Below are 72089 nucleotides of genomic sequence, written 5' to 3'. Positions count from 1 at the left end.
AATTCTAAAATTCCCATATACAATAGGCATGAAAATTGGGAGTATGTGATGAAGAGGGCAAATAAAATCAATTAAGAAAAACTGTATGTTCAATGGGGAAACATGAAAATTTGATGATAAACAGAAGGAATTTAAGTACCATATAAGCAATCTTGTAGTTCTAATGCATGGGGCTGCTCCCACTCTGATAAGCATTAAAGATGTTCACTGACACTTGAAGAAGTCTTCTAAGCCATCTACTCATTTTCTAACTGCACAGCTCTTCTCCTCTTGAGATTCCTGAAGTAATTCTGGAGCTATTCTGCCACTGGAAAACTTCCATCGATACATTTTCCCAAGATATTTAATATTATAAATGGACTCTGGAGTTAAAACCCTTATTGTACTTCAAGAATCTACACCAATGTAGCACAGCAAGGTGAAATTTACAACTACTGAAACTATCTAGGCATGACTTAATGCAATGTGCTGTGTTAGCTATGATAAACTATACCACACCACAAATGAGGACAGGTTAGATTACTTTAAACAGAACACATAAAAGGCATAATTAAAAGCATTTCAAAGAAGTCTTCTTTTTGAATGAAGCCATCTTAAGTTATTAAAGCTTAATAAACAAAATTATGATGAAATCATGCACCAAAGTTGAAATGAAAACATAAATTCACACCCTACTTAGACAACCAAGTTGAGTTCCCTTTAAGTTCATCATAAGATATTAACTTTCATTCCAACAAACTGATAGAACAGTCCTGTTAGATTTCTTTTAACCCTCTCAAATTATTAAAATGAAGGCCAGTTCCTAAAAGTAACAAGACTTAAGCTCAATTTCATTCTCCAATTTAAACAGATGCCATCATTTCCATGGTACTGAGGCTCCATGCAAGATAAATGGCAGACTTGAATGAAAATAATGCATATGGGGGAAATACTGAAATGCAATTACTCACCTGTCATTCCAATACATAAGATTAAGTGTTTTTTAACCTCTAAGTTAAAAGGTAAGGGAGTTTCTTCCTGAACATGCAAGAATAAAAAGTTATCTGGATTATCCGGATTCCAACAAAGTAAAAAAAAATAACAAAAATATAAACAAAAAACAAACAAAACACTGGATCTTGAGGTTTGGAATTCTGAAGTCTTGTTTGATTCTCTTAAAAAAAAAAAGTTTTCAGAAATCTACCTAATTTAGCCTTAAATAAAATGTGACAGATTCAAAATGAAATTGCAAACTATGAATGACTATGGAAGAAGTAAGATCAGTTAAAATTTTTCACAACGACTGCATCAGCAAGAAGCTCCACATCTCATTTGTATGTTGTGAATTTAGGGGCAGCTTTTCCAATGTGGTATGTGAATTATTTAGATTCCATTTAACCCTAACAACGCAAGATTTCGGTAAATCCTGCTCCTCCATCACTCTTTTTGTCTCTTCTTTATTCCTTATCTCCCATCTCTAAAGATGATTTGTTGCTAGCATTTTTTAAAAAATCATTTGCCCCTTCTGCCCGCGGCCCAGAATAAACGTCAAGGATCTCAACCCTAAAGCGCTGCAGAACTGAACTTGCAGTAGCAGTGGGTCCGTGTAAAGCCCGTGGAAACAGGTTTCGCCCTGGACCAGGACGCCCAAAGCTTTATCATCGTCTAAGCAGCGGGCACGGGGCATTTCCGAGGTTCAGGATAATCCAAATGGGGGTGCTGGGGTGGAGGAGAAAGACAGGGAAGGGGTTGGTCTGCAGGGATGCTGACATTCTCCCTTTGCTCCCACCCCCCCCCCCCCCCCCCGGCGGAGAAAAAGAGTTAAATAAAAACCCTTCTCACTACACCAATCCCCCCGGGTTCCCCCCCCCCCGCGTCGGTGGATAAAGGGGGACAAGAATATGCCTCCAATGCCGGAAGGTGGGGGGGGGGAGGAGGGAGGGGAGCAGAGTAAATGGGAGGCATCGTCAAAAGCATTTGCAGGTAAATCAGACAAGTGGGACGGGCGCTCCCTCTCCCACACCCCACCCCTCCGCACCCCTAGCCTGCCCCGGCCAGGCCTTCCCGAGGCCGGTGTCCTGCAGGTTCCTGGGGAAGACCGGGAAGAGGAAGAGAAGCTGGCGAGCCGAGGAGCTGGAGAGACGAAGTTACCTTGAAGCTCCTGGGGAAGAATCCGAAGATGATCTGTGGTTTCGAGGGGCGGGAGACCGGCGTGAGGGCCGCAGCGGGGGCGGGTGGCAGGACCGGGACGTGCGGGGGGGAGGTCCGGACAGCGGCAGGGAGCCCGGGGCGACGGCTGTCCGGCGCGGCGTCCCTCCGGTTCCGCGGCGGCGGCGCCTCTAGGCCTCACGGCCGCACCTGAACCTCAGCGCTCCGGCGGCGGCGACGGTGGCGGCAGCCTCACGATCCTCCCCCGCGGGCCCGTCCCATCAAATCGGCACCGACCCCGTTGCGGCTCCGCCGGTGGCTCCTCGCTCACATTCCCGACGGGCGGCGCCTCTGCTCGTTGCCCCGGACCCGGCGGCGGCGGCGGCGAAGACGTGGGGAGGGGGGGAAGGGAGGGAGGAAGACTGGATCCGCAGCGGCAGCAGGAGAAGGAAGGAGAAGGAGGAGGAGCCGCCGGAGCTGGAGCCGCCGCTGCCAGAGCCGCCCTTTGGTACCCGCGGTGGGTCCCCGTCAATGCCCCTTTCTCTCTCCTATTGTCAATATCACCGGGCGGCTGAGTCCATGGCACACGCGCAACCGAACCTTCAGGCCACCAGCGCCCGCCTCCGGCGCCCACTCACTGGAGGCTTCAAGCGGGAAGCGAGGCCTCATTGGCCCGCGCCCGCCTTCACTCCCATGCCAGCATGTTCGACTGAGAGCCGATCAGGGATTGGCGGCGGGGGGGGGCGGAGAAACAGGAGGGTGGGAAGAGACAAGGCCGAGGATTGGGCTGAGGCGAGAAGGACCCGGATGCAGCCGCGATCTCCGGCCGCGCTGCTGCAGCTTCCGCCAGGCGGGTGGGTAACCTGGAGTAGGAAAGCACCGCAGCCGCTAGGCCTTTGAGGAGCTCCTGAAACCCGGGAGGTGCGATTGATGGATCAATGGGATGGGTGGGTTTCCATGCAATGCGGCTTCTCTGCGCGGCGGTCTTCAGCGAGAGGATTCCAAGGGCAAGGGTCGGCTAAGGGTGGGGGAGCCCCCTGGGCCTTGAATTCGCCCCCTTCAGCGGCTAGGCTGGCCCTTCTGGGCTGGAGGAGTCCCACTCAGGATCGGTACCAGCGCTGAAATAAGCGCAGAAAGAAATAAGATCTCCCGCCCGCGCCTGTACGCCACTGTGTAAATGGGCCCCTTGCAGCACACTGTGAAACCCCAGCAGTCGCTCTCCCATGAGCCTTGTGGGTGACCTGGCACCGAAATCTGAACCTCTGGGCCTGGGCCAAGGGTTGGGTATCGCTTCGAATTCTGTCTCACCTCGTCTCCTTTTCCCTAAACCTTTCTTTTGAATATCAGCTCCCTGAAGCTCCTGCAAGCCTTGATAGAGGCCAGCCCGGTGTAGCTCATGCAGGTGGGAACGCTGTCCCTGTGCTCTGCAATCATTTATCCGGACCGACTGCGTGGGTCCTCCCGCTGCACAGAACGCAGGGAAACCCAGCTCCAGAGTGCAGGAGTTTGCGAGATTTTAATTGGCAGATTGGATCCGAAAGAGTTTATGGAGAAGATTTCACTCAACTCTAGCTAGATCAAGTAATAAAATATTTAGAGATGTGTTTACCTCCTTGGTGAGCCCAAACCCAAACGGTGCAATTCCAGATAATGTTATGGGGACTCTCGTTCCATTTGAATGCACGCTAGGTACATCTTTTTGGGGGTGTGGTTTGGGGTGGACTTGGGGGAAGAAGAAAGAAGTTCCTAGTGCTAAAAACAGATGTCAGATCACCAGTTGTTAAAAACTTCGAAGATGAAAAAAAATTTTTTAACATTTATAATCCCTCAACCCAGTGATAACCCCCGTTAGCATTTTGATCTACTTCCCTCCAGTGTTTTTTTCCTTTAATTTTGTATGTTGTTCTGTAGCCTAGTTTTTCCCCCTCAGCACTTTATCGTGTTTTCTATACAGTTAATAAAACTACATACCATATGTACAAGTAACAACAAAAAAATACATTTCTTGTCTCTGTTAACAATCAGGTGTTGCAAATTCTTATTCACACTCCCATAAATGGATCTTGAGTGGAAAAAAAAAATTTTGTGCCATTGAAAGATTTTTTTAAAAGAGCGGTTTTGAACAAATGGGAACCAGGAAAAGATGTCTTTCTTAGGCAGGAGCAGTTTCCCCCTACTGACTTCAGATGATTGGCCACTGTATAGATAGTGCCCATTTTTGCCCTGCAAAGTTCAGCACTAGGCCTTATAAAACTGGCTAGAATACCATTCTCCTTCCTACCTTCAAGAAACTACATTTTTGCATCTCGATTTCATATGCCAGTCTTCATGAAAAGCTCAGTGTCCCAGCCATGCAGAACTTTTTTGCTCAATCTGTGATTGAGGGAAATGCAGAATTAAAACCAAGGAAGATTTTAAAGCCAACTCCATTTCCCTTGGCAACAGTTGGACCGTCAAAGAGTAGTGCACGTTTGAAATGCTCACAGCTGTTGCTTAGAACATTTCACATTTTGCAGAGTGGGGATTTTGCTTGAAAATTATGGATCTCTATAAAGAATTCATTTCAAAACTCATTTTCTATAAAATGGCTGAGTAACTGAAATGAGCAGGTCTTTTAAAATGGGAACATCCTTGCCTATGTGAGAAATTGTTCCTTGGACAATATTTTCTAAAGGAGGTCCATGCAAGCCAGGGTTGTATATGTTCCAGGAATAGTACAAGGCAATCCATTTGGAATGCAGAAGAATAGACTATGAGGACATCTGCTTATGCTTAATTCTAATTGAAAAGTAGTCATTAAGATCAATTAGTATTTTATATACGGAATAAGTGGCCCTGCACTCAGCCCATAGAATCCTCTCTTGACCTAGAACAGCATAGGAGATGTCCTCAAGGAAAAGTGGAAGTACCCATTCCAGGGGTGGGCAGTGGCAATCCCACCCAGTGAGTCCCGGTCAACAGGTAGTGACTTACTGCAATTTGCTAGGTTCAACTAAGTGGATTTACTGATGGTGTTACCTAGGCTTAATTAAACTAACCTGTAGAAAACAGACAAGCAACTTTACCAGGGTCCTTTGCAAAGAAACCACAGGAAAACAAACACCGCAGAACTAACAGTTGTAATACTAGATCTTTGACAGCCACATTTCAAAGTTAAAATAACAATCTAATCTAACCAAATTTTCTAAAAAAATATGTCAAATTCATCAGGGAGATTATTTGAATGAGGATTTATATCCACTGTCATTAACAATGCCTTTCACCCTAAGCATATATTGTGACTGAGTTATAAATGAAAGCATATGTTTGTGCTTTATAAATAAATATACATATCTTTGGTTAAGAATTGCTTCCAAAAAATATATTGATAGGAATGAATGATCAAAAAAGTTTGGAGACTTGTTACTCTGGATAATACAAAAAGAAATACATTACAGTCGTCTGGGAAACCATTATCAAGTGACAAAACACTTCATTCCTATCAGATGAAAGCACTCACTTCCCAGATATCAAGGCTGAGCTTATCGTGAATCTACTGGCGGGCTAGTCACATGATGAGACCAGAAGGCAGAGACTATCAAATGGTAGCTGACTGGTGAACTAAAGAAGGATCAGATAATAAGCAGAAACATCATCAAACCAATTATCAACCAGCAGAGGAGGAAAAGACCTATACTGATAAGACATCATCATAGAGGTGGACTAGCCCAGCGTGTGTGTACTGGGGAAGTGGGATTTGGGCTGAGAGGGAAGAAAGGTGAAAAAGCCTGAGGCAAGAGCCGCTCTGGAAAAACAAGGAAATTACACAGCTGGTGTAGACAGAGGACTCTGCTGTTCTATTTCTTTGAGCCACATTTATCTACAGTGGCAACACCCTCAGCAGTGACATTTTCTTGGGTCACAATTTAAGGATTTTTTTTTTTTAGAGCGAGAGAGAGAGAGAGAGAGAGCATGAGCAGGAGGGGCAGAGGGAGAGGGAAAGAGAATTTCAAGCAGACTCCACAGTGCGCACAGACGCTGATGCGGGACTCGATCCCACAACCCCAAGATCATGACCTAAGCTGAAACCAAGAGTCGGCACTTAACCAACTGCGCCACCCAGGCGCCCCACTTGGGTCACACTGTAAATAGTACAGTTGCCTTTTCAGATGTGCCTCTGGGTTATAGGTTATTTGTGGTTTTCCATGTGATTAATGTATATAATTATGGCTTGAGATTTAAAACATTTAGGTATTCCAGTTTCCTACCTAGCAGTGAGAGACCCTAGGTCACTGATGGATCAAGACAGGAAGAGGGGCCCTATGTCATTGATGGGGAAAGAGAAAGCCGGCTTCAGGTGCACTTTGCTTCGCACAGGATAAAACAAGATAATGACCCACAAGCAACAATTTTGCTTTTAAAATAGTTAAATTACACAATTAAATGAACCAAAGCTATAACTAATTATAAGCACGATGCTGATAACACAGACTCTGGAATCAGAAGTACCTGAGGTAGAATCCCAGCTCAGACAGTCGGGAGCTGGGGCAAATTATTACTGGTTGGGGCGCCTGGGTGGCTCAGTCGGTTAAGCGGCTGCCTTCAGGTCAGGTCATGATCCCAGGCTCCTGGGATCGAGCCCCGCATCGGGCTCCCTGCTCAGCAGAGAGCCTGCTTCTCCCTTTCCCTCTGCCTGCCGCTCTGCCTACTTGTGCTATCTCTCTGTCAAATAAATAAATTTAAAAAAATCTTTAAAAAAAAAATTATTCACTGGTCACAGCCTTGGTTTCCTTGCCTGTAAGTGGACAGACTAACACTGTAAGTGGACAGACTAACACGTCCTAACTCATAGGGTGGTCATCAGATTTACATGAGGTTATACATTTACTACATGACACGTGTCTGCACATGTTCACTGCTCAACAAACACTAGTTATGACCATAATCATCCACTTCATTTGTATTTTGATAGTTTTTATCCATCTAGAAACTTCAAGAAACTTTTTTTCCCTTGAAATTTCATTCCGGCATGCCCCATCGTGACAGGAAGAAAACAAGAAGCAAGGAAATGAGGCATGCCTTTCAATCCACTTCCATGCTAAATTATAGACTGTGTGTGAAAGCATTCATTAGCAATAACAAGAATTTGCATCTTACAATATCCATATACTTCTAAAAGTGAAAAAATGGTCATTTGACTTAACATCATTTCAGAGCTTTATCTTCATTTCTAATTGACATTCCTTTAAAAGAGACCCAAACTATTTTTGCTCTAAACTTAACTATTTCTCTTCCTCTCTGTAACCTCCAGAACTGCACTAGGAACAAGGTCCTGATTTCTGTCCTAGCCCGGCCCTTAGTAATGGCCTAGACTTGATGTGGTAGGTATCTGCTTCCTGCCCACCCCTGCCTTTCCTTGGAGGACCACACCCCTTACTTCATGTGATCCTTGTGGACGGGTAACCGTGCTGCTAATCTCCTTCCTCCCTACAGAGAGATAGGGACAGGACCCAAGGAGATTAATTGGATCTTCCCCAAGATTTGCTCTGCGAACGCTGGGAGAGGGACACCTTTCTTCTTCTTGGAACAAAAACCACAGAAGGGATGTAAATTGGAGCTACATGTCACCAACTCTCTCCTCCTCCTCCACCTTGGAGGAATCCAATACTATAGAGGTAACTTTGGCAATGCCAGGATTTAACAACACAATTGGAACTGCTGGATTCGGTTCTGTTTGAAGGTAGTTTCAATTACATGAGCCAGTAAATTCCCTTTTTTGTTTAAGTGACTTTGGAGTTGAATTTCTATAACATGCCCAAAAGAACCCTGACTTATAATACACAGGCAAGTCACTTAACCTCACCAAGCCTCAGTTTACTCTTAGACCCTGGATCTGGGGTTTTCTAGGAGTTGTGCTAAATGAAATCTTTAGACAAAATCTGATCTTAAGCATGAAAGGCAACCATTTAAAGTGACCCTGCTGGGAATTCTTCCCTAATGTAATTCATCAAGTCTAACTTATTTGTTGGCTTTTATTTTTAAGACTCAAAGCAGATATTCTTAAGAATTATACTTTTAGGGACACCTGGGTGGCTCAGTCGGTTAAGCATCTGCCTTCAGCTCAGGTCGTGATCCCAAAGTCCTGGGATCTAGCCCCACATTAGGCTCCTTGCTCAGCGGGGAGCCTGCTTCTCCCTCTGCCTGCCGCTTCCCCTGCTTGTGCTCTTTCTCTCTCTCTGACAAATAAGTAAAATCTTAAAAAAAAAAAAAAGAATTATACTTTTAGAATTAAGTGCCCCTAAAATGCACCTGCATGAGGAAAAACAGTGCAGTGATCTACTAAACAAGAAAATGAGCTTTATTCTTAGCAAACTGCTGCTTTTCAATAGGTTGTTTTTATTGTATCCATTAAAACACCAAGGCCAGGTTTCAGGAAATGCAGCCTATGGTTGAATGTTGCATCTAGGTTTCTCATCTCTCTATCGTAGAGAGAGAACATTATTTTTAAGGTATCAATAGAGTAAAACCTATGAACATAGGGTAAATTAATGCTAAAATGTTCTAAAAGCTCAAGACAACCAAAAGAGGGTGAAAACTTAAATCTGAGCACACTGTTACAAAATAAACCAGGAAGGACCACATATACAATCTTGTATGGTACTGGCAATAATATCTACAAACGTGTATAGCAATTTAGTTCACTTTCATATGCGCTATTTAATTGGAACCTTAACTCTGTAGAAACATAGTATTTCTTTTTAAGATTTATTTATTTATTTGATAGAGAGAGTGTGAGAGTGAGTGGGGAGAGGGGCAGAGGGAGAGAGAGAGAGAGAAAATCTCCAGCAGACTCCCCACTGAGCCACAAGCCCCATGCAGAGCTCAATCTCATGACCCTTAGATTGTGACCTGAGCTGAAATCAAGAGTCTGATGCTTAACCAACTGAGTCACCCAGGTGCCCCTGTAGATACATAGTATTTCTAATTTATAAATAAAAAACGTGAGGATCAGAGAAGTTATCCAGTGTCACACAGCTAGTAACTAGTAGAACCACAATTTGAACCCAGTTCTTCCAAGGGCCAGACCTCTTTTTTTTTTTTTTTAAGATTTTATTTATTTATTTGAGAGAAAGAGAGAGAGAGCAAGCAAGAGCTGGGTGCAGGAAGGAGGGAAGGGAGAGGGAAAAGCAGACTCCCTGCTGAGCAGGGAGCCTACCAGGGGGCTTGATCCCAGGACCCTGAGATCATGACCTGAGCCAAAGGCAGATGCTTAAATGACTGAGCCACCCAGGCGTCCGTGGGCCAGACTTCTTTACACTGTACCAAGTTGCCTCCGTCTTTAAATCTTTGTTTGCTAACAATATGTCCAAGTAATTGAATATAAAGCTACTATTTTCCCCATTTCATAGAAGGAGAGACTAATAAGATACAGAAGTTAAATGTCTTATACAAGGTCATAAAGAAAAGAAAGTAGAAACAGTGGGCCAAGTCTTCCGTCCTCATCAACACGGTCTCCCATTCATTGAACACTATGAGCCAGAAACTATGGCAGACATTTTGTACGTATTCTCCTCGCAATAAGCCATTGGTGTAGGAACTTTTGCCCCATTTTACAGATGCAAAAACCAAGACACAGAAAGTTTAGTTTCTTTTCCAACATTATACACCTAGTAAGTGGCAGAACCTAGGCAGGAGTTGAGACTAGAAGGCACTGAAATTCTAAACTATTTTACTGCCTATCCCACTGGAAATCTACACAATCAGGTTTGTGCTGTGTAGAATATATAGAAAACATGAAGGCGGGCGCCTGGGTGGCTCAGTTGGTTAAGCGACTGCCTTCGGCTCAGGTCATGATCCTGGAGTCCCGGGATCGAGTCCCGCATCGGGCTCCCCACTCAGCGGGGAGTCTGCTTGTCCCTCTGACCCTCCTCCCTCTCATGCTCTCTGTCTCTCTCGCAAATAAATAAAAATCTTTAAAAAAAGAAAACATGAAGGCTTTCCACTCATTTCCCTTGATATTTGTCTCTCTCCAAAATAACAAAGAACCCCCATTCTGTCTTGGTTAGAAACACACTTTGCTGGTAGAGTTAGGTTGCAGTATGGATCCAAGTCAACCTTCTTTTTCAAAAGAGTTTTTTTGTTTTTGTTTTTGTTTTTAGAATTTAGGTTTAAAGAGCTTTGAAAACAAGGATAATGGTCATAGTCACCTCAAGTATTTGAAACTGTTTTGTTTGATGGTTCTTCTAAATCAAGAAAGCTTATAGTCTCAGATTTGGGGAAGGTTAGTGACCCAGTTAACAAACCAGTTGGCAACTGGAACAAAGTACTTATGAAAAAGTATTTTTGAAAAACAAGCATTGGAAGAGATGCAGTCAAAGTATAAAATTCTAGCTGTCTTGACCTCTCGAGGAAAAAACTTTATAATTAACTAGAAGTCACTGGTTTCATAGGCTGACTGTGGCAAATGTTCCGCCTCAAGAGAAATCCTCATCACCATGGTCAGTACGTTTCAATACGCCTTTCAAACACTTAATACAGGAGAACTTTCCTAACCAAATTTTCTTTATTTTATTTAGTCGTTCTCTCATGCATTCATTCCAAACATTTAAGTACCTACCTACCTTGTGCCCTGGGGCAATTGAACTCTGAGTAAGACATAAGTACTATCTCTCTGGTGTATTTATAAGATGTTATGATCGAGGGCTAATTGTTATGAAATCCCAGAGCCCAGTGAATCTTGTGACCAAGAGGGGAAAATGGAAAAAAACAAGCTGAACCTTGTGACACTCAGAACTCTCATTCACTCCTGGCTTGGCACCCTGTTTGTGTTTGTTTGTTTAAGGTATTCTTTACTATGGGCCAGGAACTATCCAAAGTGAGTCATATAGATTATTTTCATTTAATTAATAAGTGCTCAACCAATGCAGGGCACCTGGGTGGCTCAGTCAGTTAAGTGGCTGTCTTCGGCTTGGGTCATGATCCCAGGGTCCTGGGATGGAGTCCCGCTTTGGGCTCCCTGCTCAGCGGGGAGTCTGCTTCTCCCTCTGCCCCTCCCCCCTTCTGTGCACACTCTCTCTCTCATTCTCTCTTATGTTCTCTTTCTCAAATAAATAAATAAAATCTTTAAAAAAAAAAAAAAACAATGTTAAATTCTTCCTTCCATCCCTTCTCGTCTTCCCAGGACACCTCCAGAGTCAGAGTCTGAAATTAGGATATTCCTGCTCCTTCTCTAAGTGCTGGCATATTGAGAAACAGGGCAGAATCCACGGTTCTCTCTCTTGAGTCAGAGCAACAGGGGGCTTACCAGGGACTTACGGGAACCAGTATAAGCAAACTAGGGGAATTCTTAGATTCTGGGCAGGGCTGCACTTTGCCTCAGTAAGCAGGGACTTGCAGCAGGCCAGGAAAACTCTGGGGTCTTTCTTGGCTTCTGTCTCTTGCTGTGATTGTGCTCCAATTTTTTGTCACACTACAAAGGGGCTTTCTCTGAGGGCCAGGCCATGTGGTACAAAATGGCAGATCAAGCCCTCACGTTTGCATTGTCTTGATTCCAGAGAACAGCCAGGAGTTCAGTTGGGATCCCCGGAAGGAGACCCTGGCCCAGCTTAGGTCAGGTACCTATGGTAGTCCAGTCGGCTGTGGTCAGGATATCAGTCATGTTGCACAAAATGAATGTTGGGAGCTCTCTGCTGTTATTGCCCCAAAATAACACACAGTGATTGTCTACTAACAACACCTTAATTTTTCAAACTAAATTTATAATGGTAGAATTAATGAACTAAGAATATGAACATTTTTTAAGTTTCTTTTTTTTTTTAAAGATTTTATTTATTTGCGAAAAGGACAGAGAGCACGTGCACGCCAGCATGCAGGGTGGGGCAGAGGGAGAAAATCTCAAGCAGACTCTGCGCTAAACACAGAGCCCCACAGAGCCCCACACAGGGCTCGATCCCATGACCCAGAGATAATGACCTGAGTCGAAACCAAGAGTGGGACACTTAACCAACTGAGCCACCCACGTGCCCCAAACATTTTCAGGTTCTTTTTTTTTCAATTTTTAAAAAAATTTTTATTAAAGATTTTATTTATTTATTTATCAGAGAGAGAGAGAGAGAGAGATCATGAGCAGGGGGGAGGGGTAGAGGGAGAAATAGACTCCCAGCTGAGCAGGGAGCCCAATGCGGGATTTGGTCCCAGGACCCTGGGATCACCACCTGAGCCAAAGGCAGACGCTTAACCAACTGAGCCACCCAAGTGCCCCTCATTTTTAAGTTCTTGATTGTTCTGCCACTTTGCCAACACGATTACTTCCTTTCTCATCCTGTCTAAATTTATAGGCCAAAAATTTGAAACTGATTATCACTTTCATCTTTTCAATCACAGAGCTAGAATAGTTAAAATATTTTCCACATATTTGATAGTCATTTGTATTTGTTTTTCTGCAAATTATCTATTGGTGTTCTTTGCTTCTATTGTAGTTTTAGTGCTTTTGTGATTTACTTAAATGCATTTTTTATATACTGATTTTACATAAAGAAGTATACCATAATTCCTTGGAGATTTCTTTCATTGCTAAGCAAAATTCTTAAAAAAGTCTTTCCCTTAAAAATTCCTCCTCCTGAAAAATCTTTCAAACAAAAATACTCCTAAGGTTCATCAAGGATATTTATTGCAGAATTTTAATAACAAAAAATAAAAACAACCTAAGTATGTATCAGTTGAGGGATAGTAAAATTATAGCAGATTCATGCCATGGAACATTATATAGCCATTAAATATGAGGGAGATGTATATATATTTATATGGAGAGGGGTCTATTATATTAAGTGAAAAAAAGCAAGAATTACAGAATTATATGTAAAACGATACCCTATTTATATTAGGAAAAACATGATATATGAAATGTATAGATATCTAGAAAAGGTAAGTACCCAAAAAAAGTCTGGAAGGATATACCTGGAATTGTGAATGGTGAATTCCTTTGGTCATGGTTTGGAGTTAATGATTAAATTATATGTTTAGATATTGTTTTAATTCTTTAAAAAGATTTCTTTATTTATTTTTAGAGAGAGAGCACAAGTGGGAGGGGCAGAGGGAGAAGGAGAGAGAATCTCAAGCAGGCACCACACTCAGCATGGAGACCAATGGGGGGCTCAATCTCACAACCCTGAGATCATGACCTGAGCTGAAACCAAGAGTCAGACGCTTAAAGGACTGTACCACGCAGGTGCCCTTTGTTTTCATTTTTCATAAGGAATATATATTACCTTTAAACTTTATTTCACGGGGTGTCCAGGTGACTCAGTCCGTTAAGCATCTGACTTTGGCTCAGGTCATGATCCTGAGTGTGAGCCCTGTGTCAGGTTCCCTGCTCAGTGGGGAGTCTGCTTACCTCTCCCTCTGCCCCTTCCCCCACATCCTCAAATAAATTAATTAATTAAATCTTTAAAAAAATCTAAAAAAAAAACTTTATTTCACAAAACATCTTAGACTTACAAATCACCAGAATGAATAATATAACGTATAACCATTTACCTACCACACAGCTCTAGAAATAAATACCAGAACAGTGGAAGCCTCTTGTGTAACCTTTTCCATCATATCCCTTCTGTCTCAGAGGTTACCATGCCCCTAAATCAGGTGCTTTTTATTCCCATAATGTCACACTTTTACTAAATATGTACATATTCCTAAGCAGCATGTAATATTTTTTGCATATTTTAGGATTATAACAATTGGTATCTTGTATATAATTGCTATTATATATATAATTGGTATGTTATCTTCTGTAAGTTATTTTTTCACTCAACATGATATGCTTTTTTTTTTTTAAGATTTTATTTATTTATTTGAGAGAGAGAGAGATCACGAGCAGGGACGAGGGGCGAGGGAGAAGCAGACTCCCCGCTGAGCAGGGAGCCCAGTGCGGGGCTTGATCCAGGACCCCAGGATCATGACTGGAGCCAAAAGCAGACACTTAACTGACTGAGTCAGCCAGGCACCCCATGAGGTACTTTTAATTTAACCATGTTAATACAGATACTTTAGATCCTTCCCTTTCACTGCTACATAGTATTCGATTTACAAATGTTCTGGAGTTTTTTCCTATTGCTTTGTGGTGGTTGGTTTCCAGCATTTTACTATTTTGAACAGTGATGCTGTGAACATTCCTAGGCCCATCTCCATGTGTATGGTTTCTCAAGTTCGTGTGTGTATCTAGCAGTAGAATCAGGTCGTAGGTTGTATGCTTCTTCACCCTCAAAAGATGGGGACAAATTGCTTTCCTAAATGATTGTACCAATTTACAGTCCCAGCAGAAGCGTATCAGAGATTCTGTCGTTCTAAAAACTCCTTACCCACTCAGAGAGCAGACATTTATCTATATATATTATCTTCTCATTTTTGTTTTGTCTCTTACAGTACACTCTTTAATTGAGCTTGAATTAATTTTGCTATAAGGTGTGAAATGGGAACCTAAATTGACTTTTTTTTAACAAATAACCAATATTCCCACCATTGTTCATTGACAAGGCAAGTCATTTTTCATTAAACTTTTAGATCTTTTTCTTACTTATTCTCCTCTGATGATTCATCGGATTGAATTTCAGTATCATTTTGGAGAGTATCCTAAATAACCTATTGAGATTTTATTGTAATTGCATTAGGCCCATGAATTATTTGGGTCTAAAACTGGCATTCAACAGCTCATACCTCTACTCTCAAACTGAAATAACTAAACTCCTCATTGCATAAAATCAAGTACCTTTAGCCTGCTTCTGAAGTCCCCTATTATTTGTACCTGTTCTCATCTTTCAGGCTCATCATGCCAGCAGGCCAGTGTCTTCCTCGTCCACAAGCTTTCCTTATTTATTTTTTTCCTACAAACTTTGCTCATGAAGTTCCCTCCGATCAAGAATGCCAACCCTGGGCACCTGGGTGGCTCAGATGGTTAAGCATCTGCCTTCGGCTCAGGTCATGATCCCAGAGTCCTGGGATCGAGTCCCACATCAGGCTTCCTGCTTGGAAGGGGGCCTGCTTCTTCCTCTCCCTCTGCTGCTCCCCCTGCTTGTGCTCTTTTGCTCTCCCTGTCAAATAAATAAATAAAATATTTTTTTTAAAAAATGCCAACCCTTTCTTCCATTCCCTTTGTTTTGTTTACTAAAACCTTTTCCTTCCTTCAAGGGCCAGCTGGGGTCCTAACTACTCTCAGGGTCCCAGTCAGCAGTTAGCCCACTATCTTGCATTGCTATTCAATCTTCTGATATGTCTGTATTTAATCTCTCTAATTCTATGATTGAGTTAACTAAAATAAGACAATGGGAGACAAGAGGAACTTGCCTGGAGAGAAGTCAGGAAGAACAGTTGCTGGTAAGAGAATCAGCAACCATGTTAGGCATTCCACTTCTAACATCTATAACCTTGAAGTGGAGAAAATAGCAGGACAAATGGAAGAGAGAAGGTGCTTCAACATCCCACCATGCCCTCATAGGACCAGAAAACAGTGGTGAAGCCAGATAATAGAGAAATCCAGCATCTGCACCATCAAAATGTCTTGCATTTGAATAGTGCTTTAGGGTTTGCTAATCTGCACACACATCATCTCATTTAACCCTTGCAAAACTTTGAAATAGGTGACATATCTCCATTTTACGGGTGAGGACACTGAGGATTCGAGGTTAAAAATCACACAGCTAGGAATTGGCGGTGCCAGCTCTGCAAGTCCAACGTTCGAATGACCCCAATTCATCACTCAAACTCACCGTTGCTTCCATGTTAACTTCGAAATTTTTAAAATTTTATCTTTAATTGTGGCAAAAAAATCCCACATAATATGAAATTTCCCTCAACCATTTTTTTTTTAAGATTTTTTATTTAGGGCGCCTGGGTGGCTCAGTTGTTTAAGCGACTGCCTTCGGCTCAGGTCATGATCCTGGAGTCCCTGGATCGAGTCCCGCATCGGGCTCCCTGCTCAGCGGGGAGTCTGCTTCTCCCTCTGACCCTCCTCCCTCTCGTGCTCTCTCTCTCAATAAATAAATAAAAATCTTTTTAAAAAAAGGTTTTTTATTTATTTATTTGACAGAAAGAGACACAGTAAGAGAGGGAACACAAGCAGGGGGAGTGGGAGAGGGAGAAGCAGACTTCCCGCTGGGCGGGGAGCCCGATGCAGGGCTCGATCCCAGGACTCTGGGATCATGACCTAAGCCAAAGGCAGACGCTTAATGACTGAGCCACCCAGGCGCCCCCCCTCAACCGTTTTTAAGTGTACAGTTAATCATGTTAACTATATTGATATCATTCTATAATGGATCTCTAGAACTTTTTCATCTTGTAAAACTGCAATTCTACAGCCATTGAACAACAGTTCTCCATTTCTCCCTTCCCCCAGCCCCTGGCCACCACCATGCTACTTTCTGTTTCCATGATTTGGATTGCTCTAGATACCTCACATAAGTGGAATCATATGGCATTTGTCCTTTTGTGACTGGCTTATTTCACTCAGGTTCATCCATATGGTAGCCTGTGTCAGAATTTCCTCTTTTTAAAGGCAGAATAATATTCCCTTATGTGTATATAACCACACTTTTCTTATCTGTTCATTTGTCAATGGACACTTGGGCTGCTTCTACCTCTCAGCAACTGTGTAATGTTGCAATGAACATGGATGTGCAAATATCTCTTTGAGATCCTGCTTTCAATTTTTTTGCATATATACCCAGAATGGGATTGATGGATCATATGATAATTCTGCATTTAATTTTTTGAGGAACAGTGTTAACTTTTAAACAAATAGCCCCATTCTCATAGACTCTACTGAAATTTTGTTAAGAAGAGCATATTGCCTTCCCTTTAATTAAATTGAAAATAGCAATCATGCTCTTATATAACCATTAAAATATGTTTAAACTTCTTACTTAAGATGCATCAATTACAACTTGGGCAACTGTAGATGCTTCCATTTCCTCCCAGTCTCAGTTACCACGTTCTTCTTCACTTTTATCACCACCCCCCCACCCAGACCCCCTATATCAGGGGCACTAGATGAGAAGATTCATGATGGAAGGACCTATCTGTTTTGTTCAATTCTGTACCTCAAGTAACTGGCACAGTGGCTGGCATATAATAAGCATTCAAAAATTGATTAAATGAATTAATGAGTGGGGGCGCCGGGGTGGCTCAGTAGTTAAGCGTCTGCCTCCGGCTGGGCTCATGGTCTCAGGGTCCTGGGATCAAGCCCCACATCAGGCTTCCTGCTCGTCTGGGAGCCTGCTTCTCCCTCTCCCCCTGCCCTTCCCACTTGTGCTCTTTCTCTCAAATAAATAAATAAAATCTTTTTTAAAAATCTCTGAAAAATAAATTAATAAAATTTAAAAAAATGAATTGTGAGTGCATGAATAAAAGACTATGTTGCTGGGTATTGTCAAAAAAATGGAACTTGGGCGCCTGGGTGGCTCAGTCGGTTAAGCGACTGCCTTCGGCTCAGGTCATGATCCTGGAGTCCCTGGATCGAGTCCCGCATCGGGCTCCCTGCTGGGCAGGGAGCCTGCTTCTCCCTCTGACCCTCCCCCCCCTCATGTGCTCTCTGTCTCTCTCATTCTCTCTGTCTCAAATAAATAAATAAAAATCTTTAAAAAAAAAAATGGAACTTATCCTCCAAAGTGGATGTTGTCGTTGATAAGAGAGAATAGTTTAGCATTTCTTGTGCTAAAGCGAAGAAGGAAGTAGAACACATATGGCAAAGAAACATTCAATGACATGAATTTTACCAGAATGAGGATACCATCTCTAGGATAAATTCAGACTAAACCTCTGATGGTAACACAGGATCATACCAACCATGAGGATTTGGAGAGCTTGGGAAACCCTTGGAATTCTAAGAAGGTCCTGCTAGATCAATAGGACAGAGCTCTAGGTAGAAAAAGCCAAGAGAGGGTGCTAATAGAGCAAGACTCTATTTCTCTTCCCTTCTGCCACAGCATGGACCCTGGTTAGAGAGCATTGGCAGCAAAAACATTGTCACACCAAGTGGAAGATTTCCTGCTGGCCAGCGTGCTGCGCGTTAGGCTGACTGATGCCCTCTAATGAGGACAGGGGTGTGGGATCAAATAGAGGATTAAACAAATCAAGGGCAGTTATTGTCTCATAAAAAAAGCAAGCTCTCCTGCTAAAGGCTGTTGTCCATACATCTTTGGACTTGATATACAACCGTATGGAAGGCACTGGAGGAAATGGGATTACAGTGTATCAGCAAAACTTAAATCTAGACTTAACAAAAATTGCATGAATTTTTAAAGGATAGAGGCCCTAGAACAAATTGTTCAGTAGAAATTATGCTCTGCACATATCTGAAGAATGAATGAATTGTAGCTCTCTTCCATTCAAATGAGGAGATGGAATTCAAGCGAAAAGTGTCTTCTAAAAGGCATGTCCCCCCAGAGAGATAAAAGACAAGGTTAGGTTGCTTGATGATTATGTGAAATCTTTTCCCATTCTCTTAGTCATGAATTTATTACTTTTTTAATGATTTTATTTATTTATTTATGAGAGCAAGCACAAGCTGGGCAGCGGCAGAAGGAGAGGGAAAAGCAGACTCCCCGCATAGCAGGGAGCCCGACGTGGGGCTCAATCCCACAACCTTGGGATCATGACCTGAGCCATAGGCAGACTTTAACCGACTGAGCCACTCAGGCACCCCTCTTAGTCATGAATTTAAATTCACACGAGCAGATCAATATAGTAAATAGTGGGACCTTTTTTATATATTGCTTAATAGAGGAGACAGCATGGTTTAATGGAAAAATGCTAACCATAGGTCAAAAGACTTGAGTTCTGACACTAGTAGTGCTTTGACCACATTGACCTTTCAGAAAATTATCAGTTTTCATTGCCTACACTGCCAAAAGAATGATACAAAGCTGATCATGTTACTCCCCAACATAAAATTCTTCATGGGCACTCGTCACTTGTAGGCAATGTGTGGGAACACTTCTGCCTAGTAAATTCATTATCTCACTCCAACTTACCCAAAGAGCTTAACTTCTATCATTTGCCCCTCAATGCATGTCAAGCAGTACTGAATGATATGTAATTTCCTCAAGATAACCACACTCATTCATGCTTTCTCTGCTTAAACACTCTTCTCCCTTGTTTTATCTGGCTTCTACCCAACATGCCTAAGTGACAGCCTCTGAGTTTCCTCTTGCAACTTCTATGTGTCCACTGACCTTGTCTATACTGCCATAATGACAATCGTATTATAATTAGTAATTTGCATGCCTGCCTTCCCATTAGACTCTTCACCACCATAAAATTGGTATCTTTTTATCATATAAATTCAAACGAAGTGTAGAAAGTAAAATGTCCTCTCAAAACCCACTCCCAAAAGCAGTTCTTGTTAACGCAGAGCAGGAACCGTAAGTTTCCTTTGAATTTTCAGAACATAGCAGTGCCTGGTACATAAGAGACCTCAATAAACAGAGCTAAACGGGGGCGCCTGGGTGGCTCAGTCGGTTGAGCATCCAACTCTTGGTTTTGGCTCAGGTCATGATCTGATGGGTCGTGGAATAGAGCCCTACTTCGGGCTCCATGGTCATTGGGGAGTATGCCTGAAGATTCTCTCCCTCTGCCCCTCCCCCTGCACCCATGTACTCTGTCTCTTTCTAAAATAAAATAAATCTTGGGGCGCCTGGGAGGCTCAGTTGGTTGGGCGTCCAACTCTTGGTTTTAGCTCAGGTCATGGTCTCATGACCCTGTGTTGGGGCTCCATGCTCTGTAGGGAGTCTGCTTAAGATTCTCTCTCCCTCTTCCTTTGCCCCTCTCCGCCTTGCTCTCTCTCTCTAAAATAGATAAATAAATCTTTAAAAAATAAATAGATCTTAAAAAAAATAAACAAACAGAGCTGAATGAATGAATTCTATAAAATAAAGGTGGCGTAACTGGCTGTACCAGCCAGCAGGATGTTGTGGGGATGGAATCATGCACGATAATGACTATGAAAATTCTTTGAACACTGGAAAGCATCATGCAGGTACAAAATTGTGTGACAAGTGACTAATGACCCTGGACCTCATTTTATCTGGCTTCTTGGTTTCAATGATGTTGACGTTGATGATAAAAAAAAATAATAATAGCTAACACTTACTGAGCACTTTTCATGTCTGAAGCACTGTTCTAAGTGCTTTGCCTGTATTAACTCATTGACTTATTATAAGAACCTAAAAGGTAAAGACTATTAATTTCCCCACTTTTTTTTCAGATGAGGAAGCCAAGGTACAGAAGGCTATGTAACTTCCCCTCCGAAACCACAGAGGTACTGAGTAATACAGTCAGGATTTAACCCAGAGAATCTCACATCTGGATCCACACTCAGCCCCATCACCTGGCTGCCTCCTGTATACAACCCTGAGGTCCTAACAGGAGCCAGTTGCTTCTCATTCTTACACTGCTTCTTGATCTAGTTTTAGAATCAGAAGTACCTTTACCTCTGTCATCCTTTGTTGCCTCACATATAAAATGGTTATATTAATGGCCCCTATCTCACAAAGTTATTTGTGAGGATTATCTCCAACTCTGCCTCAGGCAGCCAAGCCAGGAAGGGGATCAAACCTAGAACCCAAACCTAGACCCTGGAACCAGTGACTGATCACATTGCAACAGAGCAGCAGGAAAGGAAAACAAAAAGACCACACTGGGGCAGCAAACAGTAATCCCAGTCTAGGATGAGCTCAGCCTCTATTGACAAGTGTATTTGCGGACAGATGTATGCTGAGAACCAGCACTCTAATTCGGCCCTTTTCAGTCAAAGACTCGGTGGCCAAGTAAGCAGGCTCCCATGAAGAGAAAGAGCATTCACAAGATGGGACCCTCACTTCTTTTTTTTTTTTTTTTCCCTGCTTGGCTTCTTTTTTGATTTGCAAGTGTTCTTTATATTTTCATATACATTTACAACAAAATCCAGAAGAATATGAAAGATATGACCCTTTTTTCATTATGTATGTTGCAAATATTTTGAATTGTATTTTTATTTATTTATTTATTTATTTGACAGAGAGAGAGACACAGCGAGAGAGGGAACACAAGTAGGGGGAGTGGGAGAGGGAGAAGCAGGCTTCCTGGTGAGCAGGGAGCCCGATGTGGGACTCGATCCCAGGACCCTGGGATCATGACCTGAGCCGAAGGCAGACGCTTAACGGCTGAGCCCCCCAGGCGCCCCGGGACCCTCACTTCTTATTAATTCAGTTCTTTGGCTCTGATCAATACCAGTAATGGTTGATGGCTACCTATACCTGATAGGACAGAAATGGAAACGAAACTCTACAGCATGTCACACATGTAACAGCAGAGGTACATGTGTTAAGTACTGTGGAAGGAGGGAGAAAACTGCACAGGCAGGTGCTTACAGATGGTGCTTGGATCTGGAAGAGCCTTCAAGGCTTGTAGAAAACTCAATCCAACTTTCAAAGGAATTGCCAGGCGGAGTGTTATAGTTCTATCCAGCCAAGCAACGGTACAGTCACACCAGGCTCGGGACCCTGTGGGAGTCATAGCTACTGAGGGTCTCCAGGGAAAGAGTAGTTCGTTAAACCCCCTGTTGGGATCTCATTCAACTCTTGGGCCAAGCTCCATTATTTGTAAAGCCCCTAAGGAAATATGGAGCCTTTATTCTGTCCTAGAGAAGAGAAATGAAAGCACAGATGGCAACTTCATACACAGTCTAGTTTAATCAACGAGGAAGTTACTGGAACCAAAAAAAAAAAAAAAGACTCAAATTAATGCAGCATTGCCCGTAGGCTAGGTACTAAAGACAGAAGGTAGAAAACTGACAAATCTGCTGTTAACTGAATAGCTAAATGAATAGCTAAAAACTAACTAGGAAGTTTTTCCAAGGCAGTCTTGCAAATGCTCTGAATGTCAGAGAAAAGAATGAGCCTTTAGAAGGAAGAGCTCCTGAATGCACACAACTGCAGGGTGAGTCAAGAGGGGGGCCTTGAAGTGGCACTGAGGAACACTTCTTTAGCGTAATAATATTAACAACTTCGGCCATACCTAGTGATATTGAATCTGGAAAACAGCGCAGAGAAACCTTGTCCTCAGAATTAAAACAGTGAGAAATCAAGGCATAATAGATGCAATGAGCCATCTGCAGAGGTAAATCACCCTAAGAAATGCTTCGTGAATGCGTTTGCAAAGAAACTTGGGAAGACCTGAGTCCAATGCTCGTGACTAAAATTAACCACGTATTTTATGCCTCTGCGCCTTTGCACATGTTCTTCCTTCTGCCCATTTTATTGTCTGTTGCTCTTTTCTCCCCTTTCTCCAGCCTATCGGGTAAACTATTTTTCTTTCAAAATACATTCCAGGCATCGTCTTCTCTTAACCTGTGCCTGAGAACAGAATGAATCGTTTCCTCCTCCCCACTACTTTTGCACTCTGTACATCTTCTTTTTATTATTAGTTGAGACTCTGTTTCCATTGGCACATTGCAGGCTCTTGGAGGGCGGAGACCAAATCTCCTTCTCCAGCATCATCCACTACAGTGCCCAGCCCAACAGACAGTGAGCTCAGCTGATCCACTGAGTGGACTAGAAGAGGGGAGGAAGGATATGTCTCCTCTAGAGGTGCATCAGGATCTTTGGGGTGAGGTTGGGAGGTATGGTGGTTTGCCAGATTGGCATATTGAATATTGTCATAGGCTTAGGGGCAGCATCAGAATCTACATGAACCATGAAATGTTTACGTTTATTGAAAGAGAACTCTAGAGGCCCCTGGCTGGCTCAGTCAGTGGAGTGGGTGGGTCTTGATCTCGGGGTTCTAAGTTTGAGCCCCACACCGAGTGTAGAGATTACTTAAAAATAAAATCTTTTTTTAAAACGGGAACTGTAGCCTTTTTTTTTTTAATGAGAAAGGGCGGTTTAGTAGGGAGACAAATGTGTAAACAAAAATATCCAAGTTGCTATAAAAGTACACACAAGATTAAGAGCTAGTATAAAGCAAAGGGAGGATTAACTCCCTAGATGGAGATCAAAAAAAGTTTCAAGGAGGAGGAAACGATTGAGCTGGGTCATAAGGACAAAATAGGAGTTTGTCAAACAAACCACCAGGCAGAGCTCTGAAACAACCTCACCAAAGCATGGAAATAGTATAACATTATATTACTTTGTGCTTACTCTACTCCCAGATGCTGTCCCCCCTTTTTTTAAAAGATTTTATTTCTTTGTTTGAGAGAGAGAGAGAGAGAGAGAGAGCACAGTGGGGGGAGGGGCTGGGGGAAGCCGACTCCCCACCGAGCAGGGAGCCCCCACAGGGCTCAATCCCAGAACCTTGAGATTATGACCTAAGCCAAAGGCAGGTAACAGCAGAGGTACTGAGCCACCCAGGCACCCCAACTCCCAGACATTCTTCTAAGAGCTTTTACATGTATCAGCTCATGTAATATTGCCAACCATCTTAAAAAGTTTATATAATGCTACAATTTTAACAGAGACTTGAAATAACAGTAGCTAAGCAATAGAGCAGTTTCTTTCTCTACAAAACTTCAGGGTCCCAGACTCCTTTTAGCCAACTAGTCTAGAAGCTAGTCGCAGCCTTTATCCTCACAGACCAAGATGTTGGGTAGCACTCCAGCCATCACATCCACATTCCAGACAGCTGGAGAAGGGGCACAGGGAACTCAACAGCTGTCATTTTATGCAGATTCTTATATCCCATTGCCCCAACATAGTCTTATAACCACAAACACTTGTAAAATATTCTGGGAAATAGTCTTTATTCTGCATATTACATCCCCACCTATGATTTGGAGTTTGATAACCATGGAAAGGGAGACCAGATAATGGGAGACAGGAGTTTTTGCGCCTACTCTTATCTCCAGTTTTCAGATGGAGACAACAGTGCAAAGTGGGGCTGCATTTTTCATGATGTTTTCAAGGATTTCAAGTAGGTTCTGTTTTTTTGTTTTGTGTGTGTGTGTGTGTGTGTGTGTTTTGCTTAAGCATACACTGTAAAGTGGGAAGAATGAAGGATGATAGGGCTACAAAGTTAGATGATTTTAATTCTGACACTTTACATGATTAAGAAGATAACGGGCAGTGTAATGCACAAAAGCCAGGCAGCACTCAAGTGCAAAAGACATAATGTATGAGTAATCTCAAAGCTAGATGATTGAGTTGGTTTGTGGATCTAAGAGATGGATTAGTAAAATGGGTCAGTAATTGAATAGCAAATTGATTCAATATGACGTTGCTGACTGCAGTGGCAGAAAATTATATAAAGTTTGCCAAAAGGACAACAAATATCATCTGACACATTTTTCAATTTCTCCTTTTAAATGTGTTAAATGTCTCCCTCTCCTCTAAATAATCACCCAATAAAGGTAGAGTAGTCTGCACTTTAATGCATGTTGATGGAAAAAAGTAAAACAGTGCAGGTTAATTATTGCCTCACAAATATCTTACATTTATTTGATTCAATGTTCAAATGAGAAATATTTTTTTAAAAGATTTTATTTATTTGAGAGAGAGAATGAGATAGAGAGAGAGAGCATGAGAGGGGGGAGGGTCAGAGGGCGAAGCAGGCTCCCCGCTGAGCAGGGAGCCCGATGCAGGACTCGATCCCGGGACTCCAGGATCATGACCTGAGCTGAAGGCAGTCGCTTAACCAACTGAGCCACCCAGGTGCCCCAAATGAGAAATATTTTGAAGAAATCATACACATGACTGAAGTCAAGTAGTACCTATAGGAGACACCATTGGCCACCTTCTCAGCAACTACTCATGAACCCCAACCTCCTTTTTGCATCCTTCCCTGGACCCATGTGCTTCAGAAGAGTGTATGTTATCCCCAGCCCCACAGGCAGCGAATTACGATTGGGCCAATCGGTGGTGATCGCATTTCTCCTGCTAGCGACGATTTTAGGCATCTGGGCACATAAAGAAATTCCGGCCAATAACACTTGCTGTGAGGCTTCTCAGAAAGTGCATGTTTGTGTGTATGTGTGTGATCATTAATAAAAAGGATCACAGACGAAGAAACACTCTCTTTTCCATTGGACATAGTTGAGTGTGGATGTGATCATTTACTGATCATAGTCATCTTGTGAACTTGAGGCTGACAAGATGAAGATTGGCAGAGCAGAAGAATGGAAAGAATTTACATTCTTGCTAACAATCAGTCTTGGAAATGCTCCACTTCTGAACTTATGTGAGGTAATAGATTCCTTATATGGTTCATTTGAATTGAGCTGTTATTTGCAGCCAGAAGTATCCTGATATTCTACCATAAGGTATGTCTATAATAAAGATCAAAGAACAAAGCAGCAGTCCCCCATCCAATCTCTCCAGCCTACCTCTTCTCTAGAGGGAATCCCTTTCAACTTGTTTAGTTTTTGGCAAGCAATGTACTTACACGCTTCTAATGTGCTTACAGTGCTATTGTCTTGATTTATCCACAGAAAGACTGTTGACTTTCTACTATGGGAGAGGAAAACCAAACATTTGCATACCTTTTACACTTCTATTCCCTGCTCCCAATAGTTTTACAACTTTCGATTAAATCAATATTGTGCTTACATCATTATGACTACATAAATATTATTCACCAGTGAAGGGTTAAATAGTGTACTGATTGCATTTCTTTTCTTATACATTTTTTTTACCCCCACTCTTGTTCATATACATGGCTTTCTGAGTGCATGTTATTAGTTCTTAAACTCTCCAACAGATGTGTAATATCCTTTGGAAGTGATTTTTTCTTTCTCATTAAAATCTCTTTTCTACTCTTTCTCTCTTCCCTTTCTAATTTTGTAGTTCTAAAAGGTATAGAGTGATTGTTTAAGAGTTCATTTCTCTGATTACTAAGGAGTTTGGCCACCTTTTTAAGTCCTTCCAAAATTTGCCTTTTCATAGTCTTTTTTCTTTATTTAAATTCAATTAGCCAACACATTGTACATCATTAGTTTCAGATGTAATTTCAACAATTCATCAGTTGCGTATTGCCTTTTCATAGTCTTTGCTCATTTTTCCATTGGCATTGTTTTCCATTATGGATTTGCAGGTCCTTCTATAGTCTAATTTAACCAATTGTTAATTTAAAATATATTTTCTCGCACTCTGTTTTTTGACTATAGATTTTTGGGGACCAGAAATACTTAATTTTGATATAAAATTTCTTTTTCCTTTTACTTCATACATTTGAAGTTTGTTTGTTTATTTATTTATTTATTTATTTGACAGAGAGAGATACAGCGAGAGAGGGAACACAAGCAGGGGGAGTGGGAGAGGGAGAAGCAGGCTTCCCGTGGAGCAGGGAGCCCAGTGCGGGGCTCGATCCCGGAACCCTGGGATCATGACCTGAGCCGAAGGCAGACGCTTAACGGCTAAGCCATCCAGGTGCCCCCATACTTTTGGAGTTTAAGAAGTCATTTCCACTTGTAGGTCACAGATATTTTCCCATACTTCCTTGTATTAAATTTATAGTTTTCATCTTTTATCATTTAAGTCTACCATTTAAGGAATCTAGTTTCTTTTTTTAAAAAAAGATTTTATTTAGGGCGCCTGGGTGGCTCAGTTGGTTAAGCGACTGCCTTCAGCTCAGGTCATGATCCTGGAGTCCTGGGAACGAGTCCCACATCGGGCTCCCTGCTCAGCGGGGGGGTCTGCTTCTCCCTCTGATCCTCTTCCCTCTCGTGCTGTCTCTCATTCTCTCTCTCTCAAATAAATAAATAAATAAAATCTTTATTTGAGAGAGAGAGAGAATACAAGCAGGGGGAGCGGCAGAGGGAGAAGCAGGCTCCCCCCACAGCAGGGGGAGCCCGATGCGGACCTTGATCCCAGGACCCTGGGATCATGACCCGAGCCGAAGGCAGACACTTAACCAACTGAGCCACCCAGGTGCCCCACATCTTCTGTCTTTAACGGAATTTTAAAGTTTCTCCAAATAGTTCTTGAGTATTCTTCTTAATTCCTTGATACTTTTTAAATTTCCTGCAATCGTAAAATGATATACTTGAGATTTTCGTAGGCTGACCTTGTTCTGGCAGCTTTGCTGAATCTCTTATTAGCTGAAAGAGTTGAAAAGGTAAGGCTAGGTATATATCTAGGTATGTATCATTTGCATATTGGGTTTTCTAGGTATATGTCATTTGCAAAGGAGTTTTTCCCCCTCTCTTCCAATCCTTACATGTTATCATACTTTTTCTTTCTTTATAGTATTGGCCAGAATTCATACTATTGTGATAAGCTTCCTCATTGAATCTTGGTCTTAAAAGGAATGTATTTAATCTAACACTTCTCCAAAAAGAATAATGTCTACTCGAGATTTTGATATATTAACTTTAACCAAGTTAAAAAATTATTCTATTGTTAGCATGTTTATATTTTTCATAAATAGGTGTGAAACCCTACTGTGTTTTTATCAATTAAGATAATCATGATTTTTTTTGTTTTGTCCATTACTGTGATAGATTTTTTTTTTAAGATTTTATTTATTTATTTGACAGAGAGAGAGATAGCGAGAGCAGGAACACAAGCAGGGGGAGTGGGAGAGGGAGAACAAGGCTCCCTATTGAGCAGGGAGCCCGATGCGGGACTCGATCCCAGGACGCTGGGATCATGACCTGAGCCGAAGGCAGACGCTTAACGACTGAGCCACCCAGGTGCCCAATAGATTTTTTTTTTAAGATTTTACTTATTTATTTGAGAGAGAGCACAAGAGCACAAGTGGGGGGAGGGGGAGAAGAAGAGGGAGAAGCAGGCTCCCGGATGAGCAGGGAGCCTGAGGCAGGACTCCATCCCAGGACCCCTGAGATCATGACCTGAGCTGAAGGCAGATGCTTAACCCACTGAGCGACCCAGGCACCCCTGTGATAGATTTTCTTTTTTTCTTAAAAAAAATTTTTTTTATTATGTTCAGTTAGCCACTGTATAGTAGTACATCATTAGTTTTTGATGTAGTGTTCAACGATTCATCAGTTACACATAACACCCATTGCTCACCACATGTGCCCTCTTTAATACCCATCACCCTGCTATCTCTTCCCCCATCCTGTAATAGATTTTCTGATGTTGCATCATCCTGAGATAAACCTTTGTTGGTCATATTTTTTAAAAATACACCATTGGATTTGGTTAGCTATTTTTAACAGTGAATATATATTCATAAACAAATGGACTTCACTTTTTTCTTCATTTTCATCTGGTTTTGGAATTAAGGTTATATTAAACTTAAATTCCATTTTGTCAAGGAGTGCCTGGGTGGCTCAGTTGGTTAAGCATCTGCCTTTGGCTCGGGTCATGATCCCAGGGTCCTGGGATTGAGCTCCAGGTCAGGCTCCCTGCTCAGCAGAGAGTCTGCTTCTCCCTCTGCCCCTGACCCCACTTGTGCTCTCTCTCTCAAATAAATAAATAAAATCTTAAAAAAAAAAAAAACCAATTCCACCCTGGTTTTTTGGTTCATATTTGTCTGGTATATATATTTTTTGGTAATAACTTCATTTGGGTAAAATTCATATGCAATTCATTCATTTAAAGTGTACAATACAAAAGAAATAAAGTGTACAATACAATGTTTTTTTTTTTTTTAAGATTTTATTTATTTGACAGAGAGGGACACAGTGAGAGAGGAAACACAAGCAGGGGGAGTGGGGGAGGGAGAAGCAGGCTTCCTGCAGAGCAGGGAGCCTGATGCGGGGCTCGACCTGAGCCAAAGGCAGACGCTTAATGACTGAGCCACCGAGGCGCCCCACAGTGGTTTTTATTATATTCAGAGTTGCGCAACTATAATCAGCAACAGTTTGCATCACACCCTCCCCCCCCAAACATCCACCAGCCCTCCCATTTTCCTCCCACCTCCCAGCCCTAGGTAACCACGATTATATGTTCTTTTGTTGTTGTTCTTCTTCTTTATAGACTTGACTATTCTGGACTTTTGATGTACATGGGATCATCCAATTTGGTCTTTTGTGGCTATTTTTATTTAGCATGTTTTCAAGATTCATCTGAGTTGTAGCATGTATTGGCATTTCTTTTCTTTTTATGGCTGAATAATATTCTATTTATGGATATACCATAATTTACCCCTCCATCAATTGATGGTCATTTGGATTATTTCCACCTTTGGCTATTATGATGCTATTATGAGCACTCATGTACAAGTTCTTGTGTGGACTTATGCTTTCAATTCTCTTCAGCATATACCTAATTTGGAACGGCTGGATCAAACAGCAACTATGAAGGAATGGCCAGACTGTAGCTATACTATTTTACATTCCTAACAGCAGAGCAGTGTATGAAACTTTCAATTTCTCCATAAACTCACCAACATTTTTTTGATTATAGCCGTCCCAGTGGGTGTGAAGTGGTATCTCATTGTGGTTTTGGTTTGCATTTTCCCGATGACTGATAATGTTAAGCATCTTTTTGTGTGTGTTCACTAACCATTTCTGTATCTTCTTTGGAGAAATGTCTATTCAGATCCTTGATCATTTCAAAAATTGCTTTCTCTTATTATTGAGTGGTAACATTTTAAAAATATGTTTTGAATGCAAGTTCTTATCTATTATTTGCAAATATTTTCTCCCATTCTGTGGGTTGGTATACCTTTCCTCATCCTTTACTTTTTTTTAACCTAGGTCTTTAAGTGAATTTACTTATTTTTAATTGTTTTTTTTTTAAGATTTTATTTATTTGTCAGAGAGAGAGAAAGAGCGAGCAAGCACAAGCAGGGGGAGTGGCAGGCAGAGGGAGAAGCAGGCTCCCCGCTGAGCAGGGAGCCCAATGTGGGACTTGATCCCAGGATCCTGGGATCATGACCCAAGCCGAAGGCAGATGCTTAACCAACTGAGCCATCCAGGCATCCCTATTTTTAATCTTTTAAAAACTTGTCTTTTTAAATGATTTTTAATAGGAGGGTCTCTTTTAATTGGTGGGTTTAAGGCACTTATTCTGTTTTCCACATGGTCAGATGCATTGGGAAACCTGTCAAATTCACTTTTCTCCCTGGACATCTCCCTCCTGATAGCTCATGTCCTCTTGTTCCAACCTGGATTGAATACTGTGGGCCTGCTGCAAAGCTGTTATCCTGCCACTGTGCTGGGTTGGTGCCCCGATTCCTGGTATCTCTTGTCTTCCTTGATTTACTCCTTTATTCTTTGTAGAGTACATCCTCCAGTATCCTTTTTCAAAAGCTGCATAGAAAGTAAAGTTTTAAACCTCACATGTGAGGGCAATTTGACCTATAGAATTAAAGGTTGAAAAGCAATTATCTCCTAAAATCCAAATTTTTAAATTCCTCAGTGGCCAATGAGTGTGGTTAGCAATGGATATTCTGTTAGGGAAATAAATTTGGTTCCTGAGTTTCAGAGAGCAAGGAAAAAACGTTCACTGAGCAAGGGATGTCTCAAAAAATTTATTGCCATTTGCTTCGTGAGTTTGGAGAGCTTAAGTTCAGATAGCAGGAAATTGTCCTCAGAAGTTGGAACTTTGATTCACCATTTTGTGTCATCCAGATTTACTAATGAAGAGTCTAATTCACATGTTATCCTTGTACCTAAGTGATTGCTTCCCCCCCGCCTTCCTTTGGAAATTTTTAAAATTTTCTCTTTGTTCTTGGAGTTCTGACACTTCAGAGTACTATGCCTTGGTGTGGGTCTTTTTCATTTATTATACTTGACACTGTTGGGCCTTTCAATCTGAAGACTGGAGTTCTGGGGATAGCCTCTAATGGTATTTCATTACAACTCCAAACTTTACATTTTTTCTCACATTGTAAAAACTGATAATCTGATATTAGACCCCTATATTTATCTTCTGTGGCTTTAATTTTTTCTCTCACTCTCTCTCTTTGAGGTCTACTTTCAAAGGTATTTTCTCACCTGCATCTTCCAACTCTATTAATTACTTTTGGGGGGGGGCAGGAGGAGGGAGAGAGAAGGGCAGAAGGGGCAGAGGGAGAGGGAGAGAAAGAACGCTCAGTAGGGAGCCCGACACAGGGCTTGATCTCACAACCCTGAGATCATGCCCTAGCCGAAATCAAGAGTCTGACACCCAACCTACTGAGCCACCTAGGTGCCCTCTATTAATTACTTTTAAAGGTTTTTTTTTTTTTATGTATTCATTCGAGACACAGAGATACAGAGAGAGAGAGAGAATATGAGCAGGGGGAGAAGCAGAGGGAGGGGGAGAAGCAGGCCCCCCGCTGAGCAGGGAGCCCGATGCGGGACTCGATCCCAGGACCCTGGGATCATGACCTGAGCCAAAGGCAGACACTTAACCATCTGAGCCACCCAGGCACCCCCATTAATTACTTTTAAACTTTAAATATTTTTGGAAGTTTTACTGTTTTGGTAACTGTCTCATTTCCTGTTGTTTTATAAATGCAATGTCTCCAAGTCTTTTTATACAGCTTTTCTACTTACATAGTCAGCATTATCTCATATCCTAAGTATCTTAAAAACATGGTTTTTCATTTTTACATAGTGCTCCATCAAAAGATCAAAATGTACCAAAGATTTTAAGCAGCATGAGACATTATCAAATCTGTTTTCTACGTTCAGCCTAGAAATAGTGGGAAGAATGAATTGGAGCAGATTAGAGCCAGGGTCTGTAATCTAGGAGAGAAAGGATGAAAATCTTATCTAAGGCACTAGTTGGGGGGGTAAAGGCAAAGGAACAGCAGACAGATTCTGGGAGGTGGCGTGGCACAGGACTTGGTGATTGACTAAATAGGAGAAAAGAAAAAAATCCAGAATTAACCTCAGGTTCATGATTTGAACAACAGCAAGAACAGGTGAATCTTTTCAAATAAGAATTACGTATTTTGAGGGGCACTTGGGTGGCTCAGTTGGTTAAGTCTCTAACTGGAGTTTGGCTCAGGTCATGATCTCAGGGTCATGAGATCAAGCCCCGCCTCGGGCTCCCCGCTCAGTATTAAGTCTGCTAGAGATTCTCTCCTTCTCCCTCTGCCCCTCCTGCTCATGCTCTCTCTCTCTAAAATAAATAAATAAATACTAAAAAAAAGAGAGAGAATTCTTTATTTTGAGTATGTTTAACAGTGACTTAATTATTATTCCCTCTCAAGTGAGTGAAGCTAGATCATACCTACGTGTAAGTTGCATTGTGCTATAGAATACTATTTCCCCCTAGTGCTATGGTCTCAGAGATAAGTCATTAACATTTAAAGAGAAATGTAAAAGGTTCTAAAGTAATGTTTGTATTTTTCATGACAATATTTTTAGTACAAAAGATAAAAATGTTTTACAGTATCTTTATATATTCTTATCTATAAGAAGATATTTTTATTTGTAATTAAACATAAGAAAACATACCAAACCTTTAGAGTGACCAACTTTTTTAAAAAAGATTTTATTTATTTATTTGAGAGAAAGAGAGAGCACATGCGGGAGTTGGGGAGGTGCAGGAGAGGGACAAGCAGACTCTGCTCTGAGCATGGAGCATTGTGGAGCTCAGTCTCACAACCCTGAGATCATAACTTTGAGACAAAATCGAGAGTCAGATGCTTAACCGACGGAGCCACCAGGCACCCCAAGTGACCAACTTTTTAATTAAGATTCTCTGGAGGGGTGCCTGGGTGGCTCAGTCGTTAAGTGTCTGCCTTCGGCTCAGGTCATGATCCCAGAGTCCTGGGATGGAGCCCCACGTCGGGCTCCCTGCTCCGCGGGAAGCCTGCTTCTCCCTCTCTCACTCCCCATGCTTCTGTTCCCTCTCTCACTGTGTCTCTCTCTGTGAAATAAATAAATAAAATCTTTAAAAAAAAAAAGATTCTTTGGAAAAATATTTAACAGTAAGGATGAAAAAACCGGCAGTAAACAAAAATTCAAGTTTAAAATTATGGCAGCAGCACCTCCTGCATGGCTCCCACTCCCCATGGGCACCTAAGTTTAAAATTATAGATGAAACACTATGAAAGAAAATTTTATCATAAAATAGTAGAATATTTTGAAATAAAAAGCCATTCTGCTATTATAAATACTTTTGTTTTTGTATATTCCCTTTGAATCTCAAGATCCCTTTGAATTTGCAAGATAATTTCCTTTTCATCAATGAAATATTTGCTTATTTTTAACTGTTTAAAAATATAGATGCAAATAGGGGTACCTGGGTGGCACAGTCCGTTAAGCATCTGACTCTTGATCTCAGCTCAAGGTATGGTCTCAGGGTTGTGAGTTCAAGTCCTGCACATTGGGCTCCATGCTGAGAGCGTGGACGCTACTTAAAAAAAAAAAAAAATCTATCCAGACAGATAGATGCAAATATATACTAAATATATTTTTCTTAAATAGATGCAAATCATTTTATTTCTAAAAAATTTTAGTTCTATTTAGAATCATTAGAATATTTACATTTAAATACTCCAACATAATCTATGTGTATTAAGCAAGTGGGAGCTCCTACAGAAAACAGTCTGATTTGATTTTATAAATAATGAAGATGATTTAAAATGTAAAAAAAACCCTGAATTTAAAAAACATAGCTCAAACCACCTGATTTTTTAAAGTCACACCAGCCATCTACTTCTAAAAAGTCCTTATCAAAGCTATTTCTTTAAACCCAACATTTACTAACTCAACAGATGGGTTTTAAAAATGAGGAATGTAATTTTACTTTCAACTCACTGATTATATACTCAACTGGCAGCTTTAAAAAAAATAATTTTAGAATACATGAAGACCTGAATTAAACCATTTTCAACATTTTTCCAGGATTGTTTGCTAACTGGCTTGTTTTTACGTATGAGCTTTAAACATATCTATCACAGGTAGTACACAAAAATAACTACTTGAAACTATAAAACCTCTCAAGTAAACTCCCAACATAACATCACTGCTTTTTCCTTCTCTTGTAAGAATCATTACTGTGAACTCGAACTCGCTGGGACACAGAGGATGCTATTTTCATGCTGTCTTTCTTTGTAAATGTCTTCCCTATTGCTCCAGGTTTCCAAAGTAACAACTGTGCATCTTCTCCTCCGGTTAGCATAGAATCATCCTGCATATTCCAAGAGAAAGAACGGACTGTAGCAGCATGCCCTCCATGAAGGCTGGTCACATGGATCAATCCTGATATACTGCAGCTCATCAAGTGAATAATTCCTGTGTTTGTTCCTCCAACAACAAACAATTTGTCCATTTTTTCATGATATAGGCCACCAATTAAATAGTCCAAAATACCTTCTTTCAGATTAACTACTTCTCTGACATCCTGGATGTTCAAACATGTAATTGGTTCATCAGTATCCAGATGATTAAGATCCCACCAACAAAATCCTTCATCATGTGTCATGCAGTAAATCTGTTTATAATCCTTCCCAGACCAACCAACACAGCTTACTGATGAAACGGAGTTGCAGGTTGTAACCAGTGCATCTTCTTCATTATCAACACTAATATCAAATACATTTACCAGGCCATCAGTTGAACCCGAGACTACCATGTTGGGATTGTTGGGATGGAAGCACACTTGAGTGACATCATCACTATGAGTCTCTGAATATGCTCCAAGTGGGTCTTTAGTAGTAGACAAATCCTGAGAATTAATTCTTGCATCCCAAAATACCAACAATGCATCATCATCCACTTTTTCTGTACCAGCACAAATGACATGATCATTACAGTTGATATCAAAACTAATAAAAATATTGGAAGGGTAACCCTTGAACAGCTGGACAGGTTTTTCACTGGCTAATCGAGCATCCCAACACTTTACAGTGCCATCGGTGCATGATGAATATACACTGTCACAAGAATTTGCAAATTTAACTCCATTAAGAAGTCCAGGATATCCACTAAATTCTCGTAGTATGTATAGCCTTTCTTTATCATATATTCTGATTGATCCATTAGAACATAAAACAGCAACCAAGTTTTCTTTTTCTGCTTGTATAGATTTTGATGTATCTATACCAAGCAAATAAGTAGGCTCTTTAGTTTCTGAGGAACGTTTAACAATGTTCAGATTAGCAAACTGTTCCTCAATCTTCTCCATGTCAGGAGTAGCATCCAAGCGTAGTAAAATCTGTAATAAAAATACAAAAATTAAAATTAAACACAAACCTTCTCCAAAGTTGTAATTAAATCAAGAACATTTTCCTGAGGACTGGCACAAAACAATAGAAATAAAATCTATTCTAATATTTTAATCTTTCCCTGCCATATAACTAAAACTTAGTCACTTCCTTCTAATTCAATCACTCTTGAATACTGAATCTACTGTATATACCTTATGCCAGTAAGAGAATTTTAAAACATGTACATATACTGCTCAGTAGTTCCTTTTAGCTTACACCCAATTATTGGTCCTACTCATAATTCTCAGCGTTAGCCAGTATCTCTACTTTGGAATCATCTTCTCCCGGCCCCAGCTGCCTGATGCAACTTTTAGAATTTAAACGTAGATGTGAATGCAGAAAAATCATCCCCTAAAGATGTCTATGCCTTAATCCTTGGAACCTGTGAATGTTAGGTTACATGGCAAAGAAGAACTGAGGTAGCTTATCAGTTGATCTTTAAAAAAAATTTTTTTTATTATTGAAGTATAGTTGACACACAAATGTTACATTAATTTCAGGTGTACAACACAGTGATTCCACAAGTCTATGTTATATTATGCTCACCACAAGTGTAGCTACCATCTGTCACCATACAGTGCTATTTCAATACCACTGACTATATTCCCTATGCTGGACTTTTTACCTCCATCATTTATTCATTCCATAACTGGAAGCCTGTATTTCCCACTCCCCTCCATCATTTTGCCCATCTCCCAGATCCCTCCCCTCCCACAGCCATCAGTTTGTTCTGTGTATTTATGTCTGTATCTGCTTTTTGTTTTGTTTTTTAAATGCCACATATAAGGTAAATCAAATGGTATTTGTCTTTCTCTGTCTGACCTATTTCACTTAGCACAATACCCTCTAGGTCCATCCATGTTGTCATGAATGGCAAGATCTTTCTTTTTTTTTATAGCTGAGTAATATTCCTGTGTGTGTGTGTGTCTTTTTTTTTTTTTTTTTTTAAAGATCTTATTTATTTGACAGAGAGAGACACAGTGAGAGAGGGAACACAAGCAGGGGGAGTGGGAGAGGGAGAAGCAGGCTCCCCGCTGAGCAGAGAGCCCGATGTGGGGCTCGATCCCAGGACCCTGGGATCATGACCAGAGCCGAAGGCAGACACTTAACGACTGAGCCACCCAGGCACCCCTTTATCCATTTATTTATCAGTGGACACTTGCTTCTATATCTTGGCTATTGTAAATAATGCCGTAATAAATATAGGGGTGCATATTATCTTTCTGAATGAAGTGTTTTCATTTTCTTTGGGTAAATACCCAGGAGTAGAATTACTGGATCATATGGTATTTCTATTTTTAAAGGAACCTCCATACTATTTTCTACAATGGCTGTACCAATTTACATTCTCACCAATGGTGCATGAGGGTTCCTTTTTCTCCATAGCCTCACCAACACTTGTTATTTCTTGTCTTTTTGACTCTAGCCATTCTGACAGATGTAAGGTAGTGTCTCATTGTGGTTTTGATTTGTACTTCCCTGATGATGAGCGATGTTGAGCACCTTTTCCTGTTATCTGTTTGCCATCTGTATGTCTTCTTTGTAAAACTGCCTATTCAGGTCCTCTGCCCATTTTAATTGGATTATTTGGGGTTTGTGTTGAGTTGTGCTTATCAGTTGATCTTAAAATAGGGAGATTATTCTGGATTATCTGGGTGGGTCCAATGTAATCACCATTGTTCTTAAAAGTAGGAGGAGGCAGAACACGATGAGAGTCAGAGAGAGATGTTACTATGGAAGAAAGGCACAGAAAAATATAATGTTGGTTTGGGGGAAGAAGGTCAATAAGTGGGTGGCCTGTAGGAACTGGAAAAGGCAAAGAATCGTTCCCATTTAGAGCTTCCAGTTGGAAATGCCAGCGCTGCTAATACTTTGATTTTCACCCACTAAGACCTATTTTGGACTTCTGACCCCTCAAAATTATAATAAATTTGTGTTGTTTCAAGCCATCAAGTTTGTAGTAATCTGTTACAGCAACAATCGAAAACCAATACACAGGGGTTCCCAATATGAAATTCTGGAGAGGTGCTTCTCAGGCAGCAGTAACTTGTAAATGGGGAGCTGGAATGTGACCCTAGGCATTCTAGCTTCAAGGACTGTGTGCTCTTTACTACCATGCTAGATTGCTTTTTTTTTTTTTTTAAAGATTTTATTTATTTATTTGAGAGAGAGAGAATGAAAGAGAGCACATGAGAGTGGGGAGGGTCGGAGGGAGAAGCAGACTCCCTGCAGAGCAGGGAGCCCGATGCGGGACTCGATCCAGAGACTCCAGGATCATGACCTGAGCCGAAGGCAGTCGCTTAACCAACTGAGCCACCCAGGCGCCCTGCCTCTTTTTTTTTTTTTTCTTCCTTTTAAAATATTTTATTTTGGGGGCACCTGGGTGGCTCAGTTGGTTAAGCATCTGTCTTCAACTCAGGTCATGATTCTCTGCTCTGCAGGGAGCCTGCTTCTCCCTCTCCTTCTGCCTGCCGCTCCCCCTGCTTATGCTCTCTCTGTCAAATAAATAAAATCTTAAAAAATACGTATTTTATTTTTAAGTAATCTCTATACCCCATGTGGGGCTCAAACTTAGAAGATTGCTTCTTAACGGTAGGTTGTATGTAGAACAAGTTCAAGGCCAGAAAAATACGCATGCCTAGTGACTTTCACAAATTTTTCTATCTTGCTTTTACCAATGAATAGTCTAGCCTATGTCACAAATGAAAATGTGAAATGAAAATTCACATTTTCATTCTTAGGATGAAATGCTTTTTTTGTTGTTTCTTTAATGACAGCTTTTTAAGCATCTGTCTTTTCATCTTTTTTTTTTTTTTTTAAGATTTTATTTATTTATTTGACAGAGAGAGAAAGCACGAGCAGGGGGAGTGGGAGAGGGAGAAGCAGGCTCCCTGCCGAGGAGGGAGCCCGATGCGGGACTCGATCCCAGAATCCTGGGATCATGACCTGAGCCGAAGGCAGACGCTTAACCATCTGAGCCACCCAGGTGCCCTCCATCTTTAAAAGAAGAAATGAGTACAGTTCAAGAGCTGTTAGAAGAATCAACTGAGATAATGTGTTCAGCACAAGGCCTGGCATATAAAATGCATATTCAACAGATGTAAAAATTATCAGTATTACCACTACCAATACCACTAACACCAAATTGGGGGGGGAGGGGGATTTGGATCTATCAATGTGGCTTCAAATAGCACAATTAAATCAATGGGCAAAAATAGTAAAAAATTGGATTTGAGTTCAAAACAGAGTAAGTATCCTCTTCAGTTTATAATTCTGAATATTTAAAAATCTGTAAGTTGAAAGAATAGTACAATGAACACCCAAACACAACTTTTCACTTCCTGGGTTCACCAACTATTATTTCATTTGCTTTCTCTCTTTCTCTCTAAACATACATATACACAATTTTTTGATGAACTATTTGAAAGTTAACTGCAGAAAAAATATCACTTCATTCCTAAATACTTTGGCATAGAGCACCTCGCAATCTTTTTGTTTTTATGACACTGAATTTTTGAAAAGTCCAGTCTAGTTGTCTCATAAATTGCCCCACATTCTGGATTTTTCTAATGTTTCCTCATGATTAGGTTCCAGTTAAACATTTCTGGCAGGGATACTGTGTAGGTAATGCTGGGTACTTACTGTATTACATCAAGGAAACACGTAATACCAAGTCTGATCACTGAGTTAAGGCAGTAACTGACAGATCTCTCCATTTTAAAGGTACATTCCTTCCTTTATAGTTAGTAAGTAATCATGGAGTGATACATTGAAACTGTATGAATATCTTATCCTCTAACAACCTTTCATCCAAAAATTTTAGCATCCATGGAGTATCTCTTGCCTGAATCAAAATTACATTGGGATCTGCCAAACAGTCATTTTCTAATTCTCTCATTCTTCCTACCTTATCTGGCATTCTTCTATAAAGAAGAGCTTCTTCCTTTCTCTCTGAGTTTCACTAAGAAATTATGATTTTTAGGGACATATATTATAATCCATTACTTCATGGTCCTTACTGGTGCTCTCACTGTCCCCAACTTGGCCACTGAGAAACCCTTAAGCCAGCTTCTGTGTCCTTTTAATATGACACCATTAGTCTGTAAGTCCTACATGGAAAAAATAAACTGTGTAAGAATAAGATAAGTCTGAAAGTGGTGAGCTTCCTTCAACTTAAGTACTCAGGGAGTAAATGACCATTTACCAGTTATGCTGTGGTAGCGTAACTCAACAGCATAGGCTAAAATGTCCTTCTTTCCTTGAACATGTTATGCTTGCGTCTGCCTCAGGTCTGTAGCAAGAGCTGTCTGGAATACTTTCTCTTCATTTTTTCTGTAAGTAAAAATTGCTTTTACCAATGAATATTCTAGCCTACCTCAGAAATTCACATTTTCATTCTTAGGGTGAAATGCTTTTTTTTTGTTGTTGCTTTAATGATAGCTTTTTAAGCATCTGTCTTTTCATCTTTAAAAGAAAAAATGAGGGGGCGCCTGGGTGGCTCAGTCGTTAAGCGTCTGCCTTCGGCTCAGGTCATGATTCCAGGCCTTGGGATCGAGCCCCGCATCGGGCTCCCTGCTCAGTGGGAAGCCTGTTTCTCCCTCTCCCACTCCCCCTGCTTGTATTCCCTCTCTCGCTGTGTCTCTCTCTGTCAAATAAATAAATAAAAAATCTTTAAAAAAAATAAAAAAAATAAAAGAAAAAATGAGTATCAACTCAAGAGTTGTTAGAAGGATCAACTGAAATAATGTGTTCAGCACGCCTGGCAAATAAAATACATATTCAACAGATGTTATATAAAAATTATCAGGGGCGCCTGGGTGGCTCAGATGGTTAAGCGTCTGCCTTCAGCTCGGGTCATGATCCCAGGGTCCTGGGATCGAGTCCCGCATCAGGCTCCCTGCTCCTTGGGAGCCTGCTTCTCCCTCTGCTTCTTTCTCTCTCTCTCTGTCTCTCATGAATAAATACATAAAATCTTAAAAAAAAATTATCAGTATTACCACTACCAATACCACTAACACCACCTTGGGGGAGGGGGCGGGTTTGGATCTAGGTACTGTTATTCAGACCTCAGTGTCACCTCCCTAGAAAGATCCTCCCTAATCGACCAATCTAAAAGAGTCCCTGTCACTTCCTATCGTATTGCTTGTTTTATTAATTTAAAAATTAAAAATGCCTCAGTATAAAATATTTCAAATATACAATGTTTAGAAAAAAGTATAAGACACCCAAATATAGACACCCAGATACTCAGACCTAACAGATGTTAACATTTTACTACTTCTTTGTTTTTTATTTAAAGAAATATTACAGATACAACTCCTATGAATTTATAAAATGGCATTGTATTTGTATGTATCTTCTTTGCATTTGCTCTTTTCACTCAATATTTTTGAAAAACCCTATTTTACTGTTGAACTTCTTATTCTTTCTTGCTTATCTATTATCAATAAATAGTTGTTGAATAAATGAATGAATAATTGATTCAATTTTCTTGCATTAAGAGCTGAAGAGTTCTAGGAGAAACAATAAACCTAAAAGGATATTGCATGTGTTATGTGTTTGCAGGGGGAGCTCTGCTCACGGAAATTAGTAAAATAATGGCATTCTTTAACAGGACTTTAAATAATGCTCAAAAAGGAACTACAGAGAAAGATTTTATATTGTAAAGAAAAATATTACTTAACATAATTTTTTACCACAAGCTATTCAAATTATTCCTAAAGTGTTATTTACTTAAGAGTGTACGTCCTGGGGCACCTGGGTGGTTCAGTCGTTAAGCATCTGCCTTCGGCTCAGGTCACGGTCCCAGGGTCCTGGGATCAAGCCCCACATCGGGCTCCCTGCTCAGCAGGGAACCTGCTTCTCCCTCTCCCTCTGCTCCCCCTGCTTGTGTTCCCTCTCTCGCTGTGTCTCTCTGTGTCAAATAAATAAGTAAAATCTTAAAAAAAAAAAAGAACGTACTTCCTATACACTCCAAGGAAGAAACCCTTTTAAAATTCCAGATAAAAACAACTGTCCATTCTTGAAATATTCAAAGAATTAATATGAAGTTATAAAATAAATAATTTTTCCTACTGCTTCATTTTGATTTTTGCATATGAAAGACCAGGTTGATGAGAATTTTAAACAATCAAGTTTAACGTGGCTTTTAAGTTAATAGTAATTTGTAGGACTATGACCATGCACTCTAGCAGGATAGTAGTACTGCACTCCTTCCCTCCACTACATTGCCTGGAAAGTCTGTTTCACATTGGAACAGTATCCTGAATGGCTTTAATTCAAAGGATTCCAGGGGTTGATGGGTCAGGTAGGGTGGGCCCCAGACTGAATGCTACAGCAAACTTAACACTTCAAGACTGTAGAGATGGGGGCACCTGAGTGGCTCAGTCAGCTAAGCATCTGCCTTCAGCTCAGGTCATGATCCCAGGACCCCGGGATTGAGTCTCACATCCGGCTCCTCGCTCAGCGGAGTCTGCTTCTCCCTCTGCCTGCTGCTCCCCCTGCTTGTGCTTGCTCGCTCTCTCTCTGGCAAATAAACAAAATCTTAAAAAAAAAAAAAAGACTAGAGATGGTAACAATCACAGTGGTTGTCCACCTGATACACTGTTCAAATGCAATATAGTTCTTCAAGAAAGAAAGAAAGAACTAAAGAATGGATGGGTGGGTGGATGGATGAAAGGAAGGAAGGAAGGAAAGAAAGAGAGAGAGAGAAAACAAAAAGGAAGAAAGATATTAGAGATAAGGTAGGCATATCTCACAAAAACCTCAAGCTATAGAGCTTATACAGTACAGATACAGTGAAGTAATTTAATCTCTTATGGGGAAACATGAAAACCTCTAGCTTATGTCTTACCACATTAATATGCAAGTGAGTCAGACTTGAAATATAACCTTCTGAGGCTATGTAGTTAATTCTTAATTTTACATGCTAATGAATCATTCCGAGATGATAAATACTTTTTCTTCTATGCACAGCCTTTATCTGAGTTTTCTTTGCACGATCCACTTCCTGTCCCAAAGAGAAGCCTTGGCTCTTTTTGTCCCACACTACACTCTCACAGGGTAACTTCATTCACATTCATGTTTTCAAGGGCCGCCTATATGCCAATGATCTCATCCATTTACAGATCTGTATTTCCGTCTACTGGCCATTTCTCTTTGAATGTGTCTCATTACACCCCAAAATAAAAGTGGTTATTTGTGCTTCCCTCCTCCCCCACCAAGTCTTCCCTTTAAAAACAAAAACAAGGTATATTTCACAATTTTCTCCATTTTGGCTAATGGTATTAGCACCATGACAGCCCTCTGATCTACCTGGCTAAGCCAGAACCTCTGGGATATCTAATTCTCCCTCATCCAATCAGTTTCCAAATCTTACCTTTGGGTTGCGGGATGCTTAGGGAAGAATTAAGTTAAATCTATTTCTGTCGATCAAAACAATATTGACAACTTCATATGATTCAACCTAACAAAAACATATGAAGAGAACAAATAAGATTAACCATAATTTCTATCTTTTCTCTATTTGTTCCTGTTAGATGCATAAAAGGAAGCTTAGTTAGCATTCTAGATCTCAACAGGCTAGTGAGAGCTGAGGATTGTGGAGTGAGCCTTTCTTATGTCAACATACAAACATACAGATACACAAATGAAAAGGGGCACAAAAAGAGGGGGACAGAAAAGAGTACTATAGAATATGCAAGAGAAAAGAAATGAAAATAAGCCAAAAGGGAACAGCAGTGAAAAGAGAAGGGAATGTACAAAAGAGGGGGGCAGTTACTGCCACTACCTCTGGAGTCCTACATGGGTGAGACTGCACTTCGTACGTTGCCCACACAGACATGAGATGAGAAATCCAGATAATGGAAGTTTAGTAAAGGCTAAAGCTATGATAATTTGTGTGGTTAAAAATAACTTTTCTTCATTTAAAAAAGATTGTGGGGCGCCTGGATGGCTCAGTCGTTAAGCATCTGCCTCGGCTCAGGTCATGATCCCAGGGTCCTGGGAATGAGCCCCCCATCGGGCTCCCTGCTCCACAAGGAAGCCTGCTTCTCCCTGTCCCACTCCCCCTGCTTGTGTTCCCTCTCTCGCTGGGTCTCTCTCTGTCAAATAAATAAATAAAATCTTTAAAAATCAATCAATCAATAAAATCTTTTAAAAAAATAAAATAAAATAAAGAAGATTGCTTGTTAGAGTTCACTAGTCATCATAACCGACTGCAGTATGGGCCTAGGTGTTCTGAGAACAGCGGTAGAACAATTACTAATATTGAAGAGGAAAAATCTGTGTCCTAAGATGGCCAACCGAGCCAAGAAGAAAGTCCCAGTCCCTGCCCCGGGACTCTTCCGGGTTCTTCTCCCTGCTCCACTTCCCACCAAAAGTACCAAGTATGCGGAAGTAGAAATGTATAAATTACCCCCCTTTGCTTGTGCTCGGGGCTCAGACCTTTGGAGATCATTCTCCTCTGAGCCCGCTGGTGTTAAATAAACCTCCTATCCTCCAAGATCTCAGAGTGCTGCTTGGTTCTTCTCTCGGGGCATCCAATCCAGGTTCCATAACAATATCTCATCTTGATCCACTTAGTAAAGATCAGCTAACAGGGACACCTGGATGGCTCAGTCGGTTAAGCATCTGCCTTCGGCTCAGGTCATGATCCCAGGGTCCTGGGATCGAGTCCCGCATCAGGCTCCCTGCTCCGCCGGGGAGCCTGCTTCTCCCTCTGCCTCTGTCTCTCTCTGTCTCTCATGAATAAATAAATAAAATCTTTAAAAAAAAAGATCAGCTAACAGCAGAACCCCGGAACTGCTGTTGTGGTTCTTACTGGGATACAGGATTCTCACTTCTGAATATAATGCGGAGGGTGGAAGATATTTTGAAAGACAACCCAAAACAAACGTCTTAGGATAAGCTTTAAGGGGGTGAGAATATTAAATTCCTGATGAACTGCCATCTTTGAATACATTAGATGGGAAGTGCTGATTAATCTCTTACCTGAATAATTGTCCTTAGATAATTAGGAGTTGTTTACTTAATAACAAAATCCCTAAACACAGGTATGAATTCCTTGTCGCTTTTGCCTTCATAAGATTTAAGTTCTTTTATCAGTTGAAAGGCTATTTCATTTTATTTCCTATTAAAATATACCCAGGGGGTGCCTGGGTGGCTCAGTCGTTAGGCGTCTGCCTTCGGCTCAGGTCATGATCCCGGGGTTCTGGGACAGAACCCTACATTGGGCTCCCTGCTCAGCGAGAGGCCTGCTTCTCCCTCTCCCACTCCCCCTGCTTGTGTTCCCTCTCTCACTGTGTCTCTCTCTGTCAAATAAATAAATAAAATCTTAAAAAAAAATTAAAAAAAATATATATATATACCCAGTAAAATGTTCTTTCTGTATATAAAGTACATCCCAAACATATCTAGCTGCAACTAGGTATTGCTCTGATTCTGAACTCGTTAAGTTTAAATATGAACTCTGAAGGACAGACCAGCTTAAATATCCCCGTAACAGAAGAGGAAGTAGCTTTTTTCCCCCATTTTAACAAGAAACAAAAAAAGAGAACATACATTTTACACCCATTTAGAAACTATTGATTACAAAAGGCACTATACTAAAAGTCTTCTGCATATTATTTTGCATGAAATCAGAAATCGCAGTATCCTTAGAAAAAGATGTACTTCTATCTCTCGGGTATGAATGCTTATCATGCCTGAAAGATCTGACAGCATAAGCATCATACACTACTATATTTTACTACTAAAAAGTAACAATTGTATGTGAAGTATATGTTCAATTTATCAGACTTGAGTCAGAAAAACCTAATTCCCCACAGCTGAAACTTAATGTTGCCCACTTATTGTAAGGAATTAGCTATGATGAATGTGGAATGCAGAGGTCCAGCAAATAAATGTCCCAAATGTAGGGAAAAGTTTAATGGGAAAAGGCATTCAGGAATGGGTGTTAATAACTTCACAATCTACACTTATAATTTAACTACAACAATGCTATACCCACATTAATCAAATTGGGCTAGGATACCTGAGCCTCACAGAGAAGAAAATAATCATAACTGGAGTTCAACAGATGCTAGCCTATGGGGTAGCAACTTATATCTAGTTTCTTTTTTTTATCATAATCATTTAACCATATAAGATAGGTATTTTTATCCCCATTTTATGGCAGAAATTGAAGCTTAGAGGGACTAACTGGTCAATGTTCTCACAGTTACTAAGGGGAGGAAAAGGGGGGACTGTGGTTTGAAACCCAAGTTGTTGCTTCAAAACCCGTGAACCTGTGTTCACTCTAATACTATGCTATTGCTCTTCTATGTAAGTCCTGAAGCATAATGTCAACTATAATTAAGGAATATGCCTATTAGCCTTTGAGAGGGGGAATTACATGTTAACCCTACATATAAGCAGAGGAGAAAGAAAGAGTCCAGGATGATTGAAAAAAACACATACTGGCCTAGGAAAAGGTTACGGTAAGCAAACATCACTTACTCTTTGTTTTTTTTTGTCTCTCTTTTCTCTTTTAAAACTTTTTGTTATGGAATTTATATGGAGTAGAGAATAGTAAAAGAAACCACCATGCACCAATCAGCCAGCATGAACAATTACATTCCTCAAAAGTTATTATTAGGGTGAGAGGGATCAGTTATACATGTATTATTTGAAGAGCAATTAAGGAGCTCTCGTGGACAGTATGATGGAACCCCTCCAACTCATCCCCCTCTCCCTCCTTGTGGCATCAACATGGTTTCAAGACTTGACCCTAGCTCTAGGAGCAGATCTTGATTAGCTAAACCAATCACAGTAATTCCATTCTTTTAAACCAGTAATTGGTTCAGAAACCTTATATTCTTGCCAATCCATGCATGTATTCTCCTCCTAACTACAATTTGTTCAGATGTGGAACACTAATTCTAAAGTGGACCCAATCCAACTGATGGAAAGAACTTCTATTCCATGTTAATGAGAGTCCACATTTTCTATTTAAGTCAGTTTGCAGCAGAGTTTTTGTTAATGCAGCCAGAGCCACTCTAACTAATTAAAGATAATCAAATAAAGTTTTGGGTATATCACCAAATACTCACTTTATGTAAGAGTCTCCTACAAGGAAAGATTTAGGGAACATACTTTAAAAAGTCAAATTTCATTCATACTGAACCGAGGGATTTAATCTTTCATTCCCTTTAGAACATCTATCCTCTCCCCCCACCTTCTACGTTTTTTCTGTTCAAAAATAAAAGGGAAAAAATAAGATACACAAAGGAATTCCCGGAAGACTATAAAAATCGATGCTCAATAATAATGGCAGTATCCCTGATTCTAAGGATATCAACAAAATAAAAACACAAAGCACTGAAATGATACAATATTTAAAAACTTAATGTTAAACTCCATCTGATAAGTTTGTTTTATTTATCTATGTATTTATTTATGTATTTATTTATTATTTATTTTCTTAAAGCGGGCTCCACACCCAGTGAGGAGCCCAATGTGGGTCTTGAATGTACAACCCTGAGATGAAGACCTGATCTGAGGGTGCCTGGGTGGCTCAGATGGTTAAGTGTCTGCCTTCGGCTCAGGTCATGATCCCAGGGTCCTGGGATCGAGTCCCGCATCGGCCTCCCTGCTCCTTGGGAGCCTGCTTCTCCCTTTGCCTCTCTCTCTCTGGGTCTCTCATGAATAAATAAATAAAATCTTAAAAAAAAAAAAAAGACCTGATCTGAAATCAAGAGTCAGATACTTAAGTAACTGAGCCACCCAGGTGCTCCTGGACATTTTAAAAATACATTTATATTTTTTAATATCTAAAATAGTCATATGGTTCAAAATTCGAAAGGTTCCAAAACTCATGTTTTGGAACCTTTTTGTCCTCAAGCCCCTTTCTTCTCCCAGGAGGCAACAAATGTTACCAGTTTCTTCTGAATACTTTCAGAGATTGTCAATTTGAAAATAATGCAGTGGGGTGGCTGGGTGGCTCAGTAAGTTAAGCGTCTGACTCTTGACTTCGGCTCAGTCATGAGATCGAGCCCTGTATCATGCTCTGCACTCAGCCGGGAGTCTGCTTGAGATTCTTTCCCTCTTCCTCTGCCCCTCCTCCCATTCTCCCTCTCTCTCAAATAAATAAATTGTTAAAAAGGAAAAGAAAAGAATGCAGTGAAGTATTTTCAGCTTATCAAAAAATTGACCGTGTGGTGCAACAGAAAAAGCAATAGGTTTAAGAATCAAACTAGCGAAGTCATCACTGTACAAATTACCTAAACTCTCTAAGCCTCAGTTTCCATCTTTAATGCAGGGATAAAGGGGTGCCTGGCTGGCTCCACTGAACAGCATGAGGCTCTTGATCTCAGGGTTGTGAGTTTGAGCCCCATGTTGGGTGTAGAGTTTATATAAATGAACTAATAAATTAATTAAAAAAATAAAGTAGGGATAAAAATGGACAGTCAATATTGAGTGCCTATTACGGCCAAGTACGATGCTAAATTCTAAAGATTCAGATGAAAAACCTATTTGCTGTCTTCAAGAAGTTAGGAGATAGAACAGTAAACAATTATAATATAGGGTGATAAGTACAAGGACAGAGGTAATCACAGGATACAGGAATACAGAGAAGTATACAGAGGGCACAATTCTTGGCATTAAGAAAGTAAGCAACAAATGTTATTTCCTTTCTTCTAATTAATTTTCATGTGATTTACATTCATTTAATTTCATTTCACATTCACATTTAAAAATTTATAATTCTTACAGCTTTTAAAACAGGCAAGCAGTCTCAGTTACTTTTATATTAAAACTTTTTAAAAAATGAATCAATAGGGGTGCCTGGGTGGCTCAGTTGTTAAGCGTCTGCCTTCGGCTCGGGTCATGATCCCAGGGTCCTGGGATCGAGCCCCGCATCAGGCTCCCTGCTCCGTGGGAAGCCTGCTTCTCCCTCTCCCACTCCCCCTGCTTGTGTTCCCTTTCTCGCTGTGTCTCTCTCTGTCAAATAAATAAATAAAATTAAAAAAAAAATACGTAAAATTTCATGAATACAAGTATCAAACAAATAATTCTCAATTCTGAATAAACTATATCAAATTGAATCAGTGCTTTTTAAGATTTTTTCATTTTATAATGAAAAATACACTTCTAAAGAGCAAATAAACTTCAACATGTTTTAGAAGACGATAGAGTTTCACTACTGTATAAGCTTCAGTGAACTTCTCTAAGATTCTTATCTTTTAGTTAGGTAATCAGAAAAGCTTAGGCTCTAACCTATTTAAAATACCCTTTGAGCTCCTTGGACAAATGAGTGATTCTAGGTCTGGGGCAGGGAAAATAGAGATGAGCCAAGAGCATCAAATAGTGCCAGAAAGTAAAGTAATACTTAAAAAAATAATAATAGTAAGATACAACAGCCAAAGAATAAAATAAAGACCCATAAATCCATACTGATAAAAATAAATGTCTATATAATTAAATAAATGAGAAAAGAATTCTAAATAATTTAAGCAGATAGACCCCCTTCAGGAGGTAGAGCTTAATTCTCTTCCCCTCCAGTACTGACTGGACTTAATTACCTGCTTCAAAAAATAGAGTATGGAAAGAGTAAAAGATAATAACTTCAAACAGAGAAACCTTAACCAATGGATGGAGGTTAACATCATCAGCAATAAGTCGTGTTGATGTCACTTGCCCCCTAGTGTGACATGAGAAAAGACACTTCACTTCTGTGGTATTCTTTCCCCAAATCCATCACCCCAGTGTAATCAAGAGAAAATATCAGACAAATCCACATTCAGGAACATCCTACAAATACCTGGTTAGTACTCTTCAAAAGTTTCAAGGTCATGAAAAATAAGCAAAGTCTGAGAGACTATCACAGGTTGGAGGAGATAAGGAGGCTTGATGACTAAATGCAACGTGGTATCTTGACTGGACTGACCAGAAAAAGGATGTTAGTGGAAAAGCTGGTGAAATCCAAATAAACCTTATAGTTCAGTTAACTGTATTGTACCAGTGTTAATTTCTTAGTTTTGGTAAATGTATCATTGTTACATTAACATTGGGGAAGCTGGGTGAAGGGTATACAGAAACTGTAGTATCTTTGCAACTTTTCTACAAACCTAATATTATTCAAAAAAGCACTTTTAAAAAATGTGCTTGATACATAGCATGGATGTTTAGAGGTTCTAGGTAGGAAAGGATTTCAGCGACATACACACTAGGAATGTTCCTATGCTGAAAAGCTCTTATGTCAATCTCAATTCTAGACCTGAGATGACTCAGGCAGGCTAATCATGAATGCCACCACCGAGCTCTGCCCCAACACCTCTCTATTTTCATATAAAAATATAAAAAAAAGAAAATACACTAATACCCCCAAATTTGGAAAGACGCCAACTGAGGAGGAAGGTAGGCAACCTCAGAAAAACTCAGAAATAAACACCCTTACTTACTAACGCAGGAGCTCAGCAAAGAAAGCTGCTAGGGCTTACTATATTTCTAAGGTCTCCATGCTAATTTGGGAAATGAGAAGCAGCCCACAGGAGTGAGATATACTTGGGATTTGGGACAGAAGATTTCATGGGATCTCAGAAGAAAAAAACAGAGACCAGGTCCACCGTCAAGATTTGCCTCAGTCTCAGTGAGTAGTTTTTTTGCAAGTAGAAGTGAATCATGTCATGTTTGGGTCAGGTGATGAAGAGGTGGTGTGTCTTCACCTTCTTTTCACTCATCTGCTGGCTGGATGCAGAGGAGTTCCAAGCCCTATAGGACGGCTGAGCCAGAAAATGAAAGGAGTCTGAGTCCCCGGTCACCACATGAAAGGCTATCTGCTCACCAGAAAAACCTACATCTGACTGTAACAAGCAGTTGTGTAGACATCTGAAACATGTCGTTTAAAAAACTGCAAAACAAAACCCCAACCTCTTAGTATCATTCATCTTTTCTTTAGGTAAAATTCAAAGGGAATTAATACCTTATACTAAAGAAACACCGGAATTTCAGCAATTACTTTCATTTTTAAATCCAAGTTAAACTAAACGTAATACTATTTAGAGAAAATGTGTAATATACCATCCCACTTTGATAAAATTATTCCTATGCATCTTTCTTTTTTTTTTAAGATTTTATTTATTTATTTGAGAGAGAGAGAATGAGAGACAGAAAGCATGAGAGGGAGGAGGGTCAGAGGGAGAAGCAGACTCCCTGCCGAGCAGGGAGCCCGATGCGGGACTCGATCCCGGACTCCAGGATCATGACCTGAGCCGAAGGCAGTCGCTTAACCAACTGAGCCACCCAGGCGCCCCCCTATGCATCTTTCTACTCACTCTATCTGTATGTATGCACAGAAAGGTCTCCAGAATAACGTTCATAAAATGTATTTCAAATATCTGAGCGTGTGTGTGTGTGTAAGGGATGTGTTGCTTTCCTAGTACTTTCCTATGTTACTAAAATTTTTAACAATGATAATAACCCCATAACTCCATAAGTACAATTATGTTCACTACCCTGATGAGAAAAGCACAGTTAATATACAGTAAAACTGGTTTCTGAATTCAAGTATTCTTGTTCCAGGGACCACATTAAACTGTCTTTGTAAGTACGTCACATTTATTTATTTATTTAGCAATTTCTATGTCCAATGTGGGGCTCCAAGATTAAGAGCTGCATATTCGGGGCACCTGGGTGGCTCAGATGGTTAAGCGTCTGCCTTCGGCTCGGGTCATGATCCCGGGGTCCTGGGATTGAGCCCCACATCGGGCTCCTGGCTCACTGGGGAGCCTGCTTCTCCCTCTGCCTCTCTCCCTGCTCATGCTCTCTCTCTAAAAAAAAAAAAAAGAGCTGCATATTCTACTGAGCCAGCCAGGCACCCCAAGTACATATATATTTAAAAAAAAAAATAAGGGTAGCCTATGTTACCTGTATAATAAGCATATATCATACTTATTTTTAAAAAGGGGGTGGGCAGTAGAGCACCTGGAAGGAGCAGCTACTAATGTCTAATGTCACGTTGCTAGTGGCAAACATGGAAAATCTAATGGTAGCCACAAAATCTCTATGCTGGATATTAAAGACACTTATTATTTATCAAGCATATCTAGTATCAGCTTATCTGAAGCAAAACTGCACAAGTAAAACTTAGGAATCTGGTTATTAATGTTTATTTCAGGAAACTTGGGAACAGTCACTCCTCTTCATTATCAGTATGTCTCAGAAAAACAGTACCTTGGGGTAAAAAGTATGATTTAACTTCAGCAGAACACCTCTCAGAAAACGTTTATATCAGAAATTTAGGGAAATTTGTGTGTATAGTTTAACACAGAATTGGCTTTGAAACAATTTGCCAAAGAGCCATTTGTTTTAAACTGGAAAGAAGTGCTGAATATTTAGTGGAAGGTATGCTAAACTGACATTTGCTACAACTTCAATGTCATTTTAAATATCATATTCATTAATGACTGAGACTTAATGTCTTTGTAAATTAATCCTGCTTAGTGAGTCTGAATATGCTATTCTTATTCACACGAATGTTCAAGATACTGGTTGCAGCAACATACGGCATCTCATACACTAAAATTCTTAGGGAAAACACAGTTTTTAAAGTGCAGGAATCTGTTACCAAGGAAAAGGGGGGAGGGGTAGGAGGGAATGACACACACACTTTCTCATGCAGTATGAGATACAACATTCAAGTATCAGGTTCCAGATATAACATTCAAGTATCTTTTTAAAAACAAAGACACTTTCCTCAATAACATCCTGAGATGTCAAGTTTCTCAAGTAAATCTTCTACCCAAAAGCCACCCTTTGAAGTAAATCTATGAATGCCCTACTTCTTTCAACAAGAACAATCAACTGTGTTTGCCTTTCCAGAACAACCAGCTGGTTAACCAAATAGCGAGAGAAACAAAACTTCCCCAGTCACCAGATGTCTTAATTTGGAACAGTTAGTAACAATGTGGAGTAATCCAGAATTTTGAGTTGGTACTATATGTTTACTACTTCTTTTTCTAATTCTGAATAGACGCTTTAAAAAATTAAGCAAATGGGTTCTCTTTGATAACTGCAAAAAAAGGTGGCGGGATAAAAAGAACCACTGCCCACAGCCCTAACAGATCGATGTTAACATCAAAGAACAAGCCACTTGAATATTATGTGTGATAGTTGGAAACTGATCTATCAGCATTAAATCTGAAGTCCGAAAGAATTACCCTATTCAATAATTGAAAAACAATTCTTGAAAGACTGACATGACAAGGCCTAGAACACACTGGATTCAGCAAAGAACATAAGCAAAGTCCCTGCCTTCCTGGGGGGCAGCGGGGTGACAGCCAGCCATAGAGACAAATAACTAATTATAATAATGAAAATAGTCAAAGTGTTATGAAAAATAATACTGGTTAAGGCAAGAAAAATGAGGCAGGAAAGTCCTTTTGGATTCAGTCATTAAAGGAAAGCCTCTCCCATGAGGTGACATTTCAGCTGAGACCAGAAGGAAATGAGGGAGCAAGGTATTGCACTGTGTGGGCTAAGAGCCTCCTGGGCAGAGAGAAACAGCAAGTGGTCCACAGCAGCTGAAGCTGAGTCAGAGAAGGAAAGTGGTGTAGGAAATAAGGTTAAAGAGGTAGCCGGAGATAAATTAATAAATCTTAAAAAAAAACTGAAAAACAAAAAATATGATCTCGGTCACAGTGGGGAGTCGGCTCGGGGATTCTCTCTCTCTCTCTGCCCCTCCCCCCACTCACTCACACTTGTGTGTGTGCACATGTGCGCACACACGCTCTTTCTCTCAAAATAAATAAATCTAAAAAAAAAAAAAAAAAAAGAGGTAGCTGGAGCCGGATAAGAGCTTTGCAGGGCCATGGTCAGAACTTGAGATTTTATTCTCAAGTGAGAAAGAAGGCTGGTTGAGAGCAGATGAGAGATGTTTGTCCAGGGATTGCTCAGGCTGCTGCCTGGACAACAGACCTTAGGGCAAGAATGGAAGTAGTGCAAAGGTTTGTGCAAAATTCTGGGCAAGTGATATAAAAGTGGAGAGAAGTGGCTGGATACAGGCCACAATCAGGAAAGAGGAATAAGAAGAATTTCCTGATTAGACAAGTGGGGTATGAAGAGAGGTGACAAAGATAGATGAGGCTTCGATTTCTGGCCTGAGTAACAAAGCCAATGCTGGCATGTTACTCTTAGAGTAATTACAAACTTTTAAGAAAATTACAAGAGGATTAATTAGATAATTAGACAAGTATCCAATTGTTTAAATAGTCTTTACTGATCAACTGTGGTATATTAATAGACTGGAATGCTACACGGCAATAAAAAAACCATATACTATCCGTACATGCAACGATATGGAAGAATCTCAGAACTGTTTAGTGACAGAAGCCTGACACAGAATATTATTATGATTTCATTTACACAAAATTTAAGAACAGGCAAAACAAGTCTATAATGGTTGAAATCAGAATACTGGTTATCTTTTGAGGGGGATATGGATTGGGAATGAGAACAAGAGAATTTTGTGGGTGGTGATTATGCAGATATATGCATTTGAAAAACAAACAAACCATCATGGAGGAGAATGACCCCCGGCCTCCAGCATGATTCTCACACTGAGTGAACAGCATCAACAGTTGGAGGAGGAAGAAGAGAGTGTCGAGAAATCCCTTATTTAGCATAGGTAAGCAGGGCTGCTAAAAGTTGAGAGCCGAGGAGCAACAACTTTGAGGAAAACCCTTCAGCATACCAGGCCCAACACTAAGCACAGGATATTAACAGCCCACAGGCGAAGAATTTCAAGTCTGTAGTGTCCTAATGGTAACCATAGCAACAACAAAACCTAAACCAGCTCACCTACAGATTACACTATTCAATCCCTAACGCTAGCAATCTGACAGAAGCAGAGAGGTGTCCATTTCCAGGAATAAATGCTGTTTACCTTGGTGTTTACTACTGTTCTACATATGATACCCAGAATTCAATTAGAAAAAAAAGAGAGACACACACACAAACACAAGCAAGAAAAAAAACAACAAACTGTCAAGAAATGAGGCAATGAACAGAAAAGACGTAGAAATCACCCATTTTAAATGGACTTTAAAATGACTATAAATTGGGGCACCTGGGTGGCTCAGTCATTAAGCATCTGCCTTCAGCTCAGGTCATGATCCCAGGGTCCTGGGATCGAGCCCCACATCGGGCTCCCTGCTCCGCGGGGAGCCTGCTTCTCCCTCTCCCACTCCCCCTGTTTGTGTTCCCTCTCTCACTGTGTCTCTCTCTGTCAAATAAATAAATAAAAATCTTTAAAGAATAAAAAAAATGACTATAAACTGGCTATTAAAAACAAAACAAACAAAAAAACCCAATAAATGTTGGCAAGAATGTGAAGAAACTGGAACCTTTATACAATACTTGCGAGAATGTGAAATGTAGCAGCCTCTGTGAGAAACAGCTTGGCAGTTTTTCATAAAGTTAAACATATTTTCATGCAAACATTTGTATAGGAATGTTCATAGTAACATATTCATAATAGTAAAAGAGTGTAAACAACCCAAATGTTCATCAATGGATGAATGGATAAACAATATATGGTATATCCATGCAATGGAACACTATTCTGCCATAAAACAGGAATGAAGTACTGTTAAATGCTACAACATGGATAAACCTTGAAAACATTATGCTAAGTGAGAGAAGTCACACACAAAAGACCACATATTGTATGACTCCATTTATATGAAATGTCTAGAAGAGGCAAACCTGTAGATCAAAAGATTAATGGTTGCCAGGGGCTGAGGGAAGGAGGAAACTGGAAGTGACTGCTAATCAGAAAAACTAAGTCAGTGGACGAAGAGTGACATTTTTAAAGCATTCAAAGGAAAGGAAAACTTGTCAATACAAAGCTCTGTACCCAGAAAAAGAAAACCTTTCAAAAAAGAGGGTAAAAGAAAAATAATTAGACAAAAGCTGAGAAGACTCACTGCCAGTAGAGTGTAAAACAAGAAATGTCAAAGAAAGTTATTCAGCCACAGTAGTACTAGAAATCTAGATTGACATGAAAAAATAAAGAGAACTAAAAATGGTAAACATGAGGGTAAATTTAAGACTTTTTCTTTCTTTCTTTTTTTTTTTTAAAGATTTTATTTATTTATTTGAGAGAGAGAATGAGAAACAGAGAGCGCAAGAGGGGGGAAGGTCAGAGGGAGAAACAGACTCCCCGCTGAGCAGGGAGCCCAATGTGGGACTCGATCCCGGGACTCCAGGATCATGACCTGAGCCGAAGGCAGTCGCTTAACCGACTGAGCCACCCAGGCACCCAAGACTTTTTCTTTCTTTTAAAAATTTTCTTGAGGTGCTTGGGTGCTCAGTTGGTTAAGTATCTGACTCTTAATTCTGCTCAGGTCGTGATCTCAGGGTTGTGAGACTGAGCCCTGCATTGGGCTCACTCAGCACAGAGTCTGCTTGAGATTCTCTCTCCCTTTCTTTCTGCCCCTCCCCCCACTCATGCACACACTTGCTCTCTAAGTAAATAATCTTTTAAAATTTTCTTAAAAAGCAACTGACTTTCTAAAGCAAAAAAATAGTAACAACACATTAGAGTGTTTTTAAAAGTCAAATATTTGACAGCACTAGTAAGAGGAAGGGAGGGAAGAAATGGAAACATATGCAGCAAGGTTCTTACAACATAATTAGGTATATTACTTTAAGGTAGACTTTACACAAGCTAAAGAAGTACACTGTAAACCCTAGAGCAACAACTAAAGGACAAAAGTGGTAAAATTAACAAACCAATAGCAGAGATAAAATGTAGTCATAAAAACAATCCAAAAGAAGGCAAGACAGAAGAAAAAAGGGACAAAGAAAAAAGGAACAAAGAACTGAAGAAAATAGAAAATCTAGAAACAACTAGCAATACGGTAGATTTAAATCCAACCATATCAACAATTACATTAAATATAAATGATCTGAACATCTCAATTGAAAGGCAGAGATTCTCAGGTTTGTGGAGGGGAGAGGAGAGGCAAGATCCAACTATATGTTGTCTAAAAGAAACCTATTTTAGCCAAACTATGGAAAGAGCCCAATGTCCACTGACAGATGAATGGATAAAGTAGATGTGGTATATATACAAAGGAATACCTCAGCCATCAGAAAAATTGAAATTTTGCCATTTGCAATGACATGGATGGAACTAGAAAGTATGCTAAGCCAAATGAGTCAATCAGAGAAAGACAATTATCATATGATCTCACTCATATGTGGAATTTAAGAAGCAAAACAGAGGATCATAGGAGAAGAGAGGAAAAAATAAAACAAGATGAAAGCAGAGAGGAAGACAAACCATAAGAGACTCTTAGGCATAGGAAACAAACTGAGGGTTGCTGGAGGGGAGGGGATGGGGGTTGGGGCAACTGGGTGATGGACATTAAGGAGGGCACATGATATAATGAGCACTGGGTATTATATAAGACTGATGAATCACTGACCTCTACCTCTGAGACCAATAGCACATTATATGTTAATTAACTGAATTTAAATTAAAAAATAATAAATAAAAGAAATAAAAGAAACCTATTTTAAATAGGTTTAAACCTTATATTTTAAATATAAAGTAGGTTAAAAGTAAATGGACAGAAAAGGATATACCATACAAACACTATTAAAAGGAAAGCTGCAGTATCTTATTAATACCAGACAAAGGAGGGGGCACCTGGGTGGCTCAGTTATTAAGGTGTCCTCATGATCCCAGAATCCTGGGATCAAGCCCCGCATCAGGCTCCCTGCTCAGTGGGAGGCCTGCTTCTCCCTCTCCCACTCTCCCTGTGTGTGTTCCCTCTCATGTTCTCTCTGTCAAATAAATAAAAATCTTAAAAAAAAAAAAAACAAAAAACCAACCAGACAAAGGAGAAGTCAGAACAAGAAATTCTCTCAAAATTGACCATAGACCTAAATGTGAGAACAAGAATTACAAAATTCTTAGGAAAAAAACAGGGAACCTGTGACTCTAAGTTAGGTGGAGATTTCTTAGAATACAAAAAGCATGTACCAGGGGCGCCTGGCTGGTTCAATCAGAAGAGCATGGGACTCTTGATCTCAGGGTCATGAGTTCAAGTTCCAAATGGGGTGTAGAGATACTAAAATAAATAAAAAACTTAAACAAACAAAAACCATGTACCAGAAAAGAAAAATCTGAGTTAATTAAAATTTAAAACTTCTGCTTTTTGAACAAGAGTGATACGAGGGACAGGTCATATGAGAATTTCCTAGGTTAGATAGCTTCCTGAAAGGTGTGAAGTGTGGTGTGAATGTGAGAGTTGCCATGACAGGCTGGGTTACAAAGATGGTCAAAGAGGGTCACATCACTAGCTCCTTTGTAGGCTTACCGAAGCAGCAGTAGCAGGTATAGCTGTAAGGTATGGGGGGGTGGGGGGGCGGGGTATCTTCAGGCCACTGGATCTAATTTTTGGCTGTAGTAACTTAGAGATCAGTGATAGCCCCCGTGCTTTTGGGTAAGTACTCTGAGGGCATTCCCTTCCCTCCTACAAAAAGGAAAAAGGGTAGCTGAGGGCAGAGGATTTATTAAGCTTTCCCTCAAGGTCTTAAAGACCAAAATATCTTGGTTATCCCAAACAATGGGGTATCAGTCTCTTCACATGCATTGCTTCATTTAACCTTACCAATAACCCTAAAAGATAGTCTTTATATTATTGCTTTTTGGATTAGAAAACAGAGGCTTATAGAAATAGGTATTGCATGGTAGTTAAGAGAATGGATATATGCTCAGGTTCAAATCCTGGTGTCACTAGCTATGTCTTTCAGCTTCCTATTCTTCAAACAGGGATAACAGTTGCAACATCAGAGGGTTGTTATAAGGCGTAACTTAATTACTACATGTTAAATGCTCAGAATGATGCCTGGTACAAAAGAAGAACAGCAAGTGCCTGTACAGAGAATTTCAAAGAAATGCAATGGTGTCAAATGATAAACCTGCAGAATAAACTATTAGATATAAATTCTACTATCTATCTATCTATTTACACATACACAAACACACATAAAGTGAATATGTATATATACATATATATGTATACGCACATACCCATGCTGTTAATCATGATAACTGAGATTTAAGTGAAAACGTATACACGTATGGGCACACACACACAAGGTGGGGGGGAGGGGAGGCAGACTAGATACATCTAAGGTAAATTCACAGTATGAAATATTCCTCAAAAAAGTCACCAAACGGAAAGATCCTTTAACATATTAATAATTCTTTAAATTTCTGCTGTTAACCAGTGTTATCCCAATATCTTGCAATCATGTCAACATATCTCACACAATCAGGCAATATTTTATAAATATTTATAAATTGATAGTTAAAGATACTTTCCTTTACATTCTGAAGTAGATTCACTATTTAATACTCCAAACTGGGTGAATGCCCAAAACGGATCTGCTGAAATAGAAATCAAAATAATGGCAAAACCCTTGAACATAAATATTTATAGCTTTATACTTGTGTAAAGATACAGGACAGATGAGTTCTCTTAACTACTATGCACCATATCGTGGGAAGATCAGAATCTAGTTAAATTCTAAATTCATTTCCTCTCTTCTGAACACAGTGAAAGATCCTGATATCAGAGAAACAACCAACAAAAGGCATAATTCTTGAACCATCTTGCAAAAGCCGGATATTAAGCGAGAAAAAAATTTCACACTTATAGATCTCACATGAAGGATAAAAAGGATTGGAAATAACGTACTACCGATTTTAAGTTTACCACACACCTAAAAATGTTTAGCTTAGACTTAAGCTACCAAACTCTTTCAATTCTTGCCTTCCTTGCCCTTGGAATTAACTACAACTGCCATCTAGCAAGAGGTCCAAAAATGAGAGAATGGAAAAAAAATCATTCAGGACTTAACTAGGAAGTCTAAACAGACAGATGCTTTAACTGATTAGTAATGATTGAAATTTCTGCTGTTAATCATGATAACTGAGATTGAATTTTTCTTACTTGTTCTTTCCTCTCTTCCCCATGCAACATAAATTATCACCTCTATGTGAACTCCTAGATTTTACCCTCAATCTTGATCTTGCTTCAAAATTCCAACCCCATATTTCTAATGTCTGCCTAGACCTCTACCCCTGAGTGTGCTGCCAAAACTTCAAAAATACCCAAAGTATAACTCGAATACCTGTATTCTTCATCTCTTTTAACTATACAATCTTCTCAGTCATCTAGGCTCAACAGTTCAGAATCATCTTTGATTAAAGAAAGTCAAAGGACAAGAGGCAACTAGCTAATAAAGCCTACCTTGAAAATTGCCCTACACATTTATCTCAACACTGTCTGCCCCATTATCCTCCTCCAGCCGTCCATTACCTCTCATCTGCAACTGCAATGGTTTCCTGTACGGCCCTGACACAGAACAGGACAGGAAATACTTGATTTAACATCTAATTCCTGGAAAAAGATGGGAAGAACAGGACAAATTCTTACTTCATATAAAAAAGTTTTGTTCTTAGAAATCAATTTCATGGGGGCGCCTGGGTGGCTCAGCTGGTTGGGCGACTGCCTTCAGCTCAGGTCATGATCCTGGAGTCCCGGGATCGAGCCCCACATCAGGCTCCCTGCTGAGCGGGGAGTCTGCTTCTCCCTCTGACCGTCCCCCATCTCATGCTCTCTCTCTCTCATTCTCTCCCTCAAATAAATAAATAAAATCTTTAAAAAAAAAAAAAAAAGAAATCAATTTCATGTTGTAGGAGTGCCTGGGTGGCTCAGTCGTTAAGGGTCTGCCTTTGGCTCAGGTCATGATCCCAGGGTCCTGGGATAGAGCCCCATGTTGGTGCTCAGCGGGGAGCCTGCGTTTCCCTCTCCCACTCCCCCTGCTTGTGTTTCCTCTCTCGCTGTGTCTCTCTCTGTCCAATAAATAAATAAAATCTTAAAAAAAAAATCAATTTCATATTGTAAAAAGTACTGACATTCAGCATGACATGAAGTGGAAAAAGCAAATATGTGATTTCACAAACATTTCTTAAGGACATAAAACTAAATACTTAATTTTTATAAAGCATCATACACATTCTCTTATTGTTTTTGCATGGGCTGCAGTTGTTTGAACATGTAAATCACAGACTATATTTTATAGCAACCCCTGACATAGCAATATTTTATGGGTAAAATATTTTCCCCACAATAAAACTGCAAAAAAGATTACTAATCTCTCCAAGAATCCTACATTGTCTTCTTTTTTTTTTTTTTTTTAAAGATTTTATTTATTTGCGAGAGAGAGAATGTGAGACAGAGAGCATGAGAGGGAGGAGGGTCAGAGGGAGAAGCAGACTCCCCGCTGAGCAGGAAGCCTGATGTGGGACTCGATCCCGGGACTCCGGGATCATGACCTGAGCCGAAGGCAGTCGCTTAACCAACTGAGCCACCCAGGCGCCCCCTACATTGTCTTCTTGAGTTATCTAGATACTACCCATGCTTCAAGATATAGCTCAAACTCTACCAGTACTACAAAATTTTTCTTAACCCAGCCTAAACCAAGATTCTACTTACTCTGAATGCCAAAATATTCTGTTATTTATATAGCAGTAATCATATACTAAACATATTGAAGAGCTAATTTTTCTCTAGTTATATTTTACATATTCACATATTTATATTTGTTTCTCTGTACTATAGAGTATAAATTTCTTAAAGACAAGAACCATGTTTTCCAATTTTCTAATATCAATCCTCTACCAGCCTGAGGCTAATAACTCGATAACCTACCTCACAAAATCCTACTTCCTGGAGAGGAGTATAAAAACAAACACCCACAAAACACACTCCATAGAGGAAGACAAAGAGGCAAAGATAAGGAACTACACAAAATGTAAAACAATGACAAAGATAGGAAACACACACACATACAAATCAAGCCATAGAGTCAGCCATCCCTTTTCTGGAGAAAGCAAAGAAATAAAGAAAAAGAAATCAGAAATAAATCAAGCAGTATCAATATTGATATCCATGACATCCATAACATAAACACAGCTTTGAGGTCAATTCACTTCAAACTCTGTAGTCACAGAAAACACCATGGAGGCAGAACTGAGGAAGCTAAGGAAAGGGTTGGGATTTGGGAGCATCACTTTATTACCATCTTACACAGTACCCTATAGGCAGAAAGCATTCAATAAACACCTGCTGGTGTGAACATGATTTAATAGATAGTCCTACATACCCAAATTCCAGAATTAAATAATTTGTTCAAAATGCTATTCCTTCACAAAATACATTATAGGATCAAATTACCTCAAATTTCCAGAATAATGCAGTAAATACTATGTGCTTTACTTATACAATATAAACATGGTTTTGATGCCAAAAAAGGATACATCCACATTTTAATCATTCAAGAGCTTCAAAAATAACCCAATGATTCATAAACTGTATTCTTCCTATTTTTAGAATGGCTCAGGGGATTTGTGTGATTCTCAAACTCCTTTCTCAATTCCTAAGAAAAAGTTCAATTTGATTTTACAATCTCAGGGGAAAAAAAGGGGCAATTTGGAGGGAATAAAGTAGCTTCATAAAAATAATTCAGTGCCATGTTAAATACAAATTAATAAAAGGCTAATGGAATCACAAATGAAAAAAACTAACCTTTATGAAAAATTTAGCTTCAGTATCTATTCTTTCTTCCTTTCTTGAAAAATAGATGCCTGTCATGCATGCTAACAACTTAAAAGTCCAAGTAATACAGGGCTGCAGAATTCATGAAGAAAGAGAAAGACTCTGAGAGAATGACAACCAAGATGAAAATACTCTGACAAGCAGCCAAAAACTGCAAACACAATGGGAAATAAAGGAACATGTCTTCAGGGTGGACTTGGTCAGTATGAGTAAGCTGAAGAGGGGTTATGGGAAAAGATCTGCACTAGAAGTAAGGGGGTGGATTTTTTTTCACATGACCTTCAGTAAATCATTGAATCTGATCTGAATCTTGGTTTTCTCATATTTCCATTTGTTCTACTTACTGGATCTTTTGTATCCATCAATGATATTAAGAGTAACTAAGATATATTGAACTTTTGCTGTATGCAAGGTACTGTTCTAAATGCTTTAGGTGCATTATATTTCATTTAGTTCTCTGGTTGGCCCTATAAAGTACCTTACTTATCTGGTTCTATAATTAGGAAAGCGAGGCTTACAAAAGGCAGGTGATTTGCCAAAGATCACTTGGCTCACAAGTGCATAGCGGGGACTGGAACAGAAATCTGATTTTATTTATTTATTTATTTAATTTTAAAGATTTTATTTATCTGACAGAGAGAGACATAGAGGGAACACAAGCAGGGGGAGTGGGAGAGGGAGAAGCAGGCTCCCCGCTGAGCCCTGACATGGGGCTCCATCCCAGGACCCTGGGATCATGACCTGAGCCGAAGGCAGACCCTTAACTACTGAGCACCCAGGCACCCCAGAAATCTGATTTTAGAGCCCACACTCTTAAATGCTTTCTTATACTGACCCTCAAGTGATATAAAAGATGTATTTTACAAAGCACTTTTAAATGGCTTTTAAATTCAAATGTAAAGTTGTTAATTCTCATCTGCACTAAATGAAATGAATCAATAACATTCATACAACCAAGCAACATACAGTTAAAATATTTAAAGCATATACATGTGGAAAGTCTCAATACCAGCAAAGATTTAAGATCAAAACAGTATCAAATGATGTGAAGTCCAGCATAACTTTTAGTTGCCTGGACATGCAAATTTCCAAGTATTTACAAGGTTAAAAAAAGATTTAAAATAGTACCAGCTATAAGATACAGTACATTTTAAATATAAGCCACTACCTAGAGCTTTTTCTCTTCTGGCTGTTATTCCACATTCATACTTGATGAATAATATTGAATAAAACCAGAGAAAGAAACTTATTTTTTTTTAAGATTTACTTATTTTAGAGTAAGAGAGAGCACGTGCAAGAGCAAGCATGAGCAGGGGAGAGGGAATCTCAAGCAGACTGCAGTGAGCACAGAGCTCAGAGGCAGGGCTTGATCTCCTGGGGCTCAATCTCAAGACCCTGAGTCTGAAGCTCAACCAACTACACCACCCAGGCGCCTCGATAATTATCCTATGTCTTAGATGGGACAATTGAAGCACAGAATAGTGACATGTAAACAGCCCAAGATCACAGAGCTGGTAATTGCAGCCCGTACTCAATTCAGGTAGTTTGGTTTAAAAATCTGTGCTCTTGGGGCACCTGGGTGGCTCAGTCGTTAGGAGTCTACCTTCGGCTCAGGTCATGATCCCAGGGTCCTGGGATTGAGCCCCGCGTCGGGCTCCCTGCTCGGCGGGAAGCCTGCTTCTCCCTCTCCCACTCCCCCTGCTTGTGTGCCCCCTCTTGCTGTCTCTGTCAAATAAATAAATAATAATAATAATAATAAAAATAAAAATAAAAATCTGTGCTCTTAAGCACTAGCTCTGCTACAATTCAAGGAATGGTGAAACACTTCTTTTTTTGTTAAGATTTTATTTATTTATTTATTTATTTATTTATTTATTTATTTATTTATTTATTTATCAGAGAGAGAGACAGAGAGAGAGAGAGCAAGCACAAGCAGAGGGAGCAGCAGGCACAGGGAGACGCAGGCTCCCCGATGAGCAGGGAGCCCCATGCGGAACTCGATCTCAAGACCCTGGGATCATGACCTGAGCCAAAGGCAGACACTTAGCCAACTGAGCCACCGAGGGATCCCATGAAATTCTTTTTTAAAAAGCCAATAAAAAGTAATAATGATTACAATGAATGCCCGCAAAGAGAACAGAGCCATCATTTATCTCAGTATAAATACTAACACTAAGGAACATGTAAAAGAAATATTTTAACTGACATGATAAACAAAGTAATCTACATTATCAGGAAAAGTTTTAATGATAATGGCACACTAAGCTTATTAATCTCTGGAAGAAGTTTCTTTTAATTTTCCTATGAAACTATATTGTTAGCAAAGCGATGACATTTGGAGATTAATATTAATTAACATTAAAATACTTGCTAGAGGGGCGCCTGGGTGGCTCAGTCATTAAGCGTCTGCCTTCAGCTCAGGTCATGGTCCCAGAGTCCTGGGATGGAGCCCCACATCAGGCTCCTTGCTCGGCGGGGAGCCTGCTTCTCCCTCTCCCACTCCCCTGCTTGTGTTCCCTCTCTCGCTGTCTCTCTCCCTCTCTCTGTCAAATAAATAAATAAAATCTTAAAAAAAAAAAAAAAAGACTTGCTAGACAGGATTTTTATCATTTTTTGGTCTAGCCACCTTATGAAGAGGCAAAAAACTGTGGTAGAGCTTTAAAAAAAAAAAAAATCACCTGAACTAGTAGAATTTACAACAAAATTAATGATAAATTTGAACCCTTTAAAAATACGACAGAGAGGGGCACCTGGGTGGCTCAGTCAGTTAAGCGTCTGATTTCAGCTCAGGTCGTGATCCGAGGGTCCTACGATTGAGCCCCTTTTTTGAGCCCCGTGGAGTCTGCTTTTCCTTCTCCCTCTGCCCCTCCCCCCTCTCATTCTAACAAATCAATAATATCTTAAAAAAAGGTAAATGACCTTAATAAAAGAATCACATTTTGCAAAGGACTACAGTATTTGTCATTTCATCGGGATTCTCACAACTCTGAGAGTTAAGTTGGACAAGTAGTAGTATTATTTTACAAATAAGAAAGCTAAAGCTCAGAAAAGTTAAACATTTTGTATGGTCTAGATATAAAGATCTTCTGACTCCAAGTGCTTCTTCTATCACATCGTGCTGTCAACAATTTTACACTTTATACTTTTCAAGTTGTTTCATAACAATTAATGCTTAGCCAAGAAAATTTGGAAAATAATGAACACATAATGAAGGTTATGATCCTTAAAATGTTAAAGGGTTTTGTTAAAAATCTTCTTGTATGATGTACAATTTATCTAGATGAAATGAATAGTTAACTCAGCCAAAATGAACTTGCAATCCAAGAAAAAAAATCTGTATTAAAATTAAGTGAATCCAGGGCGCCTGGGTGGCTCAGTTGGTTAAGTGACTGCCTTCGGCTCAGGTCATGATCCTGGAGTCCTGGAATCGAGTCCCACATCGGGCTCCCTGCTCAGCAGGGAGTCTGCTTCTCCCCCTGACCCTCCCCACTCTCATGCTCTCTCTATCTCATTCTCTCTCTCAAATAAATAAATAAAATCTTAAAAAAAAAAAAATTAAGTGAATCCATACACTTATCATGATGAGGACTAAGTAATGTATAACAGATTGTTGTATCACTACATTGTACATATGAAACTAATATAACACTGTATGTTAACTATACTGGAATTCAAATTAAAATCTTAATTAAAAAAACTAAGTAAATCCAATTTTAAATCCTTAAATGTGAAATAATGTCACCCTACAATAGTACTATTTTTCACGAGTTAAAAACAAAAATCACGGGGTGCCTGGGTGGCTCAGTCAGTTGAGTGTCTGCCTTCAGCTGGGTCATCTCAGGGTCCTGGGCTCCCTGCTCAGTGAGGAATCTGCTTCTCCCTCTGCCCTTCCCCCTGCTCCTGCTCTCACTCTCTCTCAAATAAATGAATACAATCTTTTTTTTTTAAGGTTTTATTTATTTATTTGACAGAGATACAGTGAGAGACGGAACACAAGCAGGGGGAATGGGAGAGGGAGAAGCAGGCTTCCCACGGAGCAGGGAGCCCGATACGGGGCTCAATCCCAGGACCCTGGGATCATGACCTGAGCTGAAGGCAGACGCTTAACGACTGAGCCACCCAGGCGCTCCTAAATGAATACAATCTTAAAAGAAAAAAAAATCACTTCTAACTACCATTTATCTCAATCACTTAAGTTTATTCTAAACCCAATAAAGCAACTTATAAGATCAAATGATTCTACTTGATGATTGGGAAACCTAAGGAATTTTTTAGTCATTGAGAAATGCTAGCTTCCCAGAGATGATCAGTTTCAAAGACAGTTTTTTTGTTGTTTTTATTTTTTAAGTAGGCTCTACACCCAGTGTGGAGCCCAATGCAGGGCTTGAACTCACAACCCTGAGATCAAGATCTAAGCTGAGATCAAGAGTCAGATGCTTAACTGACTGAGCCACCCAGGTCCCCTCAAAGATAGTTTTTTAAATGTACATTCCTCTATATATTAATTTCACCTAGATTTAATTATTACCAAAACAAGAAACAGTGAGGGCTGGTGAAACAAACATTTAACAAATGAAATTACTTAGGCTTGGATTACTGGCAGAATTTTTTAAAAACTCAGTTACATAATTAGTCATCAGGAAAATGCCCAGTAAACAGTACTTTGCACTTCGTAGCCTATAAACTGCATACCATACCCTCACATCCCTAAGTCAGGTGGCAGACTGTCCACACTGGACTTGCAAAGATGACCTAAAACTAGTTTTGCAACCTATTAGCTTGACATCCATTTTGAGGAAATAAAAACACCAAAGTGAAGCAGCTAAAAAAAGAATTTCTTTGGAAGAAGTTATTTGTGAAAAAATACTGACATTTTTTCTTTGTTCCCATTTTACCAAGCAGGAGTAGCTCAAACTCAGACCTTGATCTGGTCCCCTGTAGACTATGAATATAGGATCTACACCTGGCAAAGTCTAAGAGACTGTGACTGGCTACCTGCTCAAAGAGAACAAAGAAAAATGGCTGCATTACATTGTTATTGGCCTGTACATCCAGACTTTGTCAGGGCCAAGGATGTGAAGCTTTTTCCTGTGGACCTGATGATGGCATTGGTGTGGAGCCAGCTTAAAAAGGACTTTATCCAAGAAGGCTGTCTAGAGGCATTTGGATGCCATGGAGAGTTCACAGGGTGAAGAAACTAAAGGCTGGAGATTAAGGGCTGAGAACAAATCTTAAGCAGCTGGCTAAGTATTGCCCATCGTGGCAGAGACTAACTCATCAGCAGATCAGCAGTGAGGTACACAACTAGACATTTGTTAGATATGGCTTTGTGTCAGAGAAAGCAACATGAGAAAAAGTAATGTAGGTCACTTCCAGGCCTGGCCCATATAAATGTCCCACATGTACTTCTTCTAACTCCATACACAAAGCACAGAGATCTCTATTGAATAGTTCTTACATAGTGAATGCCTATTCAGAGCTGGGCTCTTTTTCATAATCTTATTCCAGCATACCCATATCAAATGGTAACAAACCCAACTCATCAGATCCTGTCTCCTAATTATGATTTCCAGATAGACACGAGAGCAACAGTTGGGTTATTTTCTTCTGAAGATATGACAAAAACCTGGTCATCAGAGCTACTGTCTTGCTGGGAGAACTGGAGAGTATTAATGATGAGGGACTGTCAGTTCAGTTCTCCATGAAGTTTAGTGCACATTCTCGCCTTAGGAGAAATGGGACCCAAAGTCTTTATCTGGTTGCTTAAATGGCTTCCTCATAATGAATCCCTATCATCTGCGGTCATATTTCTTAAAATGGGGGACACAACTATGACTATAGTAAAGTGGCTTTTATAAGCCACGAACAGTTTAAATCCCTAAAACAGCAATGTTTTATGATGTGGCAAATAATTCATAAGAGTATCAAACATAGGCATATTATGAAGTTCAATACAAAAGTCACATGAATTTTTAAGGTACATTAGAATTCAAAGAAATGTTACTCTTCTAAGGTGTTAATGCACATCCAATTAGACTAAGCTGCACTGGAGTAGGATCTCTTTACCCTCTTTATACCCTTTGTAGTAAGCTAAAAGATGGCCCCCACAGATATCCAAATCCTAATTCCTATGAATATTTTCTTACATGACAAAGAGGTTTTGTAATTAAGATCTTGAGATGGCGAGATTATTTTAGATTATCTAGGTGGGACCTAAACGTAAGCACAAGTGCCCACAAAGAGAAAGGCAGAGGAAGATTCTACTACAGAAAACAGTGTGATGATGGAAGCAGAGATAGCAGTGACATGCTTGGAAAATGAAGGTACCACAAGCCAAGGAACATATGCAGCCACCAGAAGCTGAAAGGGGTAAGGAAATGAATCTTCTCTCAGAGCCTCCAGAAAGAACCAGAACTCAGAAGTTATTTAAGTTGAGCTACTTTTGCTTTAGGCTATCTACATCAGTTCAAGGTAAGAATACAAACCATCTGAACGACACTTCTGCGTTTACAGGGAACACCATCCTGAACCCTGGATGAATAGATAAGGGGGCCATATAGGCTTAAGACTATTTTGGAGCTTCCAGACTGGTGAACAAGTGAAGATTGCGGAGAGTAGTGTGCCTACAGAGGGCATGGAAGCTTGCACCCTTTCTGCATGCTCGCTCTATGCATCTCTTCCATCTTGCTGCTGAGTCATATACTTTATCATATCCTTTAATAAGCTGATAAATGCCTGCAAGTCAATCAAGATGCACTGGTGGAAGCTCTTCAGGCAGGGGTTATTAAAGCTGCAGCGCTGGAAGTGATGCAACCAGAGCCCCTGCCCAGAGATCCTTGCTTACACCTTGCACTGGAAGTGCTACTCATCAAGCCGGAGAACAGATGACAGAAAATTTGGTTGAAAGCATCCTGGCTTCTCTCAATGGCCTTCCCATTCCTAATGAAATGCTACTTAAATGATTCATGTAGGCTGAAAATTCAGGGGGATGAAAACATAGATTAAATGGGGGGGAAAAATTTTGAAAAGAAAACGGGTAGTTCACGTGTGGTACTAGGCTGCATATGACCACTGTTTTACATACATAAAATATATAAAACTACATATATAAAATTATCTATCCATGCTATTTAACGCTCGTCTGGCCTCACAGGAAAGAATTTGAAAAGCGAACACATATAGGTAGTTATCATCAGCTATTTATATATAATTTATATATTATATCCATTCTGTCATTTGATCCTTACAACTCTAGGAAGTAGTCACGTAGTGATGCCTGGTATCGATTTCAATTCTGCAGTTGAGGAAGCTGTGGCTCAGAGGGTGACTTGCCCAAAGGTTAGGAAATGGCTCCTAGTCCAAGGTCTTCTACTAGATGATTTTACATCGATAATATCAATTCACTTATAAGTATGTTGTATTAACTTCTAAAATAACTTCAAGTTTGGAAAGAAAACAGAAGCAACATTTTACAATTTAATAGCGCATTTTAATTTTACGTCTTTGGAAACCACTGTTTATCAAGAGACAAGCTGAAGACAACATGTGGACGAGTTACTAAGCAGTCTGTTTCTTCACGTGAAAATGAGAACAGTAAGAGTACCTACTCTTTAGATTGCTATGTGGATTATATAACACACGTCAAGTGCTTAACATAGCTGGTTTCACAGTTTGTATTATACATTACAGGACGTCTCTTCCCAAATGAAAATGTGCTTTCTGACTTCGAAAATTTACAAACTCAGGAGATAAGAAAAATGAGAGTTGCAGGAGAAAAACAAAAACAGGTCCTGGGTACCCTTCCTTGAACAGTAGGCGAAGGGTACTTCGCTTCTACAGAAACGTGAGACAGAGGAGGCAATGGGGACGGCGACAGCGACACCAACACCCAACCCGCGGAAGACCCGCGGGGCAGGGACAGCGCGGATGTGGCGCAGGGGCTCCCACCCCGGCACCAGAAGCCCCAACACGTGGCTCCCACCTCCCAGCCCCTTCCCACTTCCCTCAGAGGTCCTCGTGCCAGAGAATCAGCGACTACGGCCTTCTCGACTCAACCCGCACTGTCGCCGTCCGTGGAGAGAACTGCCCATTCCGCGGACTAGCCCAACCCGACCCTATGAAATATACCTCAACTGCAAGCCCACAAGGCGCGCGGGAAGAAACGCGAGCTCAGTCTCGGTGCGCTGCTGACGACCGGAAATCCACCCCCTACCTCTCTGATAGGGTAAACGAGCAAAGGAAAATGCAGAGCATTGGTCAGCAGCAGAGAGGCGGGGAAAGGGAAAGATGAGGGGTGGGGAGGGGCGACGAATTGCCAAGAGCCAGCCTCCCTGCGGATTGGACGAAAGCAGGACGTTTGCGCGTGCGTAGGCCCAGTTTCCGTAAAGCGCCGCACGGGACCTCCCCTTTTACGGTTCGTTAAAGGAAGTTTCAACGACTCCTTGGTTGTGATGAAGGTTGTGTCTCCTGGCTGCGTGGCCAATAAAGGGCAAGAATAAAGTGGGTTCCGCCTCTTCCTCGGGCGACTGAGTCCTTCCGTTGACGTCGGGCAACGTGGGTTCCTTTCTGCTTTTAGACGCTGTAACTTCCACTGGGCTAAATTCGAGTAGAGAATTCTTATGGTGACTAGGAGACTTCTACTGCGAATAAGAAATACTTAGTAGGGCCCTGAAATACCCACATACTCTCAGAACTTCTAAGAATGACTTCAGTGTTGGAACGCAAAGAAACCTGTCCTTCATGCCCTTTTTGTGTGTGTGGCTGTGTCATTGGCTGAAATAGCTATCAATTTGAAAGTAGCTCCGCCCGCGCCCTTGGGAACTCTGGGGTTTGTAGTATCAGACGCTCAAGCCCTGTAGCTTTAAATGTGGTTGTTGCTACTGAGTTCTAACTTACCATCATCCGCTGACGTTTACTGTGGTTTTGATGTGTTCCGTTGAGCTTTTTATCTTTTCACCGATCAGCACCGTTAAAGCCAAAGGACACTTAGGGAAACTGAAAAGACTTCATGTGTGTTTGTAAAAATAAATAGTGTTTCATACATTTTACAGCTTGTGCTTGGGCGCGCTGTGCTAGATGTTCGTAAATACGGTACTAAGATTCTTGGTTTGTAAAATTTTTGCTGTTACCACAAAACGCTCTTTGATTTTCAGATTAGTGTACATTGGAAAATATCTGAAAAGTACTCTAAATTTGGCAGTTATATACACTATTTTGGCGTAGGTAGCAGCTGCTTACATAAATCAAGTGTTGATATGACAAGAAGCAGAACTGGCTGCTGTCTTGACAGAATAGTGCTGTAGTTAAAATGTCAAGCGTGACCAATCTCAGCTTACACGCATTGTGTATTACTCAAGACTGTATTATGAAGTCCATTTTCAGCCTATATGGAAACATTATGTTCAAGTAAGGCCGGGTTTCCCTACCTTTATTGAATCAAGAACTTGCACTGCCCTGAGCCCATATGGTAATATTTCATCACTTTTGTGTTTGGCAAAAGTAGAAATTTTCCCTGAGTGGTCTTTTCCCTCTCGACAGTTTTTCCCCTATTTAATATGTAATACAAACTGTTCCATTTGTGTAAGAAAAAACATGATTTGTGACATATAATAGTTCTACATTCTGGATTTAAAATTAAGTACATTTTGTAGGATTAAAGCCAAGCAAAAACTGCTTTTATGACTGATGCTTGGAATTATTGCATTTTAAAAAAATAAACTTATTTTTATAATTTTTGTGTCTTCTTTCTAAATGACAAGAGAAGGTGTCAGGTTGTAAATGAAACATGGAAGATATGATTTCTTTTTATTCTCAGTAAATGAAGAGCCATACTAAGTGTAATCACCACTATTTCTCCTTTTCATATTCTATATATGTACTAAGTGAAATCTATGAATACAAAAGTCACCCTGAGGCAAAAATTCAGAATTATCAGTGTTTTTAAGATTTTATTTATTTGTCAGAGAGAGAGCACAGAAGCAGGGGGAGCGGCAGGCAGAGGGTGAGGCAGCCTCCCTGCTGAGCAAGGAGCCTGATGTGGGACTTGATCCTAGGATTTTGGGCTCACCACTTGAACTGAAGGCAGATGCTTAACTGACTTAGCCACCCAGGTGTCCCCCGAATTATGCGTTTTAATGCTTCCCATTAGCATTTTAATGCTCTTTTTCCTTTTGCCTCCTAATTTAAGTCAGTGGTCCACATTTGGGATATAAATTAAATTCATTTAACCAA

The 72089-nt window shown here is 40.2% G+C and overlaps 2 protein-coding genes across 3 annotated transcripts in view; both read right to left on the bottom strand.

Moving 5' to 3' along the window:
• Positions 1-2538, bottom strand: part of PPP2R5E (protein phosphatase 2 regulatory subunit B'epsilon) — a 145257-nt gene extending 142719 nt beyond the window's left edge. For both annotated transcript variants that reach the window (XM_021701542.2, XM_021701543.2), the window contains exon 1: positions 2131-2538. The gene's annotated coding sequence lies outside the window, so the exon portion shown is untranslated. The remainder of the gene's footprint in view (positions 1-2130) is intronic.
• Positions 2539-33403: 30865 nt separating this feature from the next.
• WDR89 (WD repeat domain 89) lies at positions 33404-70043 on the bottom strand. Its single transcript, XM_021701494.1, has 2 exons — positions 69987-70043; positions 33404-35129 (listed from the first exon to the last, which is right to left on the bottom strand). Exon 2 carries the CDS (start codon positions 35097-35099, stop codon positions 33936-33938), a length of 1164 nt encoding a protein of 387 aa, XP_021557169.1. The 5' UTR covers positions 35100-35129; positions 69987-70043; the 3' UTR covers positions 33404-33935.
• Positions 70044-72089: the final 2046 nt, after the last annotated feature.

This window comes from Neomonachus schauinslandi, chromosome 9, assembly GCF_002201575.2.
Source record: "Neomonachus schauinslandi chromosome 9, ASM220157v2, whole genome shotgun sequence".
NCBI lineage: Eukaryota > Metazoa > Chordata > Mammalia > Carnivora > Phocidae > Neomonachus > Neomonachus schauinslandi.
Note: the sequence above shows the minus strand (reverse complement) of the source record. Positions and strands in the feature narration are given on the sequence as shown.

Bases quoted from the DNA above. Each gene is read 5' to 3' on its own strand.
- WDR89 (XM_021701494.1), bottom strand. From the start codon at position 35,099: ATGGAGAAGATTGAGGAACAGTTTGCTAATCTGAACATTGTTAAACGT.